The 72,089-nt window shown below is 30.2% G+C and overlaps 3 protein-coding genes across 7 annotated transcripts; 1 reads left to right on the plus strand and 2 right to left on the minus strand.

The window, feature by feature from the left end:
* Nucleotides 1–11,506: 11,506 nt before the first annotated feature.
* Nucleotides 11,507–16,305, minus strand: LOC103574260 (cell division cycle 5-like protein). Of its 3 annotated transcripts, none has more exons than XM_008553672.2 (3): nucleotides 16,102–16,305; nucleotides 14,026–14,122; nucleotides 11,507–13,932 (listed from the first exon to the last, which is right to left on the minus strand). In XM_008553672.2, the coding sequence occupies exons 2-3, from the start codon at nucleotides 14,068–14,070 to the stop codon at nucleotides 11,620–11,622; spliced, it is 2,358 nt and encodes a 785-aa protein (XP_008551894.1). In that variant the 5' UTR covers nucleotides 14,071–14,122; nucleotides 16,102–16,305; the 3' UTR covers nucleotides 11,507–11,619. The 3 variants fall into 3 exon arrangements, with proteins under 3 accessions (XP_008551894.1, XP_053594917.1, XP_008551895.1); XM_053738942.1 differs by lacking the exon at nucleotides 16,102–16,305 and adding an exon at nucleotides 14,592–15,457; XM_008553673.2 differs by lacking the exon at nucleotides 16,102–16,305 and adding an exon at nucleotides 14,431–14,547.
* An 11,372-nt stretch (nucleotides 16,306–27,677) lies between these two features.
* On the plus strand, nucleotides 27,678–35,285 carry LOC103574259 (zinc finger protein 729). 3 transcript variants are annotated; one of them, XM_008553669.3, is made up of 3 exons: nucleotides 27,678–28,276; nucleotides 28,689–29,064; nucleotides 29,887–35,285. In XM_008553669.3, the coding sequence occupies exons 2-3, from the start codon at nucleotides 28,721–28,723 to the stop codon at nucleotides 32,849–32,851; spliced, it is 3,309 nt and encodes a 1,102-aa protein (XP_008551891.1). In that variant the 5' UTR covers nucleotides 27,678–28,276; nucleotides 28,689–28,720; the 3' UTR covers nucleotides 32,852–35,285. The 3 variants fall into 3 exon arrangements, with proteins under 3 accessions (XP_008551891.1, XP_008551892.1, XP_008551893.1); XM_008553670.3 differs by having other exon boundaries at nucleotides 27,678–28,264; XM_008553671.3 differs by lacking the exon at nucleotides 27,678–28,276 and adding an exon at nucleotides 28,311–28,551.
* A 1,399-nt stretch (nucleotides 35,286–36,684) lies between these two features.
* LOC103574258 (solute carrier family 35 member G1) lies at nucleotides 36,685–41,836 on the minus strand. The gene is made up of 4 exons (XM_008553667.2): nucleotides 41,784–41,836; nucleotides 39,422–39,772; nucleotides 38,571–38,786; nucleotides 36,685–38,482 (listed from the first exon to the last, which is right to left on the minus strand). Exons 1-4 carry the CDS (start codon nucleotides 41,784–41,786, stop codon nucleotides 38,000–38,002), a joined length of 1,053 nt encoding a protein of 350 aa, XP_008551889.2. The 5' UTR covers nucleotides 41,787–41,836; the 3' UTR covers nucleotides 36,685–37,999.
* Nucleotides 41,837–72,089: the final 30,253 nt, after the last annotated feature.

Genomic DNA, 72,089 nt, shown 5'->3' on the forward strand with positions numbered 1-72,089 from the left:
AAAATCAAGAAAAATAGTATACGACCCACGGCCAGAAAGTTAGATGCCCTGCCGTATGTGATATAGTGGCCTCGGCCATTATATCACATATGTGATATAATTCCCTCGCGGACTTGGAATCACTGTGAAATCACAGTGAATTCACTTTCACCGTAATTTGACTGTGTATTTACGGTGATTTCATAGTGAATTCACAGTGATTTTGTGCCATTTTGTCATTGTGATTTAGTAGTGATTTCACTGTGATTTTACTGCGAGTTTACAGTAAATTTATGGTGATTTCATCATGATTTCACAGTAAATTAATGCTGATTTCACAATGATTTCACAGTAAATCAATAGTGTTTTCACCATGATTTCGCAGTGAATTAATGACGATTTCACCATGATTTCGCAGTAACTTAATGGTGATTTCACCATGATTCCACAGAAAATTTATGATGATTTGCCTATAGTTTTATGGTGATTTTAGAATAGCAAAAAGAAAAGTTGTTCAAACATTCTTCAACTTTTTTATGTACTTTTTTTAAATAAACTGAATATTTGTGTCATGATGGTCATTTTTAATTTTTGTTTGTATTCTTTTTTTTTTATTTCAAAGTTCTCTGAACACTTAAAAATTTTCAAGATGTGTTTTGAGAAATAAGTTTACTGGAAAAAATTACAAAAAGCTTCAAAGTTTGATATTATAGAATGACAAAAAAAATAAAAAATGATAGTCATTGAAAATTTTTGTTTTTTTTTTATTTGAAAAAAAAATGATGGTCGGTTTTAATAATTTTTTTGTATTTTTTTTCCACAGTGAATTTCCAGTAAAGTTACAGTGAATTCACAGTGGATTTACTATAAGTTCATAGGAAATTCACTGTGAATTCACTTTATATTCACTGTATATTCACTGTGAATTTACTGTAAGTTTACTGGAAATTCACTGTGGATTCACTGTGAATTGGCTGTGGTACCACACTAAAATCACTGCAATACCACTGTGAGGTAACTATGAATCGACTGTGATAACATAATAAGATCACTGTGAAACCACTATCGAATCACTGTGAGATAACCATAAAACTACAGTTACCGAATAGCACAAAATTACGGTGATTTCACTGTAATTTCATCATGGTCTCACAATGTTTTTACTATAATCTCACTGTGATTTTACTGTGATTTTACAGTGATTCCAGGTCCGCGAGGGATACGCCAGGAAATCTAACTTTCTGGCCTAGGGTCGTAATATACTATTTCTACAAAAAAAAATGCATGGTTGTTTTCAGTATTTAAAAAAAAATATTGCGTAAAAATTTAATTGCTTATAAAAAATTGTTTGCTTAAGAAACAAATAATAAATGAATGAAAAAAAATTTTTTTTTCGAATAGAAGAGAACATGATAAATGATGATTTTAAAAAAATTATGGTTGCTTAATATTAATATTGAGTGAAAAAAAAAAATGTTAAGTAGCAAATGCGCTGTTTAGCAATGAAAAAATCTTTATAAGAAACGCTTTTTTTCTTAAAAATCGTAATTTCCATTAAGCGTTTTTTTTTTTTTTTTTTTCAAAAAAAAATTTATTAAATGATATTAACAATGCATTTGTTTATAACAATTATTTAAACAATGCAAGTAAAAATTATTTTAAAATTATTATTATGTAGCTTTTAGCAATAAAAAAATAAAATAATCAAAAAATAAATTTTCTTGATTGCTCTATATTCGTTTTTTATTTTTCAATACTTTAGATTGTTAATAAACAAGTAAAGAATCTAAATTTTTTCATTTTTCTAACGGCGATCTTTTCTAAACCCTTCCAAGAATAGCTCCAAGAAATATAAGAAAAATCTGTGGTTTTTAATTTAGAAATAATCAGGGTTTTTATGTAAACTTTTAACAAGTAAAAATTAACTAATTAACAAAAGAATAGTTAATTAAAAAATTGGGTGTTACATTCTGGCTTATCTATTAATTAGACAGAATAATTTTAAATTGACCGGGTTGACGTCGTTAGGGTGTTAATAGACCCCAGGTGCGTCAGCTGTTGACCTTCCTTTATTTTATGCGAAAAGGTTTTGATGACTTACCATGGTGGAGATTATGGGCCCCATAAGTCGGCCCAAATAATCCCTTTCTTACGTAGTTTCTTCTCCTCCGCCGGTGCGTACTCGTCCTTGCCGGTGGCCTTGAAATAGGCCTCAGAATAATACCCGTAACGAGGGTCGTGGAAAGGGATGCTCCCACTAGGCGGACGGACGGATGGAACGTCCACTGGAATCAACTGCCAACCCTCACTGATACCAGTCCAGAAGACTGTGTTCTCCCTTGATGCTTCCTCTGGACAAGACGAGCCTGGAGGGCCCGGTTTCTCCTTAAGGGCGAGTGACTCCAGCTGCTGAATAATACCACCAGAACCCGACGGGTCACGAACTTCACTCGACGCGATACCAGAACTTGGTAACTTATTAACCGGTTTTGGAATGACCAACGTTACCGGATCGAGGAGGACTTCCTCGGCAACGATCTCTAGGCGGGAACGTTGGTGAACTGAACGACCGAGATCCTCGTGGATCGTTCGAATGATCCGGCGGAACTGGGCCTTTTTGCCTGAACTTCGGCTTCTCGGCATGAATTTTTGGGATGCGGAAGGGAAGTGCTTAGGCTGCCGGTATCAGCGCCCAAAGCAGATGAGAGTATTAGGCTGCCGGTAGCAGCGCCCAATATGAGGTATGAGATTATTAGGCTGCCGGTGACAGCGCCCAAAGTTTAAAATAAGGAGTGCGTATTTGGTAAAGTACGGATATATATTTTTGCCTTAAAGTCCGAGTGACAGGATCAAGCCAGCAGTTTTATGTAGAGTTCTTAGCTCTTCTAGATCTTGTGATCGACTGCCTTGATTCTGTCCCTCCTTGGTATTATACATTATCAAAAGTGTTAACGTTGCATCTCAGGTTTCCTATGAGAGAATCGTCGTGGCCCGGGTCTCATGCGTCGTCATCTGTTTAGACTATCCGCGAGCCACGGCGACTCTCTTATCGCAAGAGATTTCCGTTACATTGTTGGTGATGAATAAAATAATATCGCCAACAAAGTAACGATTTATTAATTTATTATTTAATTATAATTCTAAGAAGTGTCGAACCGTTTATTCGCCCACCGTGGCGAATAAATAATTCGAGACTTCAAAAAAAAAATTTCCAAAAAAAAATTTTATTTAAATTTAATTAGAGCCAGAACGTAACATGGGATAAATTTTTTTTTTCGGTAGATTATTATTGATTTATGTGTTTAGAAAATACCAAGTTTACTTTATTCTTTAATATTTAAATTTTATCGACTCTGGGCCCATTATGAAAACACTCTGATTTCATCCTGCACTCACTTTGAGTCCATTTGGAAAACACTTTGATTTCACTCTGGAAAAAGGGCACAAAACCACTCTGGAAAGGTACTGGATTTAGAATGTTTACATTCTGACTATGATTCCAGAGTGTTTCCAGAGTGGGTTGAAGGTCGCAAGGGATGATTTAATTATCATTTTTAGTTATTGAAAATGGAAATATAAAAAAACTTTGAATATCTAAGTGATACGAATAAAATACCTCAATCAGGGAAAAATGTGAAAAACTTTACGGGAAAACCGGGAAATATCAGGGAATTTCGAAATAGTTTCTTTGTGGCCTCCCTGTTATTATTGAAAATTTTTTTAATTTTTAACTGTCGCAATTAAATTCCCGGATATCTTTAGAAATTCCCTGACACTTCCATGATATTTCCCTCCCGGGAAAAAATGATCATACCTGTCCATGTTTGAAGCGTCAAATACACTCAGGCCTGATCATACCGGTCCATCTCTGATTCAGCCTGATATATCGGATTAAATTTATAATCTTAGTTATAATTAAAAATCACTAACTTAGTTATAATTATATATAGCTAACGTTGTTATAATTTTATATAGCTTATATATAATTTCATATAACTATAAATCAGTAATTAATAAATTAGATATGAAATTTTGTTGACTAAAACCTATCATGTATAAGATATAAAATTTTGTTGACCAAGAATTTATCACGTATAAGATTTTTATTACTTGAAGTTCATAGGAAACTTACTTTTCAAGTCAATCTCTTAAGTCAACGGGTAGCGGGTTAAACTTTCGAGCGCGAGGTCTACGGTTCAAATCCTGCACACGCCCGAATTTGTTTTTTTTTTTATTTTTATAGAAATAATTATAAATAATTTTATATAGTTATTAGGGTGTTTTAAAATAAACATTTTTTTTTGTCTTATGGTCTTAAAAGTTAGTCTTAGGTATTTAAAAAAATCCTCCCAAAAGAGCAGCTTGAAATTCCGCTTTCGAAATTGAGCTTAAGCTCAATCCTGCTACAAGCTCAAAGAATATTAATTTTCTCATTTGAATTACATATAGAACATTTTTTTTTGTTTTTCATATATAAAAGTAATTAAAAAATTTGTTTTTTTCGAAAATCGAAGTGCATGATCTTGTAAGGGGCTGGCAATATCCTATCGAACGAGGTACTTGCTTACCAAAGCGTTGGACCAGGTTCGATCCCGGCATGCACCAATGCATTTTATTTTCACAATACTATTTATGTGCATTACATTGGCAGCTCCCTGGTGGTGGAATACTGAAAATTTTTCGAGCGAGTGGAAGTGGCGCCGACTTCATTACAAAATGATAGCGGAACACAAAAACTCGATGGAATCTGCAAGGCTCTGCTGCCTCTATGACTCGGCTAGCGGGTGGCGCTTCTTATCAAAGAAGAACACCTGTATCGGCCTAGCATTAATGGCGGCAGAGGCCCATAAACATTCGCAGAACCTATAGCTTTGGTGTAAGCCATGGAGACTCTTTTCAGAATGATGTCCGAGTGTCTGTATGTATGCGCGCGGGTGTGTGTGTGTGGGTGTGTGTGTGTGAATGGTCTCCCCCCGAGAAAAAATGATCAGACATGAACAGGCATGAGTCTTCAGGTCTGATCAGACATGAAAAATGAAGATGCCTGATCAGGCAGGTTCAGGTCTGATCAGGTATGTTCATGTCTATTCATGCCCATGCGAGAAAAAAAATAATATATAAAAAATGGCCCTATATAATTATATATAATTATGTATAACTATATTATATTACATGTAATTATTGCTATAAAAATAAAAAAAAAATTAAAAATTCGGGCGTGTGCAGGATTTAAACCGTGATCCTTGCGCTCGAAAGTTTAACACGCTACCCACTGACCTAAGAGATTTAGTTGAAAAGTAAGTTTCGTATGAACTTTAAGTAATAGAATCTTATATGTGATAGATTCTTGGGCAACAAAATTTTATATCTCTGAGCAGACATAAACAGCCATAAACATACATGAACAGCCATGAACAGCCATGATCAGGCCTGAGCGTATTTAACGCTTCAGACATGAACAGGCATGGACAGGTATGATCAGGCCTGATCATGTCTGATTTCAGGCCTAATCATACATGAACAGGCATGATCAGGTCTGATCATTTTTTCCCGGGCCGTCCAGCATCAATGTCAAAACGATGACATAATGTTATCCAAAAAATGTTACCTTTAAGAGCTCAGAAAAATGCTATCGTTTTGATAACTTTATGTTGAGGTCATTTAAAAAAAATCTGAAAGTTAGCAAAATGATAACTATTTATGGATGTCTCTAGAACATCAAAGAAATAACTTCCTTACGAGACTATTATAACCTCAACTTTCGTCGGCTAATGTCATTGTAACCTATAAGTACCAATCATTATAAACATTATTTATTGATTCTGCTCTAAAGGAATGTTACGTCCTTGGTTAATGTTTTGGCGCTGGCGTAGTTGAGCGGTCGATTTGAATTGGACGTAATGAGAACTTACATATAATTATAAATAATTATTAAGTATGGGTTGAACAGTCACCATTCGGTGGTTGAAATAAACTGGTTTTTTGATGATATATTATTTTATATCTCAATCCGATTTATTCAATTGTAAAAGAATAATTTTGAATGGTGTGAAAATATACAATTGAATCAATTTTTAAATTTGTTTAAAGTACTCTTAACAGTGACTTCAAAAGTGTGAGAAGGAAGTTGAGTATTTAATATTGAGCCTGACTGCTCTCAATGATTCTATATTTCAGAGTGATTTCTCTTGGTCGAGAAAAACTAGAGTAAGTCTCTTATCAATACGAGGCGATTGGGCATCAGGCCCGCGCATCGTTCGATACAGAGGGGTGGATCGAGATAAGCAATATTTTCGAATGATTCATTCTCTGTTCTCACACTTTCTCTGTTTTTGTTATTAACAAATGAGTCACTTATCTATGAACAAAAGTTAGAACAAAATAGATGTTTGTGCAGCTGCACGTCTCGAGGATTTACTCGAGGCGTCAGCGTTCATTTGTACATAACAAATGTTAAGAGAAGAATAACTTTAGCAATCTATTTTAAATATTCTAAATCATATTATACTATTTTATATTCAATTATTTTATATTATTATATTTGGTTATATTATTATATTAAATTATATTATTGTATTATATTATATTATTATATTAGATTATGTTCTATAATATAGGGTGACTTATTAATTATGCCACTTGCTATATTATTACTATACATCTTGATTAATTAGTTAGGTTTCAGATCGGTCTCTCAATAATTAGTATTTAAAAATAGTCAGAGACATCTGACGAGCAGGCTGGGACGTAACACCTCCCCATCCGGTAGACAAGCGCCCCGCTTGTTTTGGGCCTTAGCTCTTATTGAAAATGTAATTTTAAGCTCTGAAAGATATCCTCAGATGGCGCGTAAGAGGCTTTTCTGATATCTTTTTGTTATCTTCGAGATAACTATTTCGGATGTCAGATCAGAAAAATGTTATCTTTAAGAGCTCTGTGTGTCATCTTTCTACCGGACGGGCTATAACTTTTTAACTAATGGATCGATTTCGATGTTTAAGGCGGCAATCAAAAGAGCTTGTTGGCCATCAACTTTCCTAAAAATTTCATATCATTGGATCTAGTAGACTCGGAAATATTAGCGAATTACGAAAAAAAAAAAAATTTTTTTTTTAGTTTTTTATTGATTTCTCAGAAACGAATTGAACGATCGATGCCAAAATCTAGTCAGCTCTAGAACTCAATAAAACGCTTCGAATACCGCCTCAACCTTCTCAATTGGTTAATTTGTTCGAGAGATATCGTTGGAGAACGAAATGGTAAAAAATGGTTTTTTTCAAACATCTCCAAATTCTAATCAGCTCTAGAATTCAATAAAACGCGCCTATTGCCACCTCAAATGTCAAAATCGGTTAATTAGTTCGAATGATATTAGCGTTGAAAAGTTAAATAAATAACATTCTACGTTATTTTTTCCAGATAAATCAAATGTACTATACTAAAATGTGTCTAAAATCTTACAAATTTTTCCTCTTTATGGTCTCTTTTGATCATCATATAACGTCATCAAACTTGTTCTTTAGTTTAAACCATATTATCAACAAAAAAAATCGAAAAAAACACAGTTTTTATTGATTTTCTCGGATATTTTACATACTATTGCTCTGACCTAAGCCAAAACTCATTTAAATCTTGATTTCGATCACTGACATTGATTTCTGCCTCAATACATTATTTTTATTGAGCATGATCGGAAATTAAAATTAAAAAACTGCTTGTTTATTAATGTTTTTCGATTATTAAACTTTTAAACTTTAGCATAAACTGTAACTTGTTAGAGTTCGAAAAGCTCATAAAAAAACAATCGCATGCAATAAGATTTTCGAGCTTCTTGAGCTCGAAAACAGCGGGAAGTTTTGGAGCTGGCCCGCAGGGCCAACCGACACCCGGATTTTTTTCTGTTAGTTCTCCGGAGAAAACACTTAGGAGCTTTTTTGTAGAGTATTTGATTTCTTACATGACTAGGAACTTCGATTTTCGAACAAAAATTTTTTTAATACTTTTATTCTTAAAAAACAATAAAAAAATTTTTTCATATACGATTGGAATGGGAAAACGAATATTCATTGAGCTCTTAGTAGAATTGAGATTACCAGCTGCTCTTTTGGGAGGATTTTTTTTATACGTTAGACTAACTTTTAAGAACATAAGAAAAAAAAATTTTTTTTTAAACACCGTAATAGTTATACATAAATATATATAATTATATAAGGCGATTTTTTATCCATAATTTTTTTACCCGGATAGGCATGAACAGACATGAACATACCTGATCAGACCTGAACATGCTTGTCCAGGTCTGGTCAGACCCGGTCATTTTTCATATCTGATCAGACCTGAAGACTCATGCCTGTTCATATCAGATCAGATTTGGTCATTTTTTCCCGAGCTGTTGCATAAAATTCCCGGATAATTTATAACAGGGCTGTGCTGCTACTCTGGTCGTCCTTAATTTCCTTTTAAGGGCGCCACTGGAAGGATTAAACGGTCTTCCAGAACCGGTTCTTAATGCTCAGGGTCGGTGTGAAATTTAATTGTAAGAGAAGGAAGAGGAAGGATAATTTTATAAATAACTTAGATTTAATTATTACAATAATATTCACTTTTATTTAATTCACAACCTTCCAATTAAAACCTTATAATTTTATAACTTTTGACCTTATACCTTATACCTTATACCTATTAGACCTAATACCTTATAACATTTAGACCTTATAACTATTGACCTTTTGACCTTATAACCTTTGGCCATTTACCTTATAACAATTGACCTAATAAAATCCTACCAATTACCTTTGGCGACTTAATTTACTTAATCTACATAGCCACTACCTTGGCATCACACTCTCACACACTCGATTAAAATATTGCCAACTACCTTTGGACTTATGATTAAAATCGGTTACCTCCCGAATTATTTATTAACTAATTACACATTCTAAAATTTATTTCCTACACTCATACTGCACTCGAGTCCCCTGGACTTTTTCTCACACACACTGAATTTAAGATGGCTTTTCCCGCCACACAATAAATTAATTAATTAATTTTTGAGAAGAATTATGATTATTAATTAATTAATTTTGAATTGACTCCTTCATAACAACTACGATTAGTCTTTCATATAATACTGATTCAATTTCACGAGAATTAACATTTTAAGTTTAGTTAATAAAGTCTCAATTCTGATCCTGACTCAACACTCAACTTTTCTGACTTTTACTTATAGATTTTTCTGTATGCCGAGTATATTTTATAATAATTTTATTAACTAATTTTATTTATTTTTAATTTACTTTAATTATTAATTTGGTCCGATTAATTATTTTAATTAATAATTGATTTAGTTAATTTAATTATTTTAATTAATAATTTAATTTATAACAACGCGGACTAACTATGGAAAATTCTGGCTCATCGGCCTAGAAATTTCTACGACGCATATAACTCCGGCGACGGCTTGGAATTTTAAGACAACGCCCTGCACCCGGCAATTTGGGCCTGGACCCGGTTAGACAACCGTCTGGCTTAATTTTTATTAATAAATTAATTTTACGACTAATTAATTAAATATGGGCCTAGACGCGGATACCTCGACGAACGTCTAAGTATTTGTAAATTAAATTAATATTTTGGCTTCGGCCTAAAATAATTAATTTAATTAATACCTGATTTTTTTATCCTGTGGTGTTTTTTCTTGTCGTCAGGCTCTCTGGTTGTCGTCTTATTCGTCTCGTCCTCCGGTTGTCTCTCGTCTTATTTTCCTCTTTATTACTTGTCCTTTCCATTATTTTTGGGGTGCTGGCTCCTTCACCTGCTTTTCCAAATAATTAATATTGTGATATCAAAGGTACCGGCTAACGGCCTGGTATCAATAATAGTTCATACAATTATCGCTTGGTTCCACAAAAGAATCTAAGTCTAAAATTAATTAATTACCTGACTGATGAAGAGCGTCTTGGTTGTTCGGCGTCTTGTCCGGTTGTGTGTCTCAGCCTGGGTTGTCTCTTCACTTATAATAGTACACCCACTCGACCGAATTCGGCAACTTCCGGAAACTAAGCTACCCCTACTTATCACTAAGTGGGACTGACAGACAAGCCCCTACGATTTCCGCGCGGGACGACAGTCGCACTCTACCCCGGATAACCCTGGGGCAGTAATAGATTATATCGACCGCGCACATGATAGAAAATCACGGCAATTAAGCGCGGAAAATTCAAAGTTCCCTGTTACAAATTCTCGATATTCCTGGTTTTCCCAGTTTATGGCCACCGTGTATAACTCAGTTCTGGAGGAAAACTATAGCTGAAAATAGTTGCGCATGACCTGCTCAACCCAGGAAAAAATGATCAGACATGAACAGGCATGAGTCTTCAGGCTTGATCAGGCATGAAAAATGACCATGCCTGACCAGGCCTGGTCAGACATGTTCAGGTCTGATCATGTATGTTCATGTCTGTTCAGGCGCATCTGGGTAAAAAAATTATAAATAAAAAATGGCCCTAGATAATTATATATAATTATGGATAACTCTATACAATTATATATAATTATTTCTATCAAAAACCAAAAAAAATTCGGGCGTGTGCAGAATATGAACCGTGGACCTCGCGCTCGAAAGTTTAACCCGCTACCCATTGACCTAAGAGATTGACTTGAAAAGTTAGTTTCGTATGAACTTCAAGTAATAAAAATCTTATACGTGATAGATTCTTGGTCAAAAAAATGTTATATCTTATACATGATAGATTTTTAGTCAACAAAATTTTATATCTGATTTATTAATTATTGATTAATAGTTATATGAAATTCTATTAGATGAAATTTTAGTTATATTTCATTATAACTAAGATTTTAAATTTAATCCCATATATCAGGCTTGATCAGACATGGACAGGTATGATCAGGCCTGACCGTATTTAACGCTTCAGACATTAACAGGCATGGACAGACATGTGCAGGCATGGACAGGTATGATCAGACCTGAGCGTATTCAACGCTTCAGACATGAACAGGCACGGACAGACATGAACAGGCATGGACAGGTATGATTAGGCTTGATCATGTCTAATTTCAGGCCTGATCATACATGAACAGACATGGTCAGGTCTGATCATTTTTTCCCGGGAAGGCTCAAAATTGTCCTTGAGCCTTGATCAGATTTTGAGCAAGCCATGCGTATGTACCTGCCGTAAGTTATTGGTGCAAAAAATGCGCAAGAAACTTTTCAACTGCACCGTATCTAAGATATTTTCAATATTCTTAGGTAGAAGACCTATACGTAGAAAAAGACACTAGTGATTAGGGGTTTTGCTCGAGGCACTAGCAAAGATTCTGGATCTTCCTCAAGCATGTGTTACTTGGGCTGTATCGTTTTTAGTTTTTACAAGAGAAATTTTCGGAGTTGATTTGATCCAACTTTGTCGAAACTGTTTCCTTTATTAGGTTAATGTTTTAAAGCTTAAATTAGCGAAAATCTTATTTATTAAATTAAAATGATGAATTTTGAATGCTAAAATTAATTATTTATTTGACTTTTTAGAATTTTTATTGAAATTTGATTGGAATTACAAAAAAAAGTGGTTTAAAGATGAATATAAAGAATTGAAATAATATAAATTTTTTTTACTTTTGTTCCTATATATCTAGTTGTTTCAGTTGGTCTTGGAGATTAGCGAAATTAGTTTGCAATGCTTTTTCTCGTACAACCTGTTTATCAACATCATTCACCAGGGAATCGATACGACGTGGAATGGCAGCTTCTTCTTGAGTTTTCAAAAATTTAAATGTCGAAAGCTCAAGCTGTGCCTGTTCAATTTGATCTAATAAATCATGAAGTTGTTTCGTTAGAACTTGAGCCCGAGTTTGATATCCACCAGTCAAAATTTTAAGTTTTTTTTCCATTTTCGCCGCCCGTTTAGCTTCTCCTGTCATGTGTATGCGATTTTCCTCGAGTTTCCTCTCAAATGACTCAACTCGATCTTTTTTGGATGCCAAATTTGCGCGTGTATATCGTTTTTGGGTTTCCAAATAGAGAATTTGTGATAGACACTCTTCCCAAACAGTTGTATAAGCATCTAAACTAAGATCTCCATGTGCCATGCCATCACGTACTACTGCCATTTCATCTCCTAATAATTTTCGGGCATTATCTAACTCTTCTTTATTAAAATCGTGATATGGATGTTGTTCTAAATATAATTGTGCTTGTGATAAAGCGGTATTGCGTTTAATGTTAGGCTGTATGGGATTTTGCAGTGCATCATACTGCATCATAGTGATCATTTCTCTCTTGATTAATTCTTCGGCTCGTTGGAAATCAGTTAATGAAGCATCTGTAGATGTCCGTAAGATATTCATATTTATTTCGACTGGCCGAGGTAAATCTTTTTGTATAACCTGCGATCTTTTTTCGAGCTCTCGTTTTCGTAGCTCCAATAGTTCTTGTTGCTTCCGGGAATCAACATCTGCCTGATCTTCAATGAAACTACGATCTGAATTATCAATCTCTTCATTGTTCGTTTCTTCTTCAGGAATAACTATTTGATAGTCATTTTTAGGTACAGGTACAGTACTAAAGTCAGCTTGCATTTGTCGTTTATGTTGTTTATGCAATACTAAAGCTTCAGAATTATCAAGATCATCATTTGAAATAATATTCAATTTATCGCGAATTGGTGCAGCTGATGAACTATTTGTGGTGTTACTTTGTGTTCTTGCTGATCCGGGTGTACTAAATGTGTTGTTAAGAGGTGTACCATCGCTACGCTGTGATCTAAATGGCGTTGCTAAAATAGTATTTGGAGTGGCAATTGCCATAGGGGTAGGTACAACACTATTAAAATCAACATTATTTAAAGGAGTATTCAGTCCACCTTTAAGAGGTGTATCAACATGAGTTAAAGCCATAACATTTTGGGCTTCTTGAAGAACACGATCCGTAATTGCTGGGGTCCGTGGTGTTACAGGAACATTTGGAGTTAAAGAATAATTTGCTAATAAACTTTCTGATGCTGCTATTCCACTCTCACTAGCGATTTCCCGGCCTATTTCAGAAGCGCGTCCGAGTTTTACTACCTGTTGAAGTTCCTGATCAGATATTTGAGGCTCAGGTAACACTAATTTGCTTCTTTTCCGTAGTGGTTCTTCATTATTCAGCATTCCCATGGGTATATCATTTTCTTTACGTTGCTTAAGCTTTTGCTTATCTTTGCGGCGTTCTATTTCCTCTTTTTCTGTTCGCAATTCACCATCTAAGTGTTGCTGTCTCATGTGACTAAAATCAGCCGCAAGAGGATCAACGTGTTCGTTTGCGGTATCATAAAATCCCAAAGCAGGACGTTTCTCAAAAGGTATTTCAGAGTTGTAATTGACACCACGTTTTCGTTTATTTTTTTGCGATACTGTAATGCCAGCAGCCCGTAACTCTCGTCTTTTCTGAAGTGCAGCTAATCGCCTTGCTTCTTCCAGCTGTTTTTCTCGAGCTTTACGTTTAGCCTTTTTTCCTTGAGTGTTGGCCAGCCGAGCACGAGCTTCTGACAACATTTCCAACTCATCTTCATCCATATCTTTTGGATCAGGCCGTGCTGGTTTTGTTTCAGGATTAGGATCTATTTCACCAGGTTTAAGTTTTCTCGGATCATCTATTCCGTCCTCACCTTCTTCCCTCTTTTGGGCTTGATCTAATAGATATTCATATCTTTCTAGACACTGAGCTGCTGTACGGCCAATTATAGGAGCAATAGTTCGCCACTGAGTGGGCATAAGTTTAGCTAAATGTAAAAGTTTTTCATCTTCTTCACGGCTCCACTCGGTTTTTTTAATGCTAGGATCAAGCCATTCGAACCATCGAGCTTTACATTGTTTGGCGGATTTACGATGTAGAAGTGATGCAATACGACTCCATTGATTTTTTCCATATTTCATGACAGCGGCTTTGAGGATTTCATCCTAATTAATAAAAAAAAAAACAAAAAAACAATTATTAATAAAAAAATTAATATATTTAGAATTTTTTTTTAATTTTGTACACTTTTTCCCTACCTCAGTGTTTCGCCAAACGCCTCCTTTAATCATTATTCTCGGCATTTTGTATTTCAGTTGCTTACTGGTACCGGGTACAAGTTGTTATATACTTAACCTAAATAAACATTAATAGTTCAATAAAAAATAAATAAATACAAAATTTTTAAATATCAAACACTACATTAGTTAATAAATGTGAGTTGGAAAAGTTCAAAAGATACAATTCGTAAAAAAAAAAAAGGAACAATTAATTTTTTGATGGATTTAAATTATTTATAAAAACAAAAAAATGTCATGAGCCTGAAGTTAGCGAACAAACGAAAAATAAAATATTTGACAGCGGATATCTTTTAAACAATTTGAATTATAAACAATTAAATGAATGGAATAGAATTCTACTAAAAAAAAATTAGAAATACTAGCAATTTTTTTTTTTAGCACACTGTTTTGGATTTATTCAAAAACAAAATTTTTCTTGATGGCATTATTATCTACTGGCGCCTTCGTTTTTTTTAAATCGAAAAAAAAATTTAGCACGTCATAATTTTTGAACAAATCGTTAAAACAAAAAAAAATAAGAACACCTCTTCGTTTTTTTATTATCTAGAAGTGCAATTTTTTTATTTTCGAAAATTGCTGTCTATTTTTAAAAAATAATAACAAATATTTCGAATTTTTTAACTAAGCATATGAGTAAGAAAAATTATTTTAAAGATAAAAAATTAAACATGCTATCTTTTTCTCTTTCCAAGAGCTACGTATGCATGATTTCATGTTTTTTCTATTCTAAATTAAGTGGTCAATATGCTCAGTCAATCGAAATTTTAAGTTTTGAACTCGATACCTCGTTAATTGCGTATTAACAAAATAAGCCCAGGATATTTTTTTGTAGGGGATTTCATGCTCTACAAAAAAGGTTTCTTATGATTTTTTGATAAATCTATCTGTTCAAAAGGTATGGAAGCTTGAAGTCAAATTTATAGTGAATTTCGAGATCTTTTTACGTTTACAGCAAAACTAACGAACTTATCACAAAATGACATGGAATAATTTTGAAGACGGTTTATTCTCTACAAATAAACCTCGAAAATTTTTTTTTAGTTATTTCTATTTCAATGTCAAGCTCTTAAAAAAATAGTGTTTTGCTCGACATCAATCGATCTCTTAAGTAAGTAAATAAATAAATTAAAATAATGAAATTAAAAAAAATGCGGGTTCCAATTTTTCAATTACATACATGCATATTTTTTAATTTTTATTGTCCTTATATTTTAATTATTTCTTCCAAAATTTTTTAAATGTTGATTGTTAACTACATTCACACTCATCGAAATTTACTATAAATTTGATTTCAAGCTTCCATAACTTGAACAGATAGATTTATCAAAAAATCATAAGAAACCTTTTTTGTAGAGCATGAAATCCCCTACAAAAAAATATCCTGGGCTTATTTTGTTAATACGCCATTAACGAGGTATCGAGTTAAAAACTTAAAATTTCGATTGACTGAGCATATTGACCACTTAATTTAGAATAGAAAAAACATGAAATCATGCATACGTAGCTCTTGGAAAGAGAAAAAGATAGCATGTTTAATTTTTTATCTTTAAAATAATTTTTCTTACTCATATGCTTAGTTAAAAAATTCGAAAAATTTGTTATCATTTTTTAAAAATATGACAGCAATTTTCGAAAATAAAAAAATTGCACTTCTAGATAATAAAAAAACGAAGAGGTGTTCTTATTTTTTTTTTGTTTTAACGATTTGTTCAAAAATTATGACGTGCTAAATTTTTTTTTCGATTTAAAAAAAACGAAGGCGCCAGTAGATAATAATGCTAAAAAAAAAAATTGCTAGTATTTCTAATTTTTTTTTAGTAGAATTCTATCCCATTCGTTTAATTGTTTATAATTCAAATTGTTTAAAAGATATCCGCTGTCAAATATTTTATTTTTCGTTTGTTTGCTAACTTCAGACTCATAAAAACGTTGGACGTCGTCAGAAAGGATTTAATCCCATAAATGATAACTAGCATGAAATATTCAATCACTAAATGAACGAGCAAACACATGAAACAAAACATCAATCATTACCTGTCAGAAATATATTTTTTTTATAACAAGTTTACAACTTTTAATGAACTTGATTCAAATAATAATTATTTAAGTCCGAATGATATTGTTATACTCTTATATATGAAGTTTTATACGTTTCACTCACTTTTTTTTTTTTTCCCTTCTTTTTTTTATTCTTAAACTCTTGCTGAAGAGAAAATGAATCTCGGAAATTGTTCCCACTACCGATTACTTTCAAACTGCGCATGCGTAAGGAAAGGGGAAAATATATTTTGTACATAGTACACAGAGAGTACCTTAATAGCCACTTTAGCTTGAAATTGCGGGTAATTTGATGTTGAAATTAACTGAAATCTGCTGCCCGAATTTGCAGACAATTTTTTTCTAGTCAAATTTTTAAGTAAATTTGCATTCTAATTCGGGCAGTAAATTTACGTCAAATTCAATAGCAAGTTGCATACAAATTGTCGTAAAAAATGGCAAAGTCCGAAGTTGACGGAAATTTGACAAAAAATTCAACGAAACTTTTGTACAGTAAACTTTTGCTCAAGCAAACTGCTATTAGGGTAGGGACGGGAGATAGAAATCGATTAATCGAACTATCGATAGTTTTTACAAACAATCGACTACTATCTAAGCGATATTTTGTGCATTCGATTGATCGATCGTTGATATTTTTTTCCAAAATGTCGAAAAATTACAGTGAAAAAAAAAAATTGATAAGTTTTATTCAACTATGAATTGAAATACAAGTAAATCATATGATTAAAAAAAAATAATCAATAATGATAAAACGAACGTATAATTTCATAATTCATCATTTTTGGTTCTATGTTTTACATTTGATCGATATTGTTTTATAACTTGTTAATCAATAAATTTCAATTTTTAGAATAGTTTAATTATTTAAGGCATTTGTCTATACTTTGGTGATTGAATGTGATTAAAATTAATCTTTTGCTAAATAAATTTCTCGAGGTTGATGAAAAAAAAATATTTGTTTACTTTTTCATCGACTTTCAATATGCTTTGGAATTTACATTTTCCTCGAAAGTTATATTGTCTCGCAATTTCTCTACTGAGAATGTTTATCCGTTTCAGTAAAATAAGTTGACATCCATACATGCACAAACCAAATCCAACCTGAGGAACTACTGTCGGCGAAGTATATATATTTTAATAATTTTTAGAAAATTCTATTCATGTAGGTAATCAGAGAACAAAAAGGAAGATTAATTCCCAGATAGCAGAATAACGTCTTGATGAGTTCTGAATAAGTTCCTATTCATGATTTGGACGTCTTATCAACATCTTGAAGAAATCTTTAAGAAGTTCTCAAGATGTCAAATGAGCCACCTAGCGAACTCAATAAGACGTCTTCAAAAGGAGTTCTCAAATAGTTTTTTTTCTGAATTCGCAAATAAGACTTCAGTATGAATTTACCATGACGTCTTAAGGAGCTCCCAATTTTGACTTCATAAAGAAGTTAAAAAATAAATACGTTTAGACGTCTCAAAACTGACATGTTATTTATAGTCTTCAAGAGCTCTCAATTAAGGGTTCTTAATGACGTCACCTTTTAGAAGTCATTATAAGACTTCTTGAGGACATTTTCAAAAAAACGTGGTAAAGCAGTCATTTCGACTTTAATGCTGTCTGTGTCACGTCTCTTTGGTGAAGTAATCGTTCTAACTTTTGTTATACTATTGTAAAAATTAATTTAAGAATATTTGAAATTCCCGTACTATTATTCACAATTGATATATCGATAGTTTTATCTGGGAAAAATTTGACTATCGATTTCTTATTTAAAATAAAATATCCAATGTTAGTTACTGTCGCCTATCCTTACTTTCTTATAATCTAAATGTATATAAAAATTTGTGCTACAACAATTTATTATTTAAATTCTTGATTAATTATTGATAAGATGTTATAAATGTTGTAAGATCTAAATATATGAATTTCAAATAAAAGTTAAAATATTTATGTGTTTCAAGTTCACTAATTAATTAACAGATGGAAGCACCTGATGCCGTTGAAGACATAACAATCCTAATAACTTTAGCTCAAAATTGATGTTAATTTGATGTTGAAATTACTTGAAATTTGCAGACAATTTCGCAGAAAAAGTTGAAAATAAAAATTTGCGGCTAATTTTTCTTCAATTTAACGGTAAATTTTTACGAAAAAAAACAGTTGGTACCCTGATAGCCACCCTAACTGTAAAATATCTACAAGCTACTGCTGTAATCTAAAGGTAACTTATGGCTGGGCCGCATCTAACGGAATCCCGAATTTAAGAATTCTAATTATTTATTACTCTGATAGCCAGACATTTCTCTACAAGTGTTGCAGTGAAACATTTACGGCGAACTTAACGAAAAAGTTTCTAGTAAGCTTGGCTGGATAATACTAATACGGGTGCCACAAATTAAGTGTGCAAGATCACAAATTATCTAGTAACTATATTAACAGCAGTTGACTAAAAATACGATACTATTCCAATAAGTACATATATGTATCCGTGTTTGTTATGGACGGACCCATAAATTTTCTCTAATAGTACAGTTTGCTTAAAAAAAAGTTTGCTGTACAAAAGTTTCGTTGAATTTTTCGTCAAATTTCCGTCAACTACGGATGTAACTTGACAAAAAACTTGCCGTCAATTTCAAGTGAAACTTTCAATCAACTTAACGTCATTGTCTGACAGGGGTGCCAACTTTTTGTCCTAACAACAAGTTCTTTCGAGTCGAAAAGTATTTCGATTGAATATTATTCCCGGTATAGTTAAGAGTCAAATGATGTTAATAATGACTGTATTTATTTCTAGTGGATGTTTGAGACAGATTTGTATTTAGTCAGTTGCATTTAATGTTGTTTCCTTTAAATACAAATGGCTGATAGTAGCAGTACGAGATGGTGACTTAGTAATGTAAAAAGGTGTCAAATTATGAACAGTTGTACATCGAACAGATGTTATGTATTTGCATACAGTGATTAAGTCAGACATAAAATGTTACATGTGTATTTGTTGCTATCATAAAAAATAGTCACTAATCTATTAAAACAACGATAATTAAATGCACTAGTATTTTATACTTTTTTTAAAATGAGTCAAATTAATTGAGAGCAGTTTGCTTATAATGCCAGTTGAATTTTTGTCTAGCCTTATGTAAGTTTACAATAATTTCGAGTCAGCGATTGTATGTTGCCAACATACTTGGTGGCATCAAAAGTTGTAGCAAGTAGGGCTTGCTGAAGCTGGCCCCCATCAATATTGATTTTCACACTTTTTTAATTTTTCAATGCTCCAATCGTTTGTTCGTCGTTTGTTCGTTATTGTCCGTCGATTGTTGTTGTTTGTTCGTTTATTGTTTATTTATAATTAATTAATTAAATCTTCAACCTCAACTTAGCCCCCCTTAACTTATCGTTATTTCAATTCTTCCTGTTATCAATCAATTAATATTCATTTTCGTTTGTTCTTTCATAATCTTCGTTTGTTCGATCATAATTAACGTCTTATCGCCTTTTATTATCAATTTTAATTAATTAACATCTCATTACCAGTGTAGCTATGTCGCGCATGCGCATCAATACTTGTGACGCAGTGGGATCTCCTTCCAGATGCCCGGGAACATTTAAATTTAAGATTTATTACAAAAAAAAAAATGAATATCCAATCAAACAAAATATGAACTTTTAATTGTACTTGTCGTTATGAAATTTATATAAAATAATCTATATTGATATTGTGAATAAACTTAATATACAGCATCAATCTGAATAGTTAGTAAATTAGTTATTAATCAATGGAAAATATAAGTGAAAATCTAATTTATCATGCTTTTCAGCGTACGTCTCTACATTCAACGATAGTGCATATATATTGTATTTACTTGTGAAGATTTTATGTCTGCAAACTTTTGGTTGTGTATGTGAAGATTTTCTGTGCGTGCATATTTATATATGTTGAATTTTACAGCAAATTTTCCATTCATTTGTATAAATTAGATTATTTTCAGTTTTGATATCTACTGTAAAAATTAGATATCTCAAAAAACGATTTTTTTTTTTGTTATAATTTTTATAGCCTTATATAATTTATTCTTTGCATAATTTTATTTTTTTTCCTTAATAGGTTCATTTTTGAGTAAATAAAACGAATATTGATTTTTATGGATATATATTTATTACTTAAGTATCACAATTCACAGTATTGTGAAATCAAAATACATTCTAATTTGACTTGAACATCGATAAATATCATGAGACCACATAGATAAGTTTGGAATCATAAGTTTAGACGGAAGCACTGTAATAAATAAAAAAAATTGTTGTCAGTTGACTCTGCGGTTCAGCCCTAAAACTTCCCGCTGCTTTTGAGCTCCTTGAGTTCGAAATCATTGTTGAGAATACATTTTTGAGTTCTTCGAGCTCGAAAATACTTTTGTATACCTTTGATTTTGAAAAATAACGTTTACCATTTTTTCTACAACGATATCTCTCGAACGAATTCACCGATTGAGACGGTTGAGGTGGAAATCGACGCGTTTTATTGAGTTCTAGAGCTAATTAAATTTTTAAATTGATTTATCAAGACGTTTTTGAGAAATTTCAAAAAAACTAAAAAAAAAAACAATTTCTTTTTAATTCTTTCGTTAACGGTTTCTCTTGAACAAATGAACCGATTTCGATGGTTGGGGTAGCATTCGAGGCGGCTTAGAAAGTTTTAGAGCTGATTAGATTTCGGAATCAATCCATCGAGCAAATTAAAAGTTATTCAAAAAAAACATTTTTGAAAAAATTTCATTTTTGAAATATCTCCAAACGTACCATACCGATTTAACTCAAATTTTCAGTGCTTATAATATTTAACAAGCCGCGTCGAATGACACCCTGACGATTAAAATCAGTTTATCCGTTCAAAAGTTACAGAATATTTACATACGTACGTACGTACATACATACATACACTCGGACATCATCTTGAATCTAGTCAGAATAGTTTCCTAGAATCTCAAAATGTCGACATCTGTTGGAATTCCAATTTTCGCGAATCGGGGTGAAAACAATAACTACCCAAAATTTTTGAAAATCATCGATTTTCTTAGCGGGAAGTTAAAAATATATTCTGATACAGTGGTACTACAAAACATGGCTTAAAGACCCTGATTAAAAGAAATGGTTCGAAACGATTTGCAATGTTGAATGCCCATAAGAAGGATGATTCAAAAGTATTGGAAGTATTCAAAAGCATTAAAAAGTATTAAAATTTTTTTTTTCAAATCGCTTTAAATCGTTTCTTTTAATAAGAGGAAACAATTTTCTAGTTCATGATAATCATAATCATTTTTACGTATCAATAAAGTCATATGAACAATTACAATCATATATATATATAGATTTACACAAATATAAGAACTATAATTCCTACTATCGTTATAAATAAAGGGGCAGGTTTTCGGTACAAGTTTATTTTTATCCGGGTTTAAATTAATATTGCTGGTGGTTTCATGATAGCTAATCCCTAACAATTGATTCCACCGATCCAAGATAATATATTCTTCTAGTTGTTTTTATATCTTAGGCTAATAATAATGAGAATAGTCTATTATTTTCACAATAATAATCAAAAGTTTTTATCAACTAAAATGGACTGTCGATGGGATCAGATGCCGGTAGGATCAATTTGTAAAGATTACTTGGCGTGGTATAAAATTGATGGGATGTTGAAGGCACACCATCGCTGGTATATCTAAATATTATTAATGTATTTGGAACTTAATTTAAGCCCGGATGCAAATAAATGTGGTTTGAAAAACTGGCCCTAAAATATTCATGGTTTTATGAATATTAGATAGAATATTTTTTCATGTTCGAAAAGAATTTAATATTCTTAGTTGACATGGAAATACTTACTTTTAGGTTATGTAAATATTAAGTCTCGAATAAAAAAATAGTTAATCAAGAAAATCGATAAAAGGAACAATTGACACAATAATATCAAATATTCACTGGTTAGAATTGTTTAATCCTTCATCCCCACAAAACATGGGATTATTTCTAATGTTGATCCTTATTATGTCTGTTTGTAACTATAACTCATTAATATATGTAAAGTTCTGAAGATAAATAATTCTATTCATTTTTTCGCCAGGAGAACTACATATTAAACTTTTACCTTGAGAAATTAATGAACAGTTCGACAAAATAAAATACAATACAACAAAACATTTTGATAAATCCATAGGAATATAATATATTGATTAAAGAGTTAAATTTCTAATAATAAGGTTCCAATTTAATTTTTTTATTAAAATACAAGTAACGAATCGAAAATATTTTTCTATAGACTCACAAAAACCGATGACAACATAATCGATAAACCAAATCAAAATTGAAAATCCGATGGTAATTATGATAATTGCTATATTAATAAACGGATTAAAAATTGACATAATTATTTTTACATAAGCATTGACAAATTAGTACAGCAACTATTACATTTTTTAATTATTTCAAAATGATTTTACGTCTATAATGACATTTGAATAGAAGTTTAAAATAATCTGTACTGTGTACACAGATACTTCTGTACACTCAAAAATTGTTTTAATTACCGAATAAGCATTTTTGAATATACAAGATTGTATTTGTCATGAACTATCTTTATCAGATATAATTTTATAAAAACATCATTTATAGTGATGCCATAACCTACATTAATCACACCTTAAGATTATTATTATTATCCAAATAATCAAGGTGCTTATGCAAAAATTTGCTATTATTTTACCGTGAAATGTCTGTCGTAAATTGGAGGTAAACGATTCAAGTTTGAGCTGTCGAGCTGACTATCTTTGAAATTGATAGCAAATAAACGTCAACTTTATTCAGTTTTCTAACTACAACATGAGCATAACACACGGTGTAAATTAACAGAAAGTTAACTGAAAATTTTGATCTTCAACTCTTGCTAGCAATTTGCTGCTCAATTTTAACCGCATTTTGGTCAAATTGAATTTTTAAATTGACATTAATATGCAATAAACATGGTTACCAGTTTTTTGCAAACAATCCTTGTTTAGCCTCTCATTATTAACTATTTCAATTTATTTTAGGACGAGACTATTCGCACCCAGACGTGTATGCAGCGTATAAAATTTTGGGAAGTTCCCTGATAACACGAGTTGATCATGAAAACGTTGGTCATTCATTAGTTTCCGACCAACTTGACGACAAGTTATCGACAACTTCAGCTTTTGCAACTTTTGGCTACAAGTTACCGCCAACTTTCTCAGAAAGTTGGCGCCAGTATGGAGCCGCAACTGGAATGCAAGTTTCTGAGACAATTGAAAGGAAACTTACCGTCAACTTATGATTGCCAACTTTTGCCACCAACTTTCTCAGAAAGTGACCGTCAACTTTTTGGATTTACAACTTTTGCCACCAACTTTCTCAGAAAATGTCTATCAACTTTTGGAGGTACCAACTGTTGGCGGCCAACTTGGTGTCCAGTTGCCGCTGCAAGTTTCTCGTCAGTTTCTCACCAACTTGGCTATCAGGGTTATTGTTTTCACCCCGATTCGCGAAAATTGGAATTCCAACAGATGTCGACATTTTGAGATTCTAGGAAACTATTCTGACTAGATTCAAGATGATGTCCGAGTGTATGTATGTATGTACGTACGTACGTATGTAAATATTCTGTAACTTTTGAACGGATAAACTGATTTTAATCGTCAGGGTGTCATTCGACGCGGCTTGTTAAATATTATAAGCACTGAAAATTTGAGTTAAATCGGTATGGTACGTTTGGAGATATTTCAAAAATGAAATTTTTTCAAAAATGTTTTTTTTGAATAACTTTTAATTTGCTCGATGGATTGATTCCGAAATCTAATCAGCTCTAAAACTTTCTAAGCCGCCTCGAATGCTACCCCAACCATCGAAATCGGTTCATTTGTTCAAGAGAAACCGTTAACGAAAGAATTAAAAAGAAATTGTTTTTTTTTTTAGTTTTTTTGAAATTTCTCAAAAACGTCTTGATAAATCAATTTAAAAATTTAATTAGCTCTAGAACTCAATAAAACGCGTCGATTTCCACCTCAACCGTCTCAATCGGTGAATTCGTTCGAGAGATATCGTTGTAGAAAAAATGGTAAACGTTATTTTTCAAAATCAAAGGTATACAAAAGTATTTTCGAGCTCGAAGAACTCAAAAATGTATTCTCAACAATGATTTCGAACTCAAGGAGCTCAAAAGCAGCGGGAAGTTTTAGGGCTGAACCGCAGAGTCAACTGACAACAATTTTTTTTATTTATTACAGTGCTTCCGTCTAAACTTATGATTCCAAACTTATCTATGTGGTCTCATGATATTTATCGATGTTCAAGTCAAATTAGAATGTATTTTGATTTCACAATACTGTGAATTGTGATACTTAAGTAATAAATATATATCCATAAAAATCAATATTCGTTTTATTTACTCAAAAATGAACCTATTAAGGAAAAAAAATAAAATTATGCAAAGAATAAATTATATAAGGCTATAAAAATTATAACAAAAAAAAAAATCGTTTTTTGAGATATCTAATTTTTACAGTAGATATCAAAACTGAAAATAATCTAATTTATACAAATGAATGGAAAATTTGCTGTAAAATTCAACATATATAAATATGCACGCACAGAAAATCTTCACATACACAACCAAAAGTTTGCAGACATAAAATCTTCACAAGTAAATACAATATATATGCACTATCGTTGAATGTAGAGACGTACGCTGAAAAGCATGATAAATTAGATTTTCACTTATATTTTCCATTGATTAATAACTAATTTACTAACTATTCAGATTGATGCTGTATATTAAGTTTATTCACAATATCAATATAGATTATTTTATATAAATTTCATAACGACAAGTACAATTAAAAGTTCATATTTTGTTTGATTGGATATTCATTTTTTTTTTGTAATAAATCTTAAATTTAAATGTTCCCGGGCATCTGGAAGGAGATCCCACTGCGTCACAAGTATTAATGCGCATGCGCGACATAGCTACACTGGTAATGAGATGTTAATTAATTAAAATTGATGATAAAAGGCGATAAGACGTTAATTACAATCAGCGCCAAGTATTCATACCGTACCTGGTTACAAGCGTACTTTTTACTTTTCTACTTTTAGTATTCTACCAGCATACATCTCTCTTAAATAGATTTCTATGCGAAAATATCAATATTAAATATATTTATGTTGCAAAATAATTCTATATAAAATTATCTCTGAGTAAATTTATTCTATTTAATATAAATATATACTAAAATAATTCATGTCCAAAATATCTCGATACTATATATCTCTATGAAAATAAAGTCTCTAGAAAATTTACTATAATATGATAGAATTAGGTGCTAACATATTTATATTATGAAATTTCTCCATAACTATACAATTCTCCTTAATATTTCTCTATTCTGCATATCTCTATGACAAAACAACTCTATGAAAAAATTTTTCTATTTTAAAATTTTTCTATGTTGACCAAAATCAGTTTCAACATTTCTCTATTAGAAAAAATAAACAAAGTTTTACGAATGATTTTGTATCTTACCACCAGTAATCGCGTGGCACTACCATTAAATTCCATCAACAATACAATAATAATGATAATAAATTATTATCTATATTTTTCTCAATTCATCTATAAATTGTCTTATTGAGGCTTGCTGAAGCTGGCCCTCATCAATATTGATTTTCACACTTTTTTAATTTTTCAATGCTCTAATCGTTTGTTTGTTATTGTCCGTCAATTGTTGTTGTTTGTTCGTTTATTGTTTATTTATAATTAATTAATTAAATCTTCAACCTCAACTTAGCCCCCCTTAACTTATCGTTATTTCAATTCTTCCTGTTATCAATCAATTAATATTCATTTTCGTTTGTTCTTTCATAATCTTCGTTTGTTCGATCATAATTAACGTCTTATCGCCTTTTATTATCAATTTTAATTAATTAACATCTCATTACCAGTGTAGCTATGTCGCGCATGCGCATTAATACTTGTGACGCAGTGGGATCTCCTTCCAGATGCCCGGGAACATTTAAATTTAAGATTTATTACAAAAAAAAAAAAATGAATATCCAATCAAACAAAATATGAACTTTTAATTGTACTTGTCGTTATGAAATTTATATAAAATAATCTATATATATATATATATATATTTTTTTTTTTTCGTTATTAATCGAGATATTTTAAGAAAATTCTTTATAATTATAAAAAATTACTAATATAATTAAAAAAAAAAAACAAATTTTAAATTTATTCCTACTTCCCGCCATTTTTTTGTTATTATTTTACTATTTCATAACAATAAATGAGCATTATGAGTCGTGCGCTTTTGGATTTTCCAAATTTTTTTTTTTTTTCAATTAACTATTAGTTTTTTGTTTTGTAACTTATGTGTAAATAATTAAATTTTTCAAATAATGTAAAAATTTTATTATGACAATAAAATATGTTAAATTATTAAAAAATATGTTAGTTAAATTATCTATTTTTTAAGAAAATATAAAATACAGTTATCAAAATAACAATCTTTAATGATAGTCGTAAATTTTAATGTCTTTATTTTTATTAAAAAATGTTTTAATAGAAATTTTATATGAATTTAAATTTTCTTATTCCGATCCCTACCCGCGTATAATGTTAGAGTTACCTTTCGAGATCTGCTTTACCTTCAGAGATATAAAAATTAAAAAAGTTGGTACCGCCGTATACTCTAGTATAAAGTTAATTTGGTATAATATACTGCTACCACTAAATCGCACGAGCATAAACTTCTACTTGCTACAACTTTTGATGCCACCAAGTATGTTGGCAACATACAATCGCTGACTCGAAATTATTGTAAACTTACATAAGGCTAGACAAAAATTCAACTGGCATTATAAGCAAACTGCTCTCAATTAATTTGACTCATTTTAAAAAAAGTATAAAATACTAGTGCATTTAATTATCGTTGTTTTAATAGATTAGTGACTATTTTTCATGATAGCAACAAATACACATGTAACATTTTATGTCTGACTTAATCACTGTATGCAAATACATAACATCTGTTCGATGTACAACTGTTCATAATTTGACACCTTTTTACATTACTAAGTCACCATCTCGTACTGCTACTATCAGCCATTTGTATTTAAAGGAAACAACATTAAATGCAACTGACTAAATACAAATCTGTCTCAAACATCCACTAGAAATAAATACAGTCATTATTAACATCATTTGACTCTTAACTATACCGGGAATAATATTCAATCGAAATACTTTTCGACTCGAAAGAACTTGTTGTTAGGACAAAAAGTTGGCACCCCTGTCAGACAATGACGTTAAGTTGATTGAAAGTTTCACTTGAAATTGACGGCAAGTTTTTTGTCAAGTTACATCCGTAGTTGACGGAAATTTGACGAAAAATTCAACGAAACTTTTGTACAGCAAACTTTTTTTTAAGCAAACTGTACTATTAGAGAAAATTTATGGGTCCGTCCATAACAAACACGGATACATATATGTACTTATTGGAATAGTATCGTATTTTTAGTCAACTGCTGTTAATATAGTTACTAGATAATTTGTGATCTTGTTTCCTCTGAAACGAAAATAAAACGAGTCTTTAAATTGTTTGTTTTATAATACTACAGATTTTTTTTTTATTCCTATAATTTTTATCTTTCTTTAAAACTAAATGTAAAGAAAGTTTTTTCAATTCTCATCTTACAAATGTGAAGTCGAAGAAGTTTATAATGGTGTATATAGATTCAACGTTTGTGAAGTGCGTTGACGCGCCGTTTTGTTATCCTTCATACGTCAACCATTTTGTAACCTTTATTTCTAATTTTTATGATCCCCTCCGAATGAAAAATAATGTAAAGTTGACGCTGCCCTGCTTACTCTTACAATTATTCGATAAAGTATTTTTGGTTAGGTTAATATTATGTGTGTATAGTATGTAATTTTATCGTGAGTGAAATTTACATCGCAGATAAATGAACTAGTATATAAACGAGTTTTTGGGGATTTTAAAAAGCCGACAAAATTGTTGGTGGTGAGTCGTAAAAATGAAGGAGTGATACAATAGAAAAAACATTTGAGGTAACGACTTAGGTAAATAGTCAATAAATTTTAATGAATCTAAATCAAAGAAAACATGGCTACTCATGATCATCTCGAAAAAGTTGTTACACAATAGGAGTGTGAATTGTTTTTTTTTTCTCTTAATGAATTTATAGATCATTGGTCGCCATCCCGTGTTGCATCGCCGGTTGTGGATATTATGCAACTTGTCACAATTGATAAATGTATCTCTATAACGTCTGTAGTCATAACCTATATAATATAACCTAGATTATGTCAACATTTCATTAAATTCAAAGTCAATTGTATGTTTCTCATTCACTACTTAAAGTTTTAATGATACTGAAATATTTTCGAAACAATACTTTTAAAGTGACAATCGCTGGCATAAAATTTCATCATTTGTAAAATTTTTCAATTTTTTTATTGTCGTTATTTTCAGTGATACCTGGGAAAAAAAGTATTTGTGACATCATGGAAGTCTCTAGTGATTTAACCCATCTTTGGGTAGAAGGTGTTGGAAATGTAATCCATGAAGAAGTGATATGTGGCCTAGAAGCTGACCTTGCTGACCAAGACAGTGAGGTCATTGGAGCTTGTGAAGAAGTGTGTGTTGAAGAGACTATTCAAACAATTGCTGATTCTCATTCAACGACGCACAATTTACCATCAGACACTGAAATATTAATGGTACCACAATCAAGTGATATAGAATCTATCTATATCGTACCCCAAGATCAAAGTCATGATTATTTAAATATACAAGTTACAGAAGAAGTCATCACTGATAATTGGGATCGTTCGGGACCAGATGACGGGTGAGTAATTTATTATTACATGGTGGCCACATTTCTGGAAAACTTAGAAATGTCAGGAAATTATGAATATAATGGAAAAATCAAGAAAAAGTCAGGAAATTTCGTCTCAAAGCTGGAAAAATTTTTGCTTTCTTTTTTTTTTTTTTGACTGAAAAAATTCGATAAATTTCTTTTTCTGTAAAAACTGTTCAAAAAGTCGCGTGGCGTAAATGCGATTGTAATATCATCTTGAAAAAAAATTAGTAGAAATTGATTCCAATAGTAAAAAAATGAAGCAGTTAAAAAAAAAGGATCTTCAAGCTATTAACATGCATATTGACAAGTTAAAAAACCAAAACCATTAAAAGTATCCATAAGTATTGAACTAATAAGTTTCACTATATTTATTATTCGCGTACTTTATCAATTTTTCATTCATATTCTATAAAACGTTCTTATTTATAAAACTTATTGTAGTGAAATTGCAAAGTTCATTTATATTTTATTATAGAGTAAGTTATATAAAAAACATAGATTTAAAATAAAAAATTATTCATTTAGTGCATAAAAAAAATCTATGATCATTGATAAATAATAAAATAAAGTTTCATTTAACGACAACGATTGATTATTCATTGAACTGACTTATCCCATTTTATATTGAATTAAATAAATATTTTTAATGATTTAATATAATTACATATAGTCAGGGAATTTTTTAATTATTTGACCGAAATACCTGGAAAGGTCAGGGAATTTCAGTTTTAGAAATCTGTGATCACCATGTATTATCTTCCATGACAAACAGCTTTACTTATTTAAATTTTATATTATATTTTTTAGAGTTGATATCCCTGAGACAAAAGTTTCGCATGATAATTTATTAGAGTACGATGACATGGAGATTCCGATTGAACAAGATCCTTACACTAATACACGACCTTATCCGTGTGATTTCTGTAGCCGAAGGTTCCGCAAGAAAGCAAATCTCATGAATCACATGACTTCACATCAAAACGATCGACCACATGGTTGTAATCTTTGTGGTGCGCGTTATGTTCGTAAATGTGATTTGATGAATCACTTGAAAACTCATGCATATGCACCTCCTCGTGATGGTTCAGATGATGATTTGAATGATGATGATACTCTTGCTTTAGAAGAAGAAGAAGATATTGTAAAGGGTCGTCGTAAAAAGATTCAGTCTTTTGTACCAAGAAAGCGAAAAAGTAATGCTACTGTTATAGCAAAACGTAACTTAGATACTGATGCTTTGAATAAATTAGATAAATTTGGTGGTAAATCTTATGAGTACATCGACGAAGATATGCACCTCGTGGATGAAATGACAACACGTGGAGCAAATGCAAAAGCTTCGAGCTCACGATGGACGGAATCACTGATAGTTGCAGATTCTCAGCCACCGCGATGGCCCATTGCCGATCCTACAAAACCTTATGTTTGTCAGTACTGTGGAATGGGATTCGCTCGCGAGAAAGCTTTAGCATCGCACTCTAGATTCCACGCTGGGGATAGTCCGTATGAGTGTTCTAATTGTAGTGATATGTTCTGGGATCCCAATGCTCTTCGTGATCACATGAGGGTCAAACACGGAATGCCATCAACTGACATAGAATACGATATAAATGAAACTTATGCTAATGAAGAAAGATTTGGACAATTCTATTGTGATGTATGTGCTGTTGCATTTGATCGAATCGATCTACTTAAGCGCCATCGTAAAATTCATGTCAAACAAGAGACAGAGGATGTAGAAGAAGAAGGATCAAATCAACATCATGTTTGCAATGTTTGTGGCGAATGGTTTGAAGAGGCACTCGCGCTTCTCGCACATGCTGAACTTCATGCCTCGAGATCACCGAGTCGTCGATGTCTTCTTTGTGGCGCGAGATGTCTTGATGATGCTGAAGTTGCTGAACATGTCCGTCAGAATCATGCAGATGATGCTCCACCAAATACATGTACACTTTGTGGCAAAACGTGTAAAGATAAACGAAGTTTATTGAAACATTCTTGGGTTCACAACGTTGATAAAACCTTCGGTTGCACCAAATGTGGAAAAAGTTTCCATAGTAAAGCTCGGCTTCGGCGGCATATGGTCTCGCATCGCAATAAAATGGTTGCTTGTGATGAATGTGGTGAAGAATTTCCTGATGGACGTGCTCTTGTCAGTCATCGTCACTCGCACAATAAAGAATTGGGTGGAAGAACATTCCCATGTCGAGAATGTGGTAAAACTTTTGGCAGTCGTAGTTCCCAGCAAATCCATATACGAATTCATACTGGCGAGAAACCGTATGGTTGTCGTTTTTGTTGGAAGGCTTTTGCTGATGGTGGAACATTGAGAAAACATGAAAGAATTCATACCGGTGAAAAACCGTATGGTTGTGCAATTTGTCCTCGAGCTTTTAATCAACGTGTCGTTCTTAGAGAACACGTGCGTGCCCATCATTCGGGCCCCGATCCAAAATATCACGGAACTTTAACGCCATTTTATTGCAAAGTTTGTGGCGGTTCATTTGCTACTTCTGAAGAAATTGTCCTTCATATAGTTCAGCATTGTGATGACAATACAGCACTCCGACGACAACCACAGGTTGGACCAAGAAAATATAAGCGAAGACGTAAACTTAAGCCTCATGAGTCTCCTCTTCCAGTTCTAACTTCAAAGTCGAATGAAAATTTTAATACACTAGAGCTGGGGTCAGAATCTGATGATAATACAAAAAGAAAGCTTGGAAGAAAAAACAAGCAAAATCGTTCAAATGTTGAAGAAGGATATCAGAATGTTTTAAAAAGTTTTGAAAGTTCTTTACAAAATATAAATTCGATTGTAAATAATTCAAAGACTTTAAGTTCAGCAAAATCAAAACTTGCGAAAAAGAAACTGAAGAAAGATGATAAGAAAGTTACTGAAACTCAATCACAGGCTCATCCTGGTCGACCGCGAATGATACATACCCAAAAAACAAGAGTACCTGTTGAATTAGGAACTGATGGAGCTAAAAAAGGACAGAAAACAAAAACTATGGTCACTCGAACACCCAAAGTTATGCCTGCCGAACATAAACTTGGGATATTTCCCGGTGGTGAAAGAAATCGTCCAAGAACTAAAAATGTCAGCTACCATAGTGATGGTAAATTTCAAATTACACCTGCGACATTTCCAAAGCCGAAAGAATCATCTGATGATCTTTCGACAGCAATACAATCAATTACTCCAGAAAACATAAAAATGGAATTAATCGCTTCGTCAAATAAATCATCAAATAATTATGAAAGTAACAATGGTAATATTGAAAGTATAGGCAGTAAACAAGAATCACTATCGAAAAAAAAAGTAATTGCTAAAGGTAAGCCTGGAAGACGAGCAGTAAAGCAAGTAACGATAAAACAAGAACCTCAAGAAGAACCTGAAGAGATAATTGAAGACGTACATAATAAAAATAACGAAGAATTCACATCATCAGCGATTTTCAATCAACCCGAAATCGATGGCAACAATATGGAAGTAGCATTTGAAGCCAATGTAATTGCAGATGAAGAAGAACATGAAGCAATACTTCCAGACTTGGATAATGTTAATCACACTGAAAACTTAACAAATAAAGTTAAATTAAGTGTAAAAGTTGAATCAACAACGCCGCATGAACATCTTATATCGAATGTTACTGATGATGTTCCTGAAACTATTATACCCGATGCTATTGAATACACATGTGAAATGTGCTCTGCCGTATTTTCAAGCCGCAATGAGCTTTTAAATCACGTACCTATACACATTTGATTTGATTTGTACGTTTAAACGTTCTGAAGTTTCATCTATACTAGTTTTATCAGTGCAGGTTTGTTTTGTTGTTTTTTTTCATTACGAGAATTTATATACACATATATGAATTAGGGTTTGTTGAAAAGCAACTTTTTTTTGGGTACCACCAGAAATTGATGAGAAATGTCAAAATAAAAATTTTATCAGAAGATCGGCTCTTAAATTCAAGTTTTAGAGGTAGCTTATCGCGATTTTTGATTTTCCATTTAAATAACATGAAAAATTTTTTTTTAAGTTTGGAATTTTATCGCTTACCAGGAAATCAGTGTATTGCAAAAATCAATAAATATTTTTGTTGAAAATTGTACGCTCTACAAAAAATGTCTTGTCTTTTTTCGATAAATTTAATTTTTCAAAAGTTATTGAAGGTCAAAGTTAGATTCATAATAAATTGTAGTATTATTTGGCTTTTTCGGCGAAACTATCAGAATTATCTTAAAATGTTATGAGACCTTTCTTATAGATCATTTCATGTCCTACAAATTATTTCTTATCAAGTTTCCAAAATTTTTGAAAGTTCTTTAGTTATGTGCGTTAAAAGTAAGTAAATAACATCGACCAGAATACGATTTCTTGGAACACATTGACATTCAAATGCAAATACCTAAAGAGCTTTCAGGAATTTTGAAAACTTTGTCGAAAATAAGTTGTAGACAATGATATGATCTACAAAAAATGGTCATATAATATTTGACGATAAGTTTGATAGTTTTGCCGGAAAAGTTAAATTATACTAAAATTTACTATGAATCCAACTTTGACCTCAAATAATGTTTTAAAAATTTAATTTATCGAAAAATGATAAGACATTTTTTGTAGTGTTCAATTTTCAACAAAAATATTTATTGATTTTTCCGATACACTGATTCCCCGGTGAATGATAAAATTTCAAACTTAAAAAAAAATTTGTCCCATGTTATTTAAATGAAAAATAGAAAATTGCGATGAGCTACCTCTGGAATTAGAATTTAAAAACCGATCGTCTGACAGAATTTTCATTTTGACATTTCCTATCAATTTTTAATGGTATGAAAAAAAAAAAAAAAAAATGTTGATTCTCAACACACCCTAATATATATATATTGTAGGAGTCATTAGAAAAGTACGTAAACTAACTTATAGAAAAGGTAAAGGACAAAAAAATTTTCTGCTCGTTATTTTATTAATTAAATTTTTTTATGGGATTCAAGTAAGTTTTTCTGATGAAAGTTTAACTTTTTTTTCGTTTACTATAATGTTAATAACACTAATAATAAAAGAACTTTCAAACTTTGTATTTGTCATAGTTTATTCATTTTTCAATGATTTGAAATATATGCTTGCTATTTTTTTTTATCAAGGCTGTATACAACATTTGTGTATAGTTAATTATAACTAAAATTTTGATGTTCCGATGAGTTCAATATCTTATGTTATGAAAGCGAATAAACTTGTACATTTGTTCATAAATACAAGCATTGAATAATAGACAAATATGAATAAGTAATTTCATAAGTGGATTTAGATTAAAAAATAGACCTTTATTATATGTCTCAAGTACGGTTTATAAAGTGAGGTGGAAAAAATTGATTGCGCTTCTTACTTTTTGTAAAGTTGATGAAATATCTATAATTTTCTTGACTTTTATTTATTTTTCAAAATGCTAATGTATGAGAAATCAATTATTATTATGGTAAAATCTTACAAAAAATTGAAAATCTATATTTCGGAAGATGTAATTTTTTTTAGCTCTGAAAAATTTAGTTAAACTAATGTACAATTAATGCAATTAACATTGTATCGGGTAAATTATAAGAATATAAAACATAATCTAAAAGAAGTCTTTTCTTTTTTTTGTTTCGTTATTGAATTCAATTAATCTTTAATTTATATATATTATTTTTTACATCATTTCATTTCCCGCTTCCTTTAATTGCTGCGAAATAAATTGAAAGAAAATTATGGCTACTAATTACGAACATTCCGTTTCATAATATATATTTAATTAATTTAATTGAATGTAAATGTGAAATTAATGTAGACAATATAATCTTGTTTGCGCAACTTTATACTATTTATAATTATAAATTTGTGTCAATCATTTGTTTCAATCATGAGCGTGATATCTATAGCTCTATTTCTATCATATGTAAAATGATAAATTTGAAAATTCGTTTATGATAAATCAAACATTAATTATAATTATAAAATAAAATTTTGCCTTAATTGTATAACGAATATAATGATTTGAGATAAAATATAAATCATTACTGATATCAAAGTTATTGGCATGGAAAAAAATATGTACATAAAAATTCATATAAGCTATGTATTTGGATACTTAAAACAATTTAATGCTTCTTTGATATATAAAATGGATAATTTTGGTTTTATAATAGTGACAAACAAAATAATAAATTTTTACAAACATTTAAGAATTGAAAAAATATCTTTCATAATTAATCGCTTTGATAAATATATATTTTAAAAAATAATATTTTCAAAAACTAGCTATTAGAAGAATAAAACAGTTCATGATATATTAATTAGATTGTAATAAAACCATAAGTTTGTAAGTAATTAATTATTTTAATTTCACAAATGATGTTAAAAAAAGTAATCGATAGTGAAGAGTAAGCTATGTTATATTGTAGAATTTTAATCAATATTAATATATATATAAATTTTAAGTTAAATATAATTTTATTATCGTTGAAGTAAAAAATTCTATAAGTACAGTAGTAATGTAATCTATAGAATTATCTTTAAATTAGAAAATATAATGAAAAATGATTTGAAATAAAATATGTATGAAGATAATGTTAGTTTAAAATTGAATAAATAATAATAACAAGAACAAAAATTTTCAAATTATAATTAAATTAAATAGTGGATTGCACGTATTACATGGTGGCCACATTTCTGAAAAACCTGGAAAAGTCAGGGAATTTCGCCACAAAGCTGGAAAAATTTTTGCTTTCTTTTTTTTTTTTGACTGAAAGAATTCGATAAATTTCTTTTTCTGTAAAAACTGTTCAAAAAGTCGCGTGGCGTAAATGCGATTGTAATATCATCTTGAACAAAAATTATTAGAAATTGATTCCAACAGCAAAAAAATGAAGCAGTTAGAAAAAAAGTCAGTAGAAACCAATCGTCAGGATCTTCAAGCTATTGTCATGCATATTGACAAGTTAAAAAACCAAAACCATTAAAAGTATACATGAGTATTGAACTAATAAGTTTCACTATATTTATTGTTCGCGTACTGCATTAATTTTTCATTCATATTCTATAAAACGTTCTTATTTATAAAATTTATTGTAGTGAAATTGCAAAGTTTATTTATATTCTATTATAGAGTAAGTTATATAAAAAACATAGATTTAAAATAAAAAATTATTCATTTAATGCATAAAAAAACCTACACTGATAGAAGGATTTTTTAATATTTAATAAGCCTTATTAACTGTTAATAAATGATTTTTTAACATGAGATGATTTAATAAATATTTATTAGCAGTTAGTAAATCATTTATTAAATGCGATTTATTAACAGTCAATAAATATTTATTAACAGTTAACAAATATTTAGTAATAATTGATAAATCATTTATCAAAGACAATTAATTAACTATTAATAAATATTCGTTAATTGTTAATAAATATTTATTAACTGTTAATAAATCATTTATTAAGAAAGTTGAATAAAAAGTAAGCATAAAAGCTTTACTTTGACACTTTTTTTAACCTCAGAACTTCAATAAATAATAAAATTTAATTAGATGAGATAGATTTATAGTTTCCTTATAGAAAAAATAGAGAAAATGAAATGAATCATATAAAAATTGTTGTAATAAATTACAGTTTTTTTTTGCGGTGAAAATTATTAGGGTAATATAAATTGAAAGAATTTAAAATGTAAATTAAAAATATTTATAATTAATATTCGTTTCATTAAAATTTTTTTATTTTTTTTTAACAAATATGCAAAAAATATAATATGTATGATGGTAAATTAATAATTACATAAATATAACTTAAATCAAGTCACGACGAGAAAAAACATGAACTCTGCTTGATGTTACATGAATTTCATTTCATCTCTATTATTTTCTATGATTCCTTCGGAGTATCTAAATCAGTTATATCATGCTTTACAGAAAAATAAGAAAAACTATTCAACTAAAATGATAATAATTTTTATATTAATAAGTTTCAAGGTTTCCGATATGTATGAAGACTTTAATCTTATTCGTTTGTTTGTACTGACTCATCAACATTGGGTATAGTTCACCTAGACCCCATGAATTTACCAACACATTCATTTCAATCAATTTTTAAAAAACTTTATGGGCCACTTTAACCTTTTTTATTTAAAATTCGCCACAAAAATATGTGTTTATGTTCAGTATTCAGTATCATATCTTTGTTAAGAAGGGTTATAGCGTTATTTCTTTATGAACGATCTTCACGGTGCACCGTAAAAAAGACACATTCACTCGAAAAATAATTTATTAACTGTTAATAAATATACTTTTATTCCAAAGAAATATTTATTAAATGTTAACAAATATTAATTTGTATTTAATAAATGAAATTATTGCACCCAAACAAATAAATTTATTAACATTTAATAAATTCTTTTATCAGTGTATGATCATTGACAAATAATAAAATAAAGTTTCATTTATCGACAACGATTGGTTATTCATTGAACTGACTTATCCCATTTTATATTGAATTAAATAAATATTTCCAATGATTTAGTATAATTACATATAGTCAGGGTATTTTTTAATTATTTGACCGAAATACCTGGATAGGTTAGAGAATTTCAGTTTCAGAAATCTGTGGTCCCTATGTATTATCGAACATGATCAAGTGACTTTATTTATTGTTATACGTAAATGTCTTATTTATCTTCTGTTTCGAATAGTATTTTATTCAATAAGTGTGTCGTACTAATGTCCAGTTGTGAGTCTTCTTTAGAATTAGTTAATCCTCTAAAGATTAAAAGGCATTAACATCACATGATATTCTGAATGGATGAGTAACGGATGAAATCTTATGTAAATTTATTATATTTAAAAAATAATTCTCACTTATAACTTATTTTATTTGTCTACATTAAGGAATATAATCACAAATTCCATAAATTTCTCTTTCAAATCCCATTGTGATAACAGAACCAAGTATTAAAACTGCTCCAACAATACTGGTTGAGTTAGGTATGTCACCAAAAAAGTATATTTGAATAATATATGCTAATATAATATCCAGAGAACGTGTGACGGATACTTTACCAGCTCCTTCAATTTTCAAAGCTTTCGTGACCAATACTTGGCCACAAAGCCCGGTTGCAGCAACCAAAAGTATGAGACTCCAAGTTATCCAATCATTGGGAAACGCCTGGATATGTTGATGAGCTTCCGAGATGAAGAAAAAGAAAAGAATAGATGAAATGAGAATCCACATTGAAATATTAAGAACAACAACAGCGTAATAAATTTCTGAGCATTTCCTCATTATAACTATATTCAATGCTGTGAATAAAGCTGCAAGAATAGCACATATATAACCCATAACATCATATGATTCCGCTTCGTTTACCTGTTGAAATTTAAAAAGTAATTATGTGTGTATCAATTATAGTAGATAATAAATTACTATGTAGTTAGAGAAATCATTGTTTTATTACCTGAAAAATAAATGGAGGTTTAAATACTAAAATAACGCCGGCAAAAAGTATACAAATTACGAATATTCGAAGAACTCCGCATGGTTCTTTAAGAAAAATAAACGATAATATTAAAACAATGACTGGAGAACTGAAGATAATAGTAGTTGCATCACCAAGTGGCAATTTTCGAAAACTGTAATATAATAGTGCCAAAGTCATCCCTCCAACCATTCCCTTTAAAAAGATATTTGGTTAATGAGTAATAACATTTAAAATGAAAGCCCCATATAACAATCTTGTTCGAGGCTTGAGCAAGCCTGGTCTCAAGTTCGATAGATGTCAGTGTCTTTTCTTACTTATGTGTCTTGCTGCAGATATTTGTGACCAGATTCCAATAGCAAGTCTAGTGCAAGCTTTCCACAAGAAATTCGTGCCAGATTATAACTCATGTCTGGAGAAAGACTATAGTTGAAAATAGTTACGCATGGCTTGTTCAAGATCTGCTCAAGGCTCAAAATTGATTTTGAGCTTTGAGCAAGCGATGCGTAAGTACCTGTCGTAAGTTACTGGTACAAGAAATGCGCCCGAAACATTTCAAATGCACCGTACCTAAGATATCTTCAATATTGTTGTGTAGAATGCTTTGAGCAAGTCATGCACAAGTCTTGATGACGATTTCTTACTATATGATCTAGCGCAAGACCCATACGTAGAAAAAGACACTAGTGACCAGGGGTTTTGCTCAAGGCACTGGCACTAGAATTTTGCTCAAGCATGTGTTACTTGGGATACACATAATAATTGATGGAAGAAATATTTTACTTCATAGAATGAATTCAGGTGAACGAATCTTATTAAATAAAACTTACTTGAAAATTAAGCAGCAATCGGGATCCTTTCGGACCGAGTAAATTTTTACCGCGTCGAAGAGCAATGAAAAGCGTGATAATTATTTGTAGTACTGCACGAATGCTAAGTAATACCATGGGATCAACATTTTCAACAGCTTTCACAAGTCCTGAACTTATAGTAAAAAATGCACCAGATATGAATGCAAGTAAAATACCGAACCACTGAGTACCATTACGATAAGACTCGATGTTATTTTCAAACTGTTCAGTGTGTTGATAAGCTGGATGAATACTATTATATGAAGTCGTTGATTCGATATTGAATTTCATATTTTGTTTGATCGTTAGTTTCAGGACGCTGAGAAGATACTAAATTAATAAAGCTGTTTATTATACAAGTATAATCATCGTATTTTATATTTTCATGATTAACATATTAATATACACTGCAGAAGTTTAAAGAGGATTATAATGACGTTGGCGGGTAACTAAATATTTAAAGTATATGAATAAAAATTAGTTAGAACAGTATTATGTAATGAATACTTTCATATGAAAATAAATCAAGATTTAAAAAAATTTTAATAACAATGTTATGCATTGATCTTTAACTTTTCATACCACCTGTATTAAAACTGCGAGTTCCAATATCTATTTAGCTCATCGGAATAAGCCTATTTCAGACCAATGCGTTTGGCTGCCCGTGAAAATGAATCATACATGGCCATGCTTGAATGCTCCATACATGGCCATGTATGAAATTTGGCCATATATAACCATACATAACTTGATACGGTCATGTATGACTTGATTTGACTATGTATAGAAATTTTAACTAAATTTAAAAAAAATTTTTTTTTTTTTAACCCTTCGTAGGTAGCGTGTTTTTTCCGAACTAAGTCGGTCGCATGGTGAGCGCTCCGTTGCCGTGTTAAAACGTACGCGCCGTTGCCAAATTAACCGAATAGTAGATTATTTTTATCACACGTGACATTATTAAATTTAACATAATTAATTTGACATCTAGGACCAGATTATAAAATTATAATTAAATTCAATCTTTGATTAAAAAAATTGATCAAAAAGAAAGATTAAAAAAACATAATTTAAAAAATTGACATTCATTGCTTTTTTTTCAATTTGTTTATCTGAAAATTTTTTTGTTTTTTAACTTCCCGCTAAAAAAATCGACGATTTTCAAAAAATTCGGGAAGTTATTGGTTTCACCCTGATTTTTAAAAATCGGGTTTTCATCATATGTTGACGTTTGAAGGTGCGAGAATGCTATCCAGACATTTTCAGAGCGATGCCTGTATGTGTGTGTGTGTGTGGATGTAAACCTCTCATATCTTTTTAAAATAGATTCTGAGATATTAAGGAAATACGAAAAAAAAAATTTTTTTTTTTTTTTTTGTTTTTTTTTTGGATATTTTGAATACTGTCGGATCGATCAATTCCAAAATCTAATCAGCTTTAGAACTCGATAAAAGCTTTCGATTGCCGCGAAGAACGTCTCAATCGGATAATCTGTTCGAAGATATCGTCGACGAAAGAAATCGTAGAAAACGGTTTTTTGCGAATATCGTCGTAATGGTCGAATCAATCATTCACAAAATTTTATCAGCTCTAGACCTTAATAAAACGCACCGATTGCCACCTCAAGCGTCTCAATGGGATACTCCATTTGAGATATATCGTCAACGAAAGAATGAAAAAAAATCGTTTTTTTTTCGTTTTTAGTGAATATTTCGGAAACTATCGAATCGATCAATTCCAAAATGTAATCAGCTCAAGAACTCGATAAAAGCATTCGATTGCTGCAAAGAACGTCCCAATCAGATAATTCGTTCGAAAGACATCGTCGACGGAATAATAAATGTAAAATCTGTATCTGCTTTTTTCATTGAATAACATCATAACTACTGAAAAACATAACTCAAAACTAATATGCTCTTCTTTATGTAACTCATTGGAAGTGACTGCTTTAAAATCATCATGTTCGCTCGTACTACGATATACTTACATGACATAAATACAATGTATCACGTAAACTTATTTTGGAGCTAATTATTGAACATAATTGTGAATAAATATGTAAAAAACGCTTATTTTTTAATTATTTTGGATTCTAAATTTTTAAATTTTAATATAATACGTAACTCTTTTTGAGCTTGAAAAGCTTATAAAAAAAAGAGAAACAAATATTTTCGAGCTCGAAAATGTATTTATACTAATGTTTTCGAGATCTTAGAGCCGAAGTTCCGGGGCTGGCCCGCGGGCCGAACTGATGCCCAGATTTTCTTTATTTAAATAATTAGTAATATATAAATCCAGACATTTGTTAATTTTAGTATGATGTATTATACAATAATTTACTTACCATTTTTATTATTATTTTTAGATAAATAATATTTAATACGAGTGTAATTATTACATTATTTTAAACAAATTACATAAGTTATTATAATATAAACAGTAAAATTTAACCTCAACATTACTTTATTTTTGTACCTCACATGCGGTAAAATAGATTGAAATAGTGGCGGTAACGACATTCGGCAACAGCGTAGTTAGGAAATCTCCCGGAGGCTCACTCGCACCGGACGGCATAGCGCCGCCAGGTTCCGAAAATTATTTTTTTAAATTACTTTGTATACATCTTTATGCTTATTAACAACGTCACAATTTTCAGAAAGGTTAAAAGAATGCCCTTATTTTTTTTTCTGCCCTCCAGTCGTAAAGTGGCAACTTTCGGGCCGCTGCCCTGAACGAAGTTGCAACTTTCCAGCTACGTCGAGCAGAAAAATAGTGTGTGCACCTTGGCCAGTAAAAAAGAAAGCCTCAGACCACATGTTTGTCAGCCTCAGCCAACAATTACATGTGATCTGAGACTTTCCTTATTTTACTGGCCTAGGTATGTAATGTACTTTTAAGAATTATCAATGAACTCAATTTCGAGAAAAAAAAAATTGCAAAAAAGGCGAGGCCGCACTCATTATACGACCTACGAAGGGTCAATTATTTTGGCGACGCAGAGATTATCAGATATGCGAATAATTGGATTCCTAATCGAATTGAAAATTTTTAATTCAGAGAAAAAACTCTAAACTTACTAATGACCGCACCCGCTTCAGTAGGATTCGAACCCGGGATCTTTCGTACGAGAGACCGACGCTTTGCCGACTAGGCTATGCAACCGACAGTTACAACGAAGTTTAGTTGTCCTACGTAAGATTGAAAGAATGTAATCACTTTCGAAAAAGCAAAATATAATCATCAATATGCTATAGTGATATCGAAAAAATTTCCTATTTTTTGTACACTACAACATCCTGTTTATAAGTATTTGTAATAGTCAGGCAAATTTTTTATATAAGAAATCTGTATGTCTATATATAGCCATATATGTCCATGTATGAACTATACACAGTCATGCATGGTCATATATGTTTCATTTTCACAGGTAAATCTATGGTTGAAATTATGTTCAATATAGTTTAACAGATTTCTATTTTAAGACATGTATATCATACACGGAAAAAACAATATATGTAGTAATGGCAACTCTCTGGGATAGTGCTGAGTTCTTTCTGTAAAAGAAAAATTTCAAACAGCACTGTATGCTATCTAGACTGTATTCACTACTGTCCGGAAACGAAATTTTTTTCTTTGATTTTCCCTCGAAAATCTGAAAAAAAATTTTTTTTCATCTATTTTAAATGGGAAAAAAACTTGTAAATCGCCAGCTCAATTTTTGAGATATCGAGCTGATTTTTTAGAAGGATTTTTTTTTAGGTCCCAAAGATACTTTTGAGACTATGAAGCCTGAAAAAAAAAATTATTTTTGACACACCCTAATAGTCACACGTTTCTATGTATGCCCATATATGCCCATACATGGACTAGAAACGGCCATATATGTTTAATAAATTACGAACATGCATGGTCATGTATTGTCATACATAGCCTCGTATGGCTATATATGCCCATACATGACTATGTATGACCATGTACGTCCATACTGGACCATATACGACCATATATGGTCATATATGTTTAATTAATCAAGGGCATATATGAGCATATATAGTCATACAAAACTAAGTATGGCCATGCATGGCCTTGTATGATTCATATATGGTCATGCATGACTATATTAAAAAATTTGTATGGCCATATATGATCCATGTATGGCAATATATGCTTCATACATGAACCATATAGGCCATGCATGGCCATGTATGATTCATTTTTCACGAGTGGGTAAAAAAAAGTTAGTTCTTTTCCTACAGAAAAAAAAAATCTGGACAGCGGTTGGCCCTGCAGGCCAGCTCCAAAACTTTTCGTTCTTTTCGAGCTCCTTGAGCTCGAAAACATTGTCGTGAATACGCTTTCGAGCTCGAAGAAAGTTTTGATTGCAATTATTTTTAATGAGCTCTTCAAGCTCAAACAAGTTACGTTGTGTGCTCAAGTTTAATAATTTAAGAATTAAAAATAATTAATGAACAAGTGTTTTTTAAATTTTTATTCTTGATTATGCATAAGACCCTATATTTCGATTTATAGCACTTCTCATAGAACTCATTCATTCTTATGAAATTTCTATGGGAATTAATGGCAATCTATTGGATTCTATGAGATTTTCGAAACAGGGGAAATTCCGATTTTCGAAAGTCGAGGTGAAACAATAACTTCCCGAGTTTTTCGAAAATCATCGATTTTCTTAGCGGAAAATTAAAAATAAGTGTAAAACAATGTATTTTATCGAGAAAAAAATTTGTACCACATGAAATTTTAGTTAATTTTATTAAAGGAGCCCTGCCACATGTCAATCGGTTCCGAGCTTACAGTAAGATTTCCCAGATAAACAAAAGGTCTTATCACGTAACGGATTCCTAGTAAGATCTTAGTGACATCTGACACAAAAGTTACATGGGTAGCCGAAAGGAAATTTTCGATTCAGTGTCTTGCTGGTTGGTACAATAATTCATCGAAATTGGATTGACCTTCGAATACATTTACAGGTATTTAATTTATACCGATGCCCTAAAATTTCTTTTCGAACACCGGATAAATCCCTGAGGAATTCTTATAAAGCTCCTGCAGAATCCCAGTCGATTTCTAGCGGAAAAGTACATGAATATTCAATGAATCATTCTTAAAATAAAAAATAAAAATTCTTGATTCAGTTTCCTACCGATAATTCAACGGAGTTTAAGTGGTTTTTAAATAAATTCAATAGGTTTTTCATTCATACCGATGTCCTAAAATTTCTTCTTGAACACCAGATAAATTTTCTGGATGGATTCATATAAAGCTCCGGTAGAATTCCAGCTGGCTTCTAACGGAAAATTAAATGAACATTCAGTGATTTATTTTTATAGTAGAAAAATTAAATTTTTGATTTAATCTACTGCCAATAATTTCACCGGAGCTTAATAAGAAGCCCTCCTGAATTTATCCGGTGTTCAAGACGAAATTTTAGCACATCAGTGTATATTAAATACCTGTCGATTCGTTTAAGGATCGGTGGATTCCGATGAACTATTAGCAGCAAGAAACTGAATCAAAAATTTCTTATCGGCTATTCTCAACAATAATTTTTCTGCTATTCATGTACTTTTTTGCCAGATATCACTAAGATGGGAAATCTTAGATTATTTTTCTTAACTGCGTCTTTCTGCAATTATGTACGATCAGCTGATATTACTTATTTTTTGACTGAAATTTTCGTCATCCATTACGATAAAATCATGTCGAGTTTTTATCCGGAATCCATCCGGAATTCCTATTTTGACACAAATATGAATTCCTTAGGAATTCCCCTTATTAAGAAAAATGATTTAATCCATGCTAAGTGTACATCTATATATTAGTCAATTCAAATTGATTTAAATCATTTCAAATTGTTTTGAATCATTTCAAATCATTTTTCTTAATCAGGGTTCTGCCGACTCACCACCGGAATTCCCGAACTTTTTTACACGGGAATTTGGGAATGACTGGGGTAAACGGGTCTGGCTTTTTTGACAAACTGGTATGGTCGGTGGTGAACTATGGAGTGGATGTGTGGGGATGGAAGGAAAGAGAGGAGGTGGAAAGGTTACAAGAAAGGTTTCTGTGGGTGTTAGGTGTTACAAGGAGAGTGGCGGAATATATAGTTAGGGAGGAATTAAATAGAGATAGGTTAGCGGTAAGAGCGAGGATGAGGGCGTAGCGATATGAGAAAAGAATAGAGGAAGGAAAGGGTGAAGTTTTGGCGAGGAGGTGTAGGTTAGAAATGAGAAAAAGAATAAGAGCCGGAAAAGGAATAGGAGAGTGGGAAGGGGAGAGAAGGTATTATTATGAGTCAAGAGGGTGGGACATTGTGGAGGTAGAGAGGAAGTGGGAGAGAGGAGAAATGAGGGGGGAAGTTGATGGCGCAGGATAGGAAAAGGAAGTGGGTGGAAAGGTGGAAGACGATAAAGGAAGCGAAGGGAAATAGAGATTATAGATATATATAGGGAGTAGGGGTGCTGGGATACCTGAAAAAGGGATGGAAGGAGGAGAGGTGGAGAAGAGTAGCGAAGTATAGGCTAGGGGATGGGGTGAATGGGGGGATGTACTGGGAGAAAGAGGAGAAAAAGAGATGCAGGATTTGCGGTTTAGAGGAGGAAACGTGGGAACATGTATGGGAGGTTTGCTCAGGGTTTGGGGTGGAAAAAGGATGGCAAGAGATGAGGAAGGTGTTGGGAGAGGAAGGACAAGAGGAAAAATGGATAATAGAGTTAGAGAAATTGAGAGTGGAGAGGGGGGAGGATATGTAGAAAAGGAGCAGCGGAAACGGAGGTCAGGTAGTGAGTGAGAAAGAGAAAGAGGCGGAATGTCGGGACAAAAGAGTTTTTTATTTTGAAAAATTTCTTTTTCTCTTTTGGATCCTGGGAGTGGAAGGATGTGAGAGTAGGATTTGTAAAGGAATGTAACGAATTGTAGGGAATGTGTAATTGAATGTCGTAGGATAAGAATTAAAATATTAGGCAGTAAATTAAAGGTTAATTTTTTATGGAAGTTTTGTTTATGTTTTGTGTATAATTTTATGTAGTTATGGGACGGTGGTCCGGTTTGTAACCCGAAAGGGAAATGAAGAACCAAATAAAAAAAAAAATAATAATTATTATTTATTGAAAATACATTTAATTAATATTTTATTGTATATAAAATTAATCATTTATGAATTATTAATATAGAGGAAGTTAACAACTATCTAAATTAAAAACATATTAAATCCATAATACCAACATTTTAAATCAGAATATAATAGACAATGATACTTTGTCAAATATTACTTGAGTTTCATATGATTGATAATTTTCATTAAAAAAATATTCATTGATATAAGCAGTAATTAAGATTAATATATGTAAAGGTTATATTGAACGTATATACTATATACATAGCAGCGCTTAATATTGAAACTGCTTTCACGCTATTCAGCATGAGACTCAGTCCTATTCTAGGATGGCTTTGATTAGTATGCTACAAAGTAATATTTACCAGTAGCATGATTACTATGTAGTATGGTAAATATTACCAAAAGAATGGTAATCATTCCCATGCTACATAATAATGATACTTATGCTTTAAAAAATAGGACTGGTTACCATGTAAAATAGTAATTATTACCATTCTCTTCTCTCCGTGTAAATTGATATCTCGGTTTTTTATGACTAAATTCATCATTGAAACGCTAATGGTCTTATTAGCCTCCCGTCCGGCATCAATGTCAAAAAGATGAAATAATGTTATCCAAAAAATGTTACTTTTTAAGAGCTCAGAAAAATGTTATCGTTTTGATAAGTTTATGTTGAGATCATTTAAAAGAAATCTGAAAGTTAGCAAAATGATAACTATTTATGGATGTCTCTAGAACATCAAAAAAATAACTTTCCCTCGCAACCTTGAGCTCATCGTGGAAACTCTTCAGACTCACCATAAATGCTCGGTGGGAACACCGTAGATTTGTTCCATTTTTCCAGGATGAGACCACAGTAGTTCCATAGCAATTTGACTACGTTTACCCAATATTTCTGATGTGCTAATATAAAATACGCTAAATGTACCACGGTTTAGTAGAAGTTTGTCAACGATAATTCAACAGTTTCGCAATTATTATGCGATAAATTCACCGTAGAAACATTCAATGAAATTCAGGCAGCCATACACCGCTGTGTAGCTAAACTCCAATTTTCTTACGATATCCACACTAATATCATTATTTAATTACAAATACACATTCATTCAGAGGATAATTTATTTTTTCAAAACATAAAAACATTACAAAACAGCCTTTATAATAATATTAATTATATTGATAATGCTAAAGATTACAATATTTAGATTAAATTTAAGTCATTAAATAACTTAAGCGGTAATCAATATACTAATATCAGTAATCGTTATTCTTATAATTACATTTTATAACTAAAACATATTTTATTAGATTTAACACCACATATTTTTTTTTCATTATTTACGTCTGAGTAACGTGTATAATAAGTTAGATTTCCATAATTTTCATTTAGAACTATGAGATATTATTTCGTAGAAAATTAAACGTTCTACAAAAAGTTTCTTATCATTTTTTGGTAAATCCATCTGTTCAAAAGTTATTATAGCTTGAAGTCAAGTTGTAGTAAATTCCAAAATCTTTTTACTTGTTCGGCGAAACTGTCATACTTATCACTATAAACTATCATACTTATTACAAAACACGTGGTTATTTTTGAAATCGACTGAAAAGCCAGTTTATGAAAAACATTTCATGTATATTAATTATCAATTGTGAATTTTATAAATAAATATAAAAATACTATTTATGAATTTTTCCTAGATTATGGTGTAAAAAATTTATCAGTGATGAAAATTGTGTCAAAACTTTAAAAGTCTTTTAAAAATTTGAAGTTAATTTTAAAAATTGTGTAAAAACTTTGAATGTTTTAAGTATTTGAAGTTTATTTTATGTAAGTATTATTTTTAATAAGTTAATGAAATAATTACTAATTTAAGTAATAAGTCATTGAATATTTCATGTGACATATTTATTTTTAATAAATAATTAAAAACAATTTTCATTATTTTTAATGAGTAATTTAAGACAATTTTAACAAATTTTAACAAAAAAAAATATATAATAACAAATTTAATTTTACAAGAAAGAGAAATAATTAATTTTTTTGCAACAATAAATTATTTCCCTTTCTTTTAAAATAAAATTCGTTTATTTACTTTTTGTTTTTAATTTATATTTTTTTTTCTTTCGTTACACAATGGGTTAAATATTATAAAATTATTGAGTGTAATTTATTTATTTACAGTTCTTAATTGTTAATAATTGTAACGTAACTCTAAAATTAATGTATTTACTAAAATCTTTTAATATTGAATGAATTTCTTTATTTTCGCAAAAAAATTAATTATTTCTCTTTCTTCTAAAATAAAATTTGTTGTTATATGTTTTTTTTCTTCTCAAAACAATAAAATTTTTTTATTTTTTATTATTTTTTTTCAATATATATATTCATAGATTTTTTTTTGTTACAATGTGTTGAAATTTTTCAATTACTCATTAAGAATAATGAAATATGTTCTTAATTATTTATTAAAAATAAATATGTCTTATAAAATATTCAACTACTTATGACTTAAATTATTAATTATTTCATTAACTTATTAAAAATAATACATAAAATCAACTTCAAATCAGGAGACACGGTAGTGTCTCGCGCCAAGTACACGTTCAAACACATGTATATGTGTGAAGTGTCATGGCGCTAGCCTACTGTGTCTCTAAACCGTAGACAGAACGGTATTTAGCTCCAATTTTCAAAAACTTTTTTAAAAAACAAAATATCTAGAAAATTCCTTTTGCAATCGAAAGATGATTGATTGTTCGTCATAAAATTATGAAACTTTACCCATTTTAGTTATGAGAACTAATTTAAATAATTAAATTAGGCCAGCATATACTATAGTACCCCCATTTTTAATCCTTTTACAAATTTTTTCATGCGAAAAGGGCACTGCCAGAGAATAAAAAGTTGTAAGAAATGCCATGATTCAGTAAATATTGAAATTTTTCTGTAGCAGTGATTTGTTTTTTCGCCACTAGCGGTGCTTCAGTCTGTATTTTTTACTATAGTTTCGTACAGTGCAGCCAGATCGCGGACGAAAAGTTCCCCTTCTTTCGCATCATTTTAGCATCACTCACAGCTTAAACGGTGCTTGGGAAGGGGAACTTTTCGTCCGCGATCTGGCTGCACTGGTTTCGTATGCAAATTTTCTATGAGCATGAATAAATTCGTTTCATAATCATAAATTTTATGAAAAATTCAAGGAAAATTTTATAAGTAAACTTTTGCTAAAGCAAACTGTGCTGTTAGGAATGCTTTTATATAGTTGCAAAAAAAACTTTTACGATTATGTAAAACTCATGTTTAACGTCCTTATGGTGTAGTTCTATTCGCTAAGCAGTATCAACCTTGATAGTTAAGCTGACAGCAAGCTAACGACAATCTATTGTCGCAACTTGTCATCAAGTTGACCGCAGAAATTGGCATTTCCTTAAATTAGCCGCAATTGGTTGCCAAGTTATAAGAAACTTGATAACAACTTATAGGAACTCTTCCAAAAGCTGAAAGTTGTCACCAATTTGGTCGCATTTAATTGACACCAACTCTTTAATTAGTGCTATGTATATATATTTATGTAGTGATCAATTAAAGTATAATGTTTACTTAGTGATTGCGTTGAAAATCCGTATGATTATCTCTAATTAAGTTATTATTATTGACTAAAACTAAATTTTGCGTCAAATAATACCTTTCATTTAGGAAATATAATTTGTGGATTGCTAAAAAATTTTGAATGTTGTATGTTCTCTCTAGTTATATTCGCGAGGTCCCTGATAGCCTCCAACCGTGAGTTAACTTCAAGCTACTGCCGTATTAGCCAATTCGAAGGAAAAGTGTTGGAGAGCAAACAGTTACCTTCAAGTTGACAGTAAATTGTCTGTAACTTGAATTCAATTCGAACAAGTGTAACTGTCAGACAATGACGTTAAGTTGACTGTAAGTTTCGTTTGAAATTGATGGCAAGTTTTTCTGTCAAATTACGTTCAGACGGTAGTTGATTTGCATCAATTTGCACGCAAGTATTATCCAGCCAAGACTTCCCAGAAACTTATTGTTAAGTTACCCGTAAATGTTCCACTGCAGAACTTGCTAAGCAATTATATTTAGAGTGTGGCTTTTAAAGGTGGTACCAAAATCGTGTCATTTGGCGCGATGATAGGCACAGATGTTGTCATTAATGGCCGTATTCGGCTAAACTAAATCCTATACGTGTACCTAATAAGATTTAGTTAAGATTTAGTCTAATAAGTATGATTTGCTTCTACTATGCTAAATCTTAACTTAATTTACAGAGGACTTAATTCAGCTAAGCACGGCCAATACTTGGAATTACTAAACTTACCCTAATAGCATTGAAATTGATAGTAATTTGATGTTAAAATTACCTGAAATCTGCTGCCTGAATCTGCAGACAAAATCACAGCAAAAGTTGAAAATGAAAATTCGCGGTTAATTTTTCTTCAATTTTAAGATAAACTTGTACAAAAAAAACGGTCGATAATGTTTATTCTTACCATTTCAGAAGGTATGCAAATTTCTACGTAAAACTGTCTACAATTTGAGCGTAAAAATATACTTAACAATTTTTCAAGTCAAATTAACGATAAATTGACATAAAATTTGCCTGAAAATCAAAGACAACTTTTTTCTAGTCAACTTTTGGAGTGAATTTGCATTCAAATTCGGGCAGTAAATTTACGTCGAATTCAATAGTAAGTTGCATACAACTTGTCGTAAAAAATAGAAAAGTCCAAAGTTGACGGAAATTTGAGGAAAAATTCAACGAAACTTTTGTACAGTAAACTTTTGCTCAAGCAAATTGTGCTATTAGGGTTAGTTGACGTCTGCTGTAACTGCCCTAACAGTCGCTCCAGATTGAAATCGACAGTAATTTGACAGTTGAAATTATCGAAATTTGCCGCCCGCATCTGCCGACAATTTGACAGCAAAAGTTGAAAAAAAAAAAATAGCGGTTAATTTTTTTTTTATTTAGAGGTTACTTTTTTTGGCTAGAAAAAAACCCTAGGGAAAGTTCCTATGAAATTGTTGTCAAATGTCTGTCATCTTCGGGCTATTCCGTTTTTGACGAGAATTTGCATACAACTTGCTATACAATTTGACGTAAATTTACTACCCGAATCTGAATGCAAATTCATTTTGAAAGTCGTATACGAATTATCGTCAAAAACGGAAAAGCCCGAATTTGACAGACATTTGACAAAAATTTCATGGGAACTTTTATTAGGGTTTTTTTCTAGTAAAAAAAAGTAACCTCTAAATTTAAAAAAAAATTAACCGCTAATTTTATTTTCAAGTTTTGCTATCAAATTGTCGGCCAATTCAGCCAGCACATTTTGATAATTTCAATTGTCAAATTACTGTCAGTTTTAATCTAAAGTGATTTTTAGGGTAATTTCGTACATCTAACAACATTGTGGCGCTACCTGTCAATACCTTATTGGCGAAATTTGGAAATCAGGTTTTTAATCAATGGAAACAAATAATTATTTTTTAAGTTAATTTTTTAACGGAAGATTTAATATCATTATACAAAAACAAAATATCATTATAAAAAAGAAAAATATAATTTATTGAAGACTACTAATGGAAATTCTAGTTTTTTAATTAAATTTTTGTTATAAATAAATTACTGTTTTATTTGTTTTCACCAACAATCATCGACAAACGGTTTCCTATCAATTTAAATAAAAAAATTAAAAAAAATATCGAAATAGAGGGGTTTAATGAAAAAAATTAAAGGTCAATTTTTATTTACTTTTTCATAATTAAGCAATTAACCCTCAAACAACTTTGATAGGTCAACATTGATCGACAAACGACCAACAAACGATTGCAATTGAAACAAATCGGATCGTTTTATATTGAGTTGGTTTATAATGAGGAGTTAAGTTGGAGCTCAAATATACAACTTTATTAAGCGATTTCTGATAATCAATTTGGAAGCGAGCTAGTGGCAACCAACTGTAGCAACTTGCTATCAAGTTGGCCGCAATTACTGTTCCAATGTATGCCAATAGCTGGCAATCCCTTTGTTGACAGGATTGACGAAAAGTTGCCTTCAATTTTCTCAGAAAGTTGGTGACAGGTTGCGGTAGTAGATTATCGTCAACTTTCTACGAACGTTGGTAACAACTTGCAGTCAATATTTACGTAAAAATTTTAAACCCTTTCGTTGTATATGTAGTTATTTCCGCTAGACAGTTTGTATATATAGTTATATCCGCTAGACAGTACCAAAATCAGGCAATTTAGTGCTATATATATATATATGTAGATCAATTGAAATATTTTTACTTACTAATTGCGTCGAAAATACGCATAATTTTCTCTAATTAAGTCATTATTATAGACTAACAACTAATGACGCATCAGATGATTCTAAAAATTTTCAAAACCACTTACAACTTTTTTTTCCGTAGAAAAGTGCAAGAGAATAAGTATATTTACGAATATTTGAACGGTAAATGTTAAGATGTCGATGTCAATAATAAATAAAAAATAAAGACTCATCCAACATTACGACGTGTCAACCGAAGCGCGCAAGCAATAGCCAGTGCATATATATATAATATATATATATATATATATATATATTCATATGTCCATGGAGATTCTGAAAAAAAAGAAAAGCATACCCTTGGGTCAAAGGAGAGGGAAGATAAGTACTTAGCACCATTTGCTAGTTGTAATAGGTGAAAGATGCTGGAAGAGGAGTCAAACCACTAAACCATTTGATATTTAAAATTATCAACAGAAAAGCCCGACGTTGATGAATATAATTGAATAATTTTAATGGGAAATGTCGTTAAACAACTGCAACTATTTGTCTTATAAAAATAGATCAAGCAGGTTATAATGTTTGGCAGTACTAAATTATTAGTTAGTACTATTATATTGTTTCTAAAAAATAATACTATAAACAGTATACCCTCACGTATTATATATCACGACTACGCATTACTTTAAGACGAATTTTTTGAGTTTAGTTTGGAAGTCGATTTCTAATAGTATACATTAAAACTATTCACAATCAACACGACAAAAAGAAAACAAATCCTACCAAAAACAGATTCTCTGTATAACATCGCGCCAAGTACACGTTTAAAATTTTTTACAAATAAGAAAAAAATTATTTTTTACAAAAAAAAAGTCAAATCGAAAAAATACCAAGTACCTAGTATGATGCAAAATCATAACAAACATTTTCATAAAATTTCAAAAAAAAATTGTATAACAATATTTCAATGTACTTGGTGTGCTTACAAAAGAGTAAAAAAAAAAACATGTTTGATTTTATTAGAAATTAATTTTGCTTGAGTACATGTAGTAACGCACATTATTTTCATCGTAAATTCTCGATGTTATTACTGTGTAACTATTACATAATCACCGAGAATTTACCGTGGATTCTTCGTTTAATCATTGAGAAAACTAATTGCATGCCGATCGTAAATACATCGTGTTTTCACTGTGGATCAATGACATAAGCACAATGAAACCATTGTGGATTTACTATGGGTACAAAGTGTAACGAACGTGGATTCAGCGTAAAATCACGGTGATTATTCATTGTGTTTTTACCGTAGATTTGGTGTGAAAACACCGTGGACCCAGCGAAAAACTACCGTGGAAACTGCATAGGTTGCACGTTGTTTCCACAAACACAGTGTTTCCACGGTATTTCCACGATGAGCTCAAGGTTGCGAGGAGTTCTTATAAGACTATTATAACCTCAACTTTCGTCAGCATGTCATTGTAACCTATAAGTACTAATGATTATAAAAATTATTTATTGATTCTGCTCTAAAGTAGTTGCATGTAATTAGTTATTATACACTTATCCAAAAAATTTAAGGAACAAGAAAATTTTATAAATCTTTTAGTGATTTTTGGAAGGCTGAATTTTCTTGAAAAATGATCGTATCGAAAAAATAAAAAAAGCAAATTAAAGCTTGAAATCTCTAGTTTAAAGGTCTTTCAGCAAAATAATTTTCTGAGCCACGGTTTTTGCGAAATCATAAGAAATAGGTCGAGACAAAACTTTTCTAAATTTTTTAGTTTTGTTTTTTAGGTCTACGAGGCCGGTAAAATTTTTTTCAAGAAACCAATTCATGGCTCGTTTAGAAAACTTATACAGCAACAACTTGCTTATTTTTTGTTTTCCTGTACGACAATTTGTTGCTGAGATATCAGCCTTCAAATAAAAAAGGATTCTTTTGTCTTTGATTATCGATATCTCAGCAACAAATGGTCGCACAGTAATTTAAAGGGCAGTTTGAGAAACTTGAATAAATACCCTACAAACTTCATTTTCGATTTAAAAAAAAAAAAAAAAAAAAAATTTCATCTGTAATATCAATTTGAAAAACCTACAAAAAATATCCTCAGATGGCGCGTAAGAGGCTTTTCTGATATCTTTCTGTACTCTTCAGGATAACTATTTTGGATGTCAGATCAAAAAAATGATATCTCTAAGAGCTGCATGCCATCTTTCTGTCGGACGGGGCTATTTCCAGAAATTAAAAAAAATTTTGTATACTTTATCACATTTATAAATGCAGTGAATTAAAAAATTTAATCGACTTAATTAGATTTATGAATCATTATAAAATCAGTTTTTTCGAATAATGTTACGTTATATAGGCCTATCTTAATCATTTCACAAAACTTGATGATTCACACACCTGCACAGCACGATATTCACTCAGAAATTGCTATTAGATAGAATTTGCTAGAACTCAATTATTAAAAATTTTATATGATCATATAAAACTTTGTATCAATTTATAAAATTATATAAAAAATTATATTAAAGCTCTTTGAGTGAATACATAAATATGTAAGATTAGATACAAAATAATGTAATTTTATATATTCATATGAAATTGAACTACAAAGATTTATATTATTATATATAAATATCAGTGGGTATATATACTAGGGCGGGTCAAAAAAATCAGTTATATTTTTTACGAGTGATACGGAAAGATGGGTTACTAGACACCTTAAAAAAAATTTCACCAAATACGAACTCTTAACTTTAATAGGAAGATCCTCCGCATCGCAGTTTATTATTTTTCTTTCAGTGGAATCGAAAAAAATTCATACCTCATCATTGACTGATTGTGCAGAAAAATGTTCTTTAGGAATTTTGTAGGAAATTTATTGCTCTACAGAAAAGGTATCTTATATTTTTTCCGTAAACCTCACCATTTGAATGATATTAAAGATATAAGTTTGATTATTTTAACACAAATTTCATTTTTGTTCATGAATTTTATAACTCAACAATGAATGACTATTATAAAATGCGCAATACAAATTTTTGTAGGAAATTAACTGGTCTATAAAAATGGTGTCTTATGTTTGGGCGATTAAATTAAGCGTCCAAAAGATATTCATCATCAAATTTTCATGTGTACTGATTTTCAGAGTTTTTGATTAGATAATCGAAAAATTTTAATTTAATTTATGAATTTCACACAAATTTGATTTTTTGTCATTAATGTAAGTATTATTTGAGTTTTATTTTTGAAATTTTTTTTTCAATAATTCTAAAGATTTTATTTTTAATCATTATAGAAATCACGATCATGTTGTTTTTTTCAATAACGTCTTCAAAACGTTTTTAAAAATTTTTCCACTATAACTGAATATTGCCCCTGTGGAAAAGGTCTCATAAATTCTCATAAAAAAAATTGGCAATGAAAAAATGATGTGTATTCGTTATTGTAACTTTTATAATTTCTCATAGATTTTCAATCTTATACACGGAAAAAAAATTCGACGAAAAATTCCAATATTACTATCGTAATCCTGCACTATACTTTTATTATCTGTAATTTTCAAATATATGATACGAAAATTTACAGTTTCTAAAAGATTTTTTACTATCGTAATTTCATTGTTTGTTGTATAAAATTCAATAAGAAATATTACAATCTTACTATCGTAAATAGTAAAAGAATAAAAAATAAGATTTAATTATAACATTTATTCCTTTATTCTTCCTCTTAATTTACAGTGCTGCCTCTATGTTTTTACAATGCAAGCCACAAAAATTACGATAGTTGGATTGTAAATTTTCTGAAATGGTATAGTATATGCCATCTGAAGCGTTTACGTATGAAAGACAAATGTTGTCACAATACAATGATGTGATGCTTGTGTGATAGTATATATGTATATACAAATGTTAACATTTATTTCGTTCGTATTATGTGTGGTTCAACTATATATATTTATATATATAGTTGAACCTCCGATTAAATTTCAATCAGATTCAATCAGAAAATAATAATTTTAATTTTCGATTATTTTCCAATTGAATCTGATTAAATCCAATTGAAATATCTCAATCAGTTTCAATCAGATTCAATCGAAAAATAATAATTTTTTAAAAATTATTTTCCGATTGAAACCGATTAAAACTGATTGAAAAAAATTCAATCAGATTCAATCGGAAAATAATAATTTATTTCTCGATTTTATCCCGATTGATCAATTTTTTATTTCTCCGTGTAGAATGTTCTAATTGATTTTAAACTATCTTCCTGATGAGCTAGATATATAGCTAAAGTCCTTAGTAAAAATGAAACGAGGCACTGGCTAGCGTCTCGCTAGCGTCGCTAGAATCAATGCTAACGGTAGATGACAAACGAGGTGGCCCTCGTTTATTTTTAATAGGGATGTGCGTATTATCTATGAGATACGAGTAGTTTAACATTAGACAGTATAAAAATTGTAAGCCTAATATAGTATAAATCCTTTTTACTGCAGAATGTTCTACTGATTGTATCTTATAAACAGTGCAATTTAGCAATATTACCCGGTTTAGAAAATCTCATAGATTCTCATACATTCCTATAGAGATTTTATGAGAATGAATGAGTTCTATGAGAAGTGCTATATGGTTAAGTATAGGGCCTTATACATAGAGCTATAAGAATCTCTCGGATTTTTTTAGCAGGGAAGTATAATAAACAATTCCGTAGAGGACGAAATTTTCTAAAAGATGGGTGCTATGCATCTTTTTCGCACGATGAGCCGTTTTTTTTTCACTATTAACAAAATTATATGAAACAAGTGAAAAATAGACTTTCGGAGCAGATAGAATCGACATAGATCGAGTTAGAGCAATTTGTTTTATAGACTTTCAAATTCAACAAATTCATTGCAAATTAAAACTGGTTTCAAAACGATAGCTTAAAATTTGGCTAAGTTATAGCAATTTAAAAAAAATGTTATTCAATTAACATACTTTTTAAATGGAAAAATTTGATACTCGAGAGAAAGTACTTTAAATTAAATTTAAGAGCTAAAATTTTCAGGGAATTTTTTTCTCAATATAAACAGCAAAATTTTCTTGTGTCGGGTAGAAAAATAAAATTCGTTTCAAACGAAGCGGATTCAATTAGAAAATAATAATTCATTTATCGATTATTTTCCGATTGAATCCGATTAAATCTGACAGAAAATTTTCCATCAGTTTTAATCAGATTCAATCAGAAAATAATAATTCATTTATCGAATATTTTCTGATTAAATTCGACAGACAATTTTCAATCAGTTTCAATCGGATTCAATCGGAAAATAACAATTCAGATAATATTGATAATTATTAAAATTTAGGCAGATATGAATTTCATTTATCATTAATTCAGCAATTTTTAAAATATCCGAGTATAGAATTTTATCTGTCTTTCCTAATTAATCAATTTTATAAGAAGTTAAAACAAGCATTTTTCAGGATTATATAAAAACTTTTTTTAAAAAACTGTATTGATTGAGTTTAAAACTATCACGAAAATAAAAGGAAACATCAATAAAAAATTACATGTATATTAAGTTGGTTAAAAATAAAAAAAATTTTTTTTTCGGTGTCCAAAAATTGAAAGTCTACCTAAAAATAAAAATTCCGGTACCAATCCAAGCTCTTAATAATAATACTACGGTTTACGTCAATCAATTTTTCTATTTTCTATTTAAATAACACGGGAAAAAAACTTTTTATTTTTTAGAATTTTCTAACTTACAAGCCAATCAACGAATTATTATGCACGATAGATATTTTTGTAGGATATTGAATGCTCTACAACAAAAGTCTCATCATTTTTTGATCAATCTAACTGTTCAAAAGTTATTTGAGCTTAAAGTCAAATTTATATAGAAAATTTTGAGATCTTCTTACTTTTCCGGCGAAAGTATCAGTTTTATCAGAAAATCTCATAGAAACTTTTTTGCAGGTAATTTCATTTCTCAAAAATTATTATAAATAAAGTTTTTCAAAATTTCGCTTTTCTTTTCTAGTTATTTTCATTTCAATGTCAAGCTCTTAAAAAAGTAGTTTTTTGATTGATTTTTTATAAATTCTAAAATATATTTTTTGTATTTTAACTTATATTTTTTAAATAAATTTTTTTCATGGGGGTGTTTACCGCAAGGATTTTCGTATGCTTCAATTAATAGAAAAAAAAACTGCTTGAACCAAGAGAAAAATTTCTTAGGAGAAAAGATATATGTAGAGAAAAAGAAATTCACCAGTCCTAGGCAATAGCAGTGGGAGTAGTTCGGTGCTCGCCACTAGACAGCGCCTACCACTTGTGTAGTGTCCCTGGTAAAACACGTAGTTCAGACGTATTATATTCCAGACTTAGAAGCAATTCTGACACGAGCACTCCACTGTTCTTTGACAGAGTGACAAGTTCCATTTTTGGTGGTAATATAGTATATCCTATAATACTTCATGATATGAAATCTAATTGTTAATATAGATTCAACGTAAATTTTAATATATTTGATTTTTGATTTTTTTACCATTTAATAATATATAAAATTATTTTTTCCCGGGATTCGGTAATTTTTGATCAATTTACAATCGAAACCTTCCGGAAATATCTGATTAAATCCGATTAAAACTGATTGAATGTCAATCAGAAATTTCCGATTAAATCTGATAAAACGTTTTCAATCAGTTTCAATCGGAGTTTTTAATCAGTTATTCGAAATCCTTAAACGATCTTTAAAAATTCATATTTGAAAAAGAAAGTTTTACAAGATCACGGATTTTGAATGTAGTAACATTTATGATAATAAAAATATTTTAAGAAGTAAATCTTGAATATTTAACATTTTTATGATTTTCAGAATTGATGACGTCTCTAAAATTCGAGTTTTATGCACGAGCTTTGATTGAACTTTTTTTTACATGTATTTGTACAACTTTTAAAAGTGACAGAGCGAAACTAAAAAAAATTTTTTTTTTGGGCTATAGTTATACCTTAGTTCTTATTTTAAACATTTCGAAAGCCCTTCAAGTATATCTTATGAAATATGTTTAATTAATTTAAGCTTTGAAACCAAAATGAATTTCCGGAGCTTCCCTGCTTAAAAAATCCGATAGATTCTTATAGATGTATGTATATAAGGCTCTATACTTAAATATTGCATTTCTCATAGAACTCATTCATTCTTATTAATTCTCTATAGGATGTATGAGAAGCTATTGGATTCGATGAGATTTTTTAAACGGGGTTAGAACAGAAAGGCGAAGTTAAGGAAAGTTTTTATATAAATATAATAATTTTTCAGAGTATTTAGATTAAACAGCGCTGGCTTAAAAATTCTTATAAAAATATATTTTATTTCTTATAAGATTATTCAAGTTATTTATGAGATGATGGTTAGTTAGTGTTTAAATTTTTTATCGGAATAAATGAATGAATAAATATTAAAAATATCATGTGAAAGATATGGATTTCAATTTCAATATACTAACAATATCCATTTATTACTTTTTACGAGTTTGTTAAAAAAATTATTTTTTTAATTTTTCTACACTTATTACATTCCTATAAGCTTATAGAGAATGTAAATACAAAAAAACTATGTAATCTTAAAGAGAGGTTTGCATGTAAAAGAGAGTTCGAAAATATTTTAATTTCGCTCTATCAGATCTTTTGTGGAAACCACAGTGAAATAATGATATATATATATATATATATATATATATATATATATATATATATATATATATATATATATATATATATTATAGTTTTGCCCTTACTATTCCTTATTTAGACTATTTTCGAACTTATTTTCAATAATTTTTAGTCTGTTTTTATTCTTATCTAGATCAAAATCAGACTTTTTCTGTCAATTATTTTTAGTCTCCCGGGTCGAAATATTTGGTCTGATTTTAGTCTAACTGCACTGCATTTGGACTAATTAGTCTGTATTTGAACTAGTTGATCTGTTTTTGATCTGCTGTTTTAAAAAACAATTGCGATACAAAAGGACAAAATTAGATTAATTCTAGAACTTATAATAATTTCATTTATGTCTAGAAAAAATTGATAAAAAGTATTCTAAGATCTAGAAATGAATTTTTTTTTTGTTTACTATTTACTTAGTGTCTTTCGTTTAAAAATGTCGGCAGTTGATGATTATTTGACAGCTATATTTTTTAGTTGTCTTGATAGAATATTAATAATATTTAACGAAAGTAGTAAAATTGTCGTTAAAATCTCAACAAAAATTTCTTCAATTCACTGAATAAAGTCGAAAAATATTCTGACATTAAAAACCGTATCAAAATATTCCTCTGTGACATTGTAATACGAAATAGCAACAGCACGTTTTAAATATCAAGAAAATTTAAATAACCCTCTATATCTAGATGTTCCCGAATCACTTTCCAGGAGCAGTAAGTTTAATTGAACTTTATTCATTCTTGTTATTTTAAATAAATCATATAGTAATTAATTTTGTCCATAAATGGAAATATTAATTTTTTTTTTAATTCAAATTTATTGCTTTTATATAACGCTTTTAATGAAGCAAAGAATTGAAAAAAAATTTTGTCACGTAATTTTTTTTTTTAAATTAAGATTACTCAGTATCGCACAATTTTTAAGTTTCTTAGAATAATTCATTTTTTAATGGCAAGGTTTTTTTTTACCAATTATTCTTTGAATTAAGATTCTCTTCCATTTTGAATATATACTTATGATAATCAATTTCTGTATTTATAAAAATATCTAACAGATGATGATAAGAAACTGAATGAGTTGAAGGTAGAAGAAGCCAGAGGAAAACAGTTGATTTTTCTCAGAATGTATTGTCAAAGAAAGTCTCAGTTACTAGGATGCACTATCAGAATAAAAGAAGGAGGATGAAGTTAAATTTTTTTCAAGTAATGTCTATATGTTAATTGAGGCTAATTTATTTATTAAATAAATATTATTTTATATCAATGTGTAAAAAAATATCAAACTTTCATTAATTTTTTGTTTTTATTATTAATCATTATAATTATCAAAAAAAAATTTTAATCTGTTTTTGATCGAATATAGATCAAAATCAGACTAAAAGTAATAAACAGAAAAAGTCGGATTTTGATCTAGATTAGAATAAAAACAGACTAAAAATAATTGACAGAAAAAGTCTGATTTTGATCTAGATAAGAATAAAAACAGAATAAAAATTATTGAAAATAAGTCTGAAAATAGTCTAAATAAGGAATAGTAATGGCAAAACTAGATTAAAATTTACATATTAATTAAATATAAATAAAAAATAAAATTGAATAAAAATAACTTAAAATTTTTAGTTGATTAAAAACAGATCAAATTTTTCGACCCGGGCTGCTTTCAACATATAGACATTACTTGAAAATGATGATTTATTTAAAATAACAAGAATGAATAAAGTTCAATTAAACTTACTGCTCCTGGAAAGTGATTCGGGAACATCTAGATATAGAGGGTTATTTAAATTTTCTTGATATTTAAAACGTGCTGTTGCTATTTCGTATTACAATGTCACAGAGGAATATTTTGATACGGTTTTTAATGTCAGAATATTTTTCGACTTTATTCAGTGAATTGAAGAAATTTTTGTTGAGATTTTAACGACAATTTTACTACTTTCGTTAAATATTATTAATATTCTATCAAGACAACTAAAAAATATAGCTGTCAAATAATCATCAACTGCCGACATTTTTAAACGAAAGACACTAAGTAAATAGTAAACAAAAAAAAAATTCATTTCTAGATCTTAGAATACTTTTTATCAATTTTTTCTAGACATAAATGAAATTATTATAAGTTCTAGAATTAATCTAATTTTGTCCTTTTGTATCGCAATTGTTTTTTAAAACAGCAGATCAAAAACAGATCAACTAGTTCAAATACAGACTAATTAGTCCAAATGCAGTGCAGTTAGACTAAAATCAGACCAAATATTTCGACCCGGGTGATCTTATTAAAATAGATGTGCTCATTTAACCTCATGAATATTAAGCAAATTTTTAATTATGAAATCTCATAACTTAAATTTACCTATTTATTCTTATAACAATATAGTAGGAAATTCCTCATAGACAAAAAGAATAAAGTTCAAACTCATAAATGCTTATAAAAATTTATGAGAAATTTTTTGGGTCTGATAGAAATTTTTATATCTTATAGAATCTTATACGATTTTTCATAAATTGTATGGGATTTAAGGAGACTTTTTTCACAGGGGTCCTAGGAAAAATTTCTTCTATACGAAGAGCATCCTGACTAAAGAAAACGATTCATTCAATGGTGAATGTATATTATCTATATTATCTATATTAGGGTAGCGCAAAAAAACCGACATTTTTTTTTTTCGATCTCGCACGAAAATTTGTTGGTTTACGATGTTTTAAAAAGCCTTTCCAAAAATCAGCTCGATAAAAAATTTTCAAGAGGTCGCTCACGAATTTTGAAAATATCAAAAATGATTGAAATTCGAATTTTTAATTTCAAAATTTTTTCTTTCTAGTGGCAGCAATAGTTTATATTTGTGAAATCATGTCTATGCTGAAAATTTCAGCCCGAAATTTGAATATTTAAACGGCGCTCAAGAATGTTGAATATTAACTGATAATTCGTAACTAATAGTTTGAATTAGTTGTTGTATTTTTTTATGACTCAATTATTGTCATTTCAGTAATATATAACTTTTGCATAACCAGAAATATACAGGATAGTCTTAAACAATAAAATTTGGTCAGTTTTGAATAAGCGAAAAAACCTACAAATTGAATTAAAAAATAAAAAAGTATGTAAATAACTCATTATTTCTATTTCTCGGGTTATATTTTAGTTCACTGTGATGCCAATTGATGGTGAAAAAATCGAGAAGCTTTATTATTAATATTCAAGGGTCGCTTAAAAACGTTCAAAAGGCAGCACTCGGAAGCATTCACAATTCTTGAGCGAGGTTTAAAAATTTTAATTTTGGGCTTAAATTTTCAACGTAGTCATGATTTTACATATATAAACTATTGCTGCCATGATAAAGAAAAAAATTTGAAATAAAAAAGTCGAATTTCGATCATTTTTCATATTTTCAAAATTCGTTAGCGACCTCTTCAAAATTTTTTATCGAGATGATTTTTGGAGAATCTTCTAAAAAAATTGTAAACCAACAAATTTTCATAAGAGACTCGAAAAAAAAAATAGTCGGTTTTTTTGCGCCACCCTAATCTATATAGTAGTAAAATTGAATCGTTTTGAAGTGTTTTGAATGGTTTCTTATCATTTTGAATCGTTTCTTTTAATCAGGGCAATTTCAATTTTTATTGCAAGTTGTTAAAGAACATTGAAAAAATTACCCTACTTGCAATAAAAAATTGTTTAAAAATTAATAACTCAGTTGAAAATTGAAATAAAAAACTTTTTTATAACTAAGTTGACATTTTTTTCTCTAAAACTGAAACATATCATATTATATGTATAATGAAAACTTTGCTTTTTTTATTGATAAATAATTAACTAAGCGATAAATGTACAATTTATTTTTTCAAACGTAGACAAAGATACTTACACATAAAAAAAAAACTTGAAAAATATTTTCAAGTTCATAACAACAAAAATTCGTGTAAATTTTCTCAAAACTTATAAATCAATTTGAAATTTTTCGAATATCTAATCAAAAACTTTTAAAATCAGTACACATGAAAGTTTAATGATGAATATCTTTTGAACGTTTAATTTAATTACCAAAACACCATTTTTATAGACCAGTTAATTTCCTACAAAAATTTGTATTGCGCATTTTATAATAGTCATTCATTGTTGAGTTATAAAATTCATGAACAAAAATGAAATTTGTGTTAAAATAATCAAACTTATATCTTTAATATCATTCAAATGGTGAGGCTTACGGAAAAAATATAAGATACCTTTTCTGTAGAGCAATAAATTTCCTACAAAATTCCTAAAGAACATTTTTCTGCACAATCAGTTAATGATGAGGTATGAATTTTTTTGATTCCACTGAGAGAAAAATAAAAAACTGCGATGCGAAGGATCTTCCTGTTAAAATTAAGAGCTCATATTTAGTGAGATTTTTTTAAGGTGTCTAGTAACCCATCTTTCCGTATCACTCGTAAAAAATATAACTGATTTCTTTGACCCGCCCAAGTATATATACCCACTGATATTTATATATAATAATATAAATCTTTGTAGTTCTAGGGTATACCGTGTAATCACGGTGGATACACCGTGCAACCACGGTGATGAAATGGCACAAAGCCACCGTATTACCGCCATGGGTCCACGGTGTTTCCATCGTGATTCAAATCCACCAGGAAACGATTACAAAATATTTGAAGCGATTTAAAATGGTGAAGTTTAAATACTTTTGAATTCACGTCGACGATTATAAAGCAGTTAAAGCGATTCAAAGTAAAAAGGATTTGAAGTGAAAGGATCCACGCTTGATCATGCAAAGTCATGTTCAATCATGCATGATCGTGTATGACGAGGCAAGAATAGTTATACATGACCAGACTCGGTCATGAATGATCATTCATGACTTTACACGGTTCATGCAAAGGCACGCATGGTCATGTGAAGTCATGTTCAATCATACATGATTATGCATGACGAGGAAGGAATAGCTGTGCAAGATTCATGCGATGTCATGCATAACCAAGCTCAATCATAAATGATCATTCATGACTCTGCACGAATTATGCAACCCCTGGCGGATTTGAATCACGTTGGAAACACCGTGGAAGTGTAAATACCCTAGATCCACGATGGGTTTGTACAATTTTACCAGTGTGTATATACGGTGTATTCACTGTGAATACGCGGTGTATCCACCATGATTCGACGGTGTTTCCACTGTGATTACGCGATGTAACCACCGTGGTCCCACTGTGTAATCGATTTTCTGGGTACACCATGGAACCACGGTGGCAACACCTTGTAATCTCGGTGGTAAAATGGCACCAACCCACCGTCTTTCCACCGTGATTCCAAACCGACAGGGACGTCATACATACCATATAAAATCGGGTTTTATCATGTATGATCATGAATGAAAATGTATGATACGGAGAGAACGGTTATGCACAATTGAGAGTACTTGGCATGACTATACATGACCGTGTATAACTCATGTGAAGTCATGCTTCGTCATGCATTACTACCGTAATCAAAAAATCTATGTGAAATTCTATGGAAACCTATAGAAATCCCATAAAAAAGTATGGATTTATCTAAGAATCTTTAGGAATTAATATAGAAGAGTATGGTTTCATATAAGAATTCATGTAGGAAACTATCCCAGGAAAAAATGATTTTGCCTAATTATGTATAATTATGTATGATATATATTATTATACATGAATTTATGTATGATTATATATAATCATATGTACCTCCATCATATATGTAGTACTCCTATATGGTCAGTTGGTATAGGAAAGCGTGACACAACATTACGGTACAGACAATATTTGTTCTCTCTCTCTTTCGTAATACTTTGACCGCTCTACGCATGCTTGAAGATTTTCTAAAATAACGGTAGTGAGGGCATAAACACAGAATAAATTTTTTGGCTATAAATTTCCTCAACGTTTTATTAACTATTAAAATTAAAAAGAAAATTAAATTTTTTTAATTTTATACATTAAATAATTTAGTGAAATTTGTGTTATTGTTACGTCCAACTAGTAGCTTGTACTGTGATGTTGGACAATATTATTATAATTATTATTTTCGGCCCTAGTCTTTCGACCAATAGACCGGGATCACACTGAGTAATTATCTGGAAGGTTGGTTTTTAAATGAAAGATGTTGAATGTACGAATTTAACTACTATATATTATACAATTGAAAATTTTGATGATGTGAATACAATAAACTTCATATTAAAAGTATTAGGTGGCTAGTCCGCCAACTCTAATTTACAATAAAATGGTTACGATTAACTTGATTTCAAATACTAGAGAGGACTACAGAATCTTGAATACATTACGTTCTTTTATACATAAACTTAAAGATTACAGTACCTGAAGTTTTTGGGATCGGAGTATTTTTCTGGCGTACACTGAATTTACTATACTATACTATTCGCGGTTACAATTTTGTTGTGATGTGAACTTAATAATTTTAATTTAATTATACACTAGCTGAAACAATATTTACTAAACGCTAGCGATATAATTAATAAAATAAAGTGTGAGAACACTTGTACGATTAAATAAGACAATAAAGTGTGAGAACACTTATAGAAAACTAGTACGGAACTAGTGTGAAGTGTGAGAACACTTGTAAAAATTAAACTAGTACGGAACTAGTGTATAAGTGTGAGAACACTTGTACTTAAATTTTCTCATTCTTACTGACCCAGGACTGAGAACTGAGAGTAAAAACTCTGACTGCGAAAACTGCTACTCAGAAAAAACTCAAGACTACTTTTTTTTTTATTTTGAGGCCCTTTTTATGTGTCTTGTTTGTTCTATTTTGTCTATTGTTTGGGGGAAAACTGTGCCCAATCGGAGCACAATTCCTTTGGGTCCTTTCCCTTTCCCTAGGATTTTCCGTTAGGGAAGTGGTAAAAGCCCATCCCCGATGCGTGCATATGTGTGTGCGCATCCACACATACACCCACATACACAATATTCTATAATATTGTAACTTATTTATAATAATAGAATTTATATCTATTTTATAAATTTTTCTTATGACTACTTACTTTTATTTATTTATCTAAATTTTTATTTATATTGTTTTAATTATTTATTTGTATATAAATATTTTTTTTTCTTTCATAATTTTATTTCTTTAAATTTTATTAATTTATTTATTTATGTAAAGAATTTTTTATTTATTCTTTTATTTATTCGAGTTTTATTAATTTATCCAATTATTTATGTAAAATTTCATTTTTACTCTTTTAATTTTTATTTATTTGAATTTTACGTTTACGTGGACACAAAAAATTTTATCTACAAAAATGTACTTAAAAATTCAAGAGCTTATAAGATTATATTATTTATCTATTTTATTTATTTAACAATGAGTCATTGTTAAACTTTCAATTTCTCTTTTTAAATATTTTAAGTACACTTTTGCTGATAAGATGTTTTGTTAACTTTTATGGAAAGCGTTTCCAAATGTTCTTTGGGCCTTCATTCTATGGTGACCCAAGCGGTCATTAAAAAAATGCATTCGATTGTTTGCTCTAGCATTTCTACGTGCGTCAGAGCAAACAAATTTACTAATTCTAAACATTTTTACTACTACATTATTTCTTATCACTCTAGGGTTATTAAAAAAAATAAAATCTGGTCGCCACGTAATTTTAATGAAAAAATAAAATTTAATATAAAAAGTTCAGCATCTGAGCTGGACGTAACATTATTAAGAATGTATATATTAAAAAATGGTCCACTCGTGTTGTTTATGTGACAGAAAAGCGTCTAAAGCTGATAATATTTCATTGCATAAGTAAGTATAAGCAATTATGATTTGTTTTTAAAATCAATAATTATTGTTTTATATTAAAAATATCGTTTAAATTTTAATAAATTCAGATTTCCAAAAAATGCGGAGTTACGCACTAAGTGGTCAAGTGCTTGTGGACTAACGGAAAACGATGATCTAAACAGAGTTTATATATGTTCTAGACATTTTAGAACTGATGATATTTGTCAATCAAATCTTTCATAATCAATAAAAAATTAAGGAGCTGTGTTATCTTTTTGTTAATTTAGAAATATGCATTTATCATTATTTATTTTGGTCTTTATTTTTTCACTTATAAAAATCATTTTGTAACTTACAAATGAACTTATAGTTCTAAGAAAATTGAATAAAATTTACTTGATGATAATTTTCAAATAACTATTTAAAGTTAAAACAAACAAAAAAAAAAGAAAAAAAAAATTATCAATTACACTTATTAAAATATTTATATTTTATGAGTGTGAATCTAGCAGACATCAATGAATCTTCATCATGTAAAAATACTTAATGAAACCTTAATAAATTATGAAATACTCATTTATATACATGAAAGATTAATATTTGTATTATTGTTAAATTTCAATTTTTTTATTATTTAATTGTCTATTTAATTTACAAAATATTTTTAGTATCTGTTATAGTCTCACTATTTATATTTTATTCAAATCGCGGTACTTTCCTTCATGCGCACAAACGATGCACAGAACACGATTAGTTACTCGGAGGATAAAAATCACGAGATATTTCTGTCTCCTTTCGTCGGAACAGCTTCCACTTATGGAGACTGACCATGCAGGAGTATTACATATATGACCTCCATATATAATTATGCATAACGTCATTGGAATTAGATCTGATCAGACCTGAATTATATCTGCCTATGAATGATTATATATAGGCTTATATATAATTATACATGAGTTAATACATGACTAGATCTAATCAGATCAGACTGATATAAACTCATATATAATTAGATACAGGTCTATACATAATTAGGTCATCACACGGAGAGAAAAATATCGTCAGAATGAGTATACGTATTGTCATTCTGGCTATACGCTGTATAGTCAACTTACTTAACGATACGCCGTATAGCCAATTCAACTATACATAGTATCCTCACAGCGGATCGTTAAAATGACGATCCGCATCCTTATTTTAGGCATTTTATGAATCGCTGACATGACTATTGCGCAAACTCTGTATTAAGGCATCCAGCAACCGAGAACGACGAAACGTATAGCCAATTTAGCTATACGGATCCTCACGCTGACGATACAGATACCTACTCTCTTAAATTGAACCAGTAAAATCCACTGGTTGAACCAGTGATCGCTCGATTCAACCAGTGGACTAAAATGATCGCTTAACTCACTCGTTGAATCAGTGAATTCCACTTAATTTTATTTATTATAAACGTTTATTTAAAAACAAAGTGAACTGAAAGAGTCTTAATAACAATTACTTATGATTATAAATTGTTCAGTTAACATTTAATTTTAAAATGTTATTCTGGATGGAGGTTAGCTCTTTAGCTATTTAAGTAACCTCAAAGTTATTTATTTTAATACTCTGTAAAAATTTTGTCATATAATTATTATTGTTATATAAAACTTAGTTGACATATTAAATAAAGATAATAAATAAATATTAATAACTTATTGACACAATAAAACACTTAAATACACTCATGTACAGGATGCTGCTGTACCCGCGCGCTTACATATTTTTAGTTCACTGGTTGAAACCAGTGAAATTTACTAGTTCAACCAGTGACTAAAAGTTCACTGGTTGAATCAGTTAGAGGTGGGTAGTTCCAGGAACATTCCGGATTGAACCTGGAATGTTTCCGGAGCGAAAAGGAACTAGTTCCTGGAATCATATCCGTGGAACTATTTAATGTTTTTAATTGTCATGAAGGTTCAGTATTTAGAACGTATACATACAAAATATTTCAGTATACACAACATCATGCTATGCGACCTACGTGTTTAAGACGTGTATTCACGGCAAACTATATTATTTTATACTAAATAGAGAGTGAATTATGATTGGTATTCAATTCAAAATTCCATAAAAAATCACCAATCAAAAATTTTTCTGCTGCTTGACTGCTTGTTGGTAATGATGGCAGTGGCGCGAAAAAAAGAACTAGTGAGCATACTGAAGTGAATTTTGAGGAACGACCGGATACGTATCCGACAAAAGACATAGTTCATGGAAGTATACATGTCCGGAACTACCCACCTCTGAATCAGTGGAATTTCACTGATTCATTTTAAGCGAGTATGTATTAGACTGTGTCAAGAAAAAACTTTTTTTTTAATTAGATACATTTCAAAAGTTACTTTAAAAAAAAAAAATCTGTCTATCGGTTGACCTTGCGGGCCAGCCCTAAAACATCCCGCTGTTTTCGAGCTCAAGGAGCTCGAAAACATTGTTGTGAATACATTTTCGAACTCGAAAATATTTTTATATGCCATTGTATTCGAAAAAAAAACCGTTTCTTAGCATTCCTTTCTCCCACGATATCTCGCGAACGAATTAACCGAGTTCGATGGTTGAGGCGGTAAAGTCCCGAAAGGTGGCAGCAAGACAGCCAAGACGAAAGTACCAACAGCAGGAGACGACCGAGGAAACAAACTATACAGTTTCGCTTACCTTTTGAGAAGAAGAAAATATATATATATTATATTTCGTTATTGAGTTACCGCCAAATCTATAGATGTATTTTTTAATATTTATTGAATATAATTTAATAAAGAAAAGTGATATTAATTGCGTTGTTATTACTGTTATTTAATTAGTAATAATTAAATATAATAATCATTGTAGATACGAAAACTACACGGGTGAGCCTCCGGGAGATTTTCTAACTGCGCTGTTGCCAAATGTCGTTACCGCCACTATTTCAATCTGTTTTACCACATGTGAGGAACAAAAATAAAGTAATGTTCAGGTTAAATTTTACTGTTTATATTATAACTTATGTCAATAGCTTAAAATAATGTAATAATTACACTCGTATTAAATATTATTTATATAAAAATAATAATAAATTTAAATAAAAAAAAGCGAAAAAATTTTCAGATAAACAAATTTAAAAAAAACAATGAATGCCAATTTTTTTAATTATTATTTTTAAAAAAATTTTTTTTTTTTAATCAAAGATTGAATTTAATTATAATTTTATCATCAGGTCCTAGATGTTAAATTTAATTATGTTAAATTTAATAATGTCACGTTTGATAAAAATAAAAATAACAGGAAAAAAATTTTATTTTTCAATTAAATTTACGATAAAATATAAAAATAAAATTATATCTAATAATAAAACGTTGGAAAAATATTTTTATCTCACAAGGAAATACTATTCGTCTACATTTGGCAACAGCGCGTACGTTTTAACACGGCGGCGTAGCGCTCACTATTCGACCGACTTAGTTCGGAAAAGACACGCTACCTACAAGTTAATCATATTTTAACTAATACAATAACTGAGCAATCGAGTTTTAAATTTGTTCATTAGTTTTTTAAGATTTATTGTTTTTAAACAAGTGTCAGCAATTTTTAATAATTGTTGAGTATTAATAATGATGTTTTGAAATAAATTTATGTACTCGATTGTAATTTTAATTATTCCTAACCATCAAATCCTCCACAAAAAAAAATTTTTTTTTTTCGATTTAT

This window comes from Microplitis demolitor, chromosome 5, assembly GCF_026212275.2.
Source record: "Microplitis demolitor isolate Queensland-Clemson2020A chromosome 5, iyMicDemo2.1a, whole genome shotgun sequence".
NCBI lineage: Eukaryota > Metazoa > Arthropoda > Insecta > Hymenoptera > Braconidae > Microplitis > Microplitis demolitor.

Excerpts from the sequence above, each read along its gene's own strand:
- LOC103574260 (XM_008553672.2), bottom strand. The coding sequence starts at position 14,070 with ATGCCGAGAATAATGATTAAAGGAGGCGTTTGGCGAAACACTGAG. Across the intron at positions 13,933-14,025 it reads GCGTTTGGCGAAACACTGAG|GATGAAATCCTCAAAGCCGC; the intron begins GTAGGGAAAAAG and ends TTTATTAATTAG.
- LOC103574259 (XM_008553669.3), top strand. The coding sequence starts at position 28,721 with ATGGAAGTCTCTAGTGATTTAACCCATCTTTGGGTAGAAGGTGTTGGA. Across the intron at positions 29,065-29,886 it reads CGTTCGGGACCAGATGACGG|AGTTGATATCCCTGAGACAA; the intron begins GTGAGTAATTTA and ends TATATTTTTTAG.
- LOC103574258 (XM_008553667.2), bottom strand. Across the intron at positions 38,787-39,421 it reads GATTGCTGCTTAATTTTCAA|GGAATGGTTGGAGGGATGAC; the intron begins GTAAGTTTTATT and ends ATCTTTTTAAAG. Across the intron at positions 38,483-38,570 it reads AACCTCCATTTATTTTTCAG|GTAAACGAAGCGGAATCATA; the intron begins GTAATAAAACAA and ends AAATTTCAACAG.